The sequence below is a fragment of the Oculina patagonica genome, chromosome 2 (assembly GCF_052425735.1).
Source record: "Oculina patagonica isolate OP01 chromosome 2, crgOcupat, whole genome shotgun sequence".
Classification (NCBI taxonomy): Eukaryota; Metazoa; Cnidaria; class Anthozoa; order Scleractinia; family Oculinidae; genus Oculina; species Oculina patagonica.
In genome coordinates, this window is record NC_135759.1 from 20018096 (window position 1) to 20074565 (window position 56470).

Below are 56470 nucleotides of genomic sequence, written 5' to 3' on the forward strand. Positions count from 1 at the left end.
ACTCTGGGACCCAAAATTAAATCGCCCAAAGTCGCCTAAAGTCACCCTAAGTCGCTCTAAGTTCTTAGATAGATAGTATAGATATTTTCTGTAACAATGCTTTATGGTGTACCATAATGATTCCCATGTACATGTATACCACAACTGTACTGTTAGGTTGGTCACCTAAAATTGCATAAAAGGTCACCTAAAATTGCGTAAAGTCGCTCAAAATCGCCCAAAATCGCCTTAAATCGCCCATAATTTTGGACAAAATAAGCTAAAATCGCCTAAGGTCGCCTTAAGTCGCCCAAAGTTACGGCGACTTTGGGTCCCAGAGTAGGCCTTTGCGTTCACCTCTGAAATACTTGTTTAATCTCCCGTATAGCCTGCAGCATATGCGGTTTTGTGGGATTCTGGTAGAAAGCGTGTTTTATCTACTTCACCGATTTATCACACGTGCTATAAACTGACCGCAGGTGAACCGCCTCGAGTAACAAATAGTGTTTTAGCTTGTTTTCTTGTCCAAGGCCATCCTCAGTTAAGATTCTATAATTTTCTCGTTCATTTGGGCTTCGTCACTGGCTATCTACCAAATTTTCTTTATTGCTTGATCACCTTAATAATCCGTCATATCAGAACAAAACATTGACGTGTCATCAGTTTTACCCCCAAGTACTCAAGGAAGCAAGCATTGTTATGTAGATAATCATACTTGTAACACATGTGGCAGCGGTGGACAGTTTTCGTTTAGGCAGGACAGCAACAGCACGCAAAGGTAAATTTTCGATACTTCATATTTCCCAACCGGGTAATATCTTCACATGTTAATTATCAGTAACGTGGCTTAATGTCCAGTGCGGACCGAGTTGCAGTTGCCTATCACAACGTCTTGTTAAAGAAATTTATGAGAATGAGTTAAAAAATTAAAGTTGAATGAGAATGAGGTCGAGAGTTTATTTTGCCTGTTACCGCGGTTTGCAATCTTGATCTCGAATCAAGTATATGCCCCCCTTCCCGGTCAATTTTTCCTCTTCTCATTTCCCACTCGATAGATCGAGGATGTGTTGCGCGTCATGTACACTCGCACAGTCACGTGGTACAAAAGGGCGCAAACAAACTGTTGCCTACGTACGCGTTCCCGCGTTTTGGGCGGGCGAAAATTTTTCCCCTGGCCCCAATTTTCGCGCGACAAAAAAGAGTAAAACTCTTCATTTGTACGGAAACGCTAGCTTCGCAAGCTAATCAAAATGTAGAAGTGATCACTTGTGGAGTGACAAAATGTGGTTACTGCTCTTGTAACGCAAAATAAGGCCATCTTCAGTGTAAATGTTAGCCTGCGTGGCCGGCGTTTAAAGGGGAAGGAGAGTTACGATTCTGCGCTCTCTCCTCGCGTTCGAACTCCCCTTCTCCTTCCCCTTTGAACGCTGCCACGCAGGCTAGTAAATGTTAATGACTTTTATTTAGTTGCCGTTATCGCAGACAAAGTTAACATACTTTAATTCTTTCTACAATTAGTTTCCAAAGTAACTCTTAAACAAATTTAAACTTCTTCACTGCCGGAGTCAGTTTTAACTCTTGCCGTCTGCGAATGAAACCTATTGTGTGATCATTTTAATAAGTGACAATCAGCAGTTCTTTCAGCGCATTAATATCCAATACTCTGGAACGGACCCGTGAATGCGTGTCTAATGGGGCCTACTAATCGGGGACTTAGCTTCTGCCATCTTAGTCTCATTAAGAGATGTTTGACTATAGTGGTAACTGCGTTATTCTCTCTTTCCAACACTCTGCCAAATTGTACTACGATAAGCACTCAGGTGACTTATAGCATTTGGAATCGGCAATTTCTCACAGGGAGAGAAGACTCCTATATTCCGTGACGGAGTGATTGTTCTACCTTGACGGTGTTAAGCCGGAAAAATATATGACACGTTTTAGAATTGTTACCTCTAAGAATGGGCTGAAAATGAATTCGAACCATACCCACAAAAATTAGATTCCGGCACTTATAAGAGTTACCTTTTTGACTTTCCGACGATCATGTCTGTCACCTTTTTGTAGGAGCCTCACGTGGACAATTTCAACCGATTTTCCTTTCTTTTTATTTTTTTGATAAGTAGGTTTTTTATAAGGACGGCTAAGGATAGGGAACAGTTGACACGGATTGACAACGACAGACCTAAAATATTTACAATTATCAGCTAAATTTTTCAAGACGCGTAATGAAACCGTGACGGTGACAGGCAATGAGAATATGCTTTGCTTATTCCTCTAAATTGAAGAAAATATGTTTATGACACCATCCACTAAAGAAGATGATCTCCAGTTTTGTCAGCTTGGCGTGCATTCCACATCTCCATCACGACTTGACTTGACCTTGACCAGTTCCTGTCGAACTAACTTTTCTTGCTCTAGTATCAATGGCGGCTTGTGGTACTGAGGACAAGAGAAATACCCGTCACATGAATCACGAATCTACTGAATTACCGTATTAATTAAACAGAAAGTATTAGGAATGCAGTCAAAACTAATGTACTCTTACGAACCAATGAACAACACAGAAAAAGTGTTTATCTCTTTTTATCCCCTCCCGCTGCGTCTTGATTGTATAGCCCCCCCCCCCCCATTTACAAGAAGTAAAAACTAAGAAACAAGATTCAAAATTCTCTGTGTTGTTTTTAAAGCAGGGTAAGCTCCAGGCAAACAATGTACTAATGATTCTGGGACCTCAAACTGTAAGACCAGTAAAATCTTGTACCCCCCCCCCCCCCTTTCCCCTCACCCCTTAGCAAGGTAGATCGTACTGAAGACCGCTTCTTCCGACCACTTTCCAGTCTAGTCCAAACCAAGGAACCACTTTCATTTGAGCAACAAGACTTTTTTTAAAACTAACACAATGTATATAGTTCCTACTGTTTGAGCTACTATCCTATATCAACACCATGAAAAAAGTCTACACTGCATATAGTTATTTATTAAGAATCAACTTACTGTTATGATGAGAGTGTTATTTGCATGAGCTACGGAAATTGCACTCTGCTCCAGACTCAACTTTGCTCTTTCCATATCAGTTATCTGAAATCTTTTAAAATATCTGTGAACAAAGAAGGCAAGGACGCTGTTGTTTTTTTTTTATCACAAGCTTAGGCAACAGATGCCATGGTTACTCCGTACACTGACTCAAAAATATCAAACACTGTTGACAGCTGTTGTCAGTAAATTTTGAGAAATACAGTCGAAGCTCTCTTAACGGACACTCTCGTAAGCGGACAGCTCTAATTACGGCCGCCTTGTAAGAAACCCCGTTTTTACTCCAATACAAACTCTGTATTTTTACATTCTCGTAAGCGGACATTCCCTTAAGCGGCTGCGGACACTTTCTGAGATTACGACTTAGACTTTTTCTTTGTTTTTAAGCTCCTGTAAGCGGACACCACAAAGAAAATCATATAAAAAACCTCTGTATCTTGTATTAATCAATCAACTTCACATCGCCGTTCGTCATAATGATTTTACTGTAATTACAGTACCATATTTCAGTGTTTGTTTTGTTGTCATCCACGTCTGGTTACATTTCGAAACACCAGTAACATGCATATTACCATTATGTTAGCTGGGCAAGCTCCCATAAGCGGCCATCTATCCCCTACACCTCTAGTGGCCACTTACAAGAACCATTCTCATAAGCGGCCAGCTCCAGTTGCGGACACTTTTATCCGCGGGGTCCCTTATGAGAGCTTCGACTGTATATAAAATAGACTGAGATAAATTGACTTTGTTAAACTAGGGTTGCCATTCGAGAGGGTTTGTCAGTCTAGTGACTGACAACCCTGTGCCCCTTGGATTTCCCATCAAACTGGAATTCAATAGAAAGCTGGTCGAAGAACTTGAAAAAAAGATATTCCTTCAACCCTCCAAGTTTAGTAGCCATTTGGCCACCAACTGCTTAAGTTTGGTCGCCAGTGAAAAATTTAAGTCTCTAAATTAAGCTCACGCTTCCAGTAATTATTTCTTCTCAATTTTAGTCACCAGGCTGGCGACTTTAGTCCCAAAGAACGAAGTCACCAACTCCAAAATTTAGCTTGGGGGGTTGCGTTTAAAGAAGAAACTAATGACAAACTCAACCCGCATATGATGCCAGGTCCAGAATTCAAACTCAGGCCACAATGGTAGGAGGCGAGTGCTCTCACTACTGCGCCATCCCTAATTCCCAGAGAGTTAATATTATGTTTGGCAACTCAAAGGCAAACTTACTCCACATTTCCAAATACAGTCGAAGCTCTCTTAACGGACACCCGTAGCGGACAGCCACATGGCCACCTTGGTTGAAACCCCGTTTAACTCCCAACAAACTCTGATTTTACATTCCGAGCGGACCCCGAAGCGGCCGCGGACCGAGACGACAGACCACTTGTTTTTAAGCTCCGGTAAGCGGACACCCCAAAGAAATCCTGTTAACAGCCTCTATATCCTGATTTTAACGATCAACTTCACCGCCGGTCGAACAGTAACACAGACAATGTTTCAGTGTTTGTTTTGTCGTCATCTACGTCCGCTGTTAGCTGGGCGCCCCGAGCGGCCATCATACCCTACAAGTAGCCGCTACGAGAACCTTCTTGTAAGCGGCCAGCTCCAGTTACGGACACTTTTGCGCGTCCCGAGGGTGTCCGCTTACGAGAGCTTTGACTGTAGTGCGTTTACTTGTCTTACTTTTTGTTGCTTGTCCTTATTGTAATGGATTGTTTATCCTCGTCGACCGTCACACTGTACACATTTAGTGGATAGGGAAGGTTTCTTATTCTCCACTGAAAGGCTTTATTGTTATCCTTTCTTGTAAAAATTGGCTAAGGATGAAAATAAAACATGACGTAATAGTCAAGTTTGATGCAATACAGTGTATCATATTTGACAACAGAATCTGTAATATCAAATATGTTTTATGCCAATGGAAAAAGTGCAATTAAGAACAAAGGAATCAACTTACATTTCCCCTACTCTCACTGATATTTTCCACATCTAGGTTGACTGGTCTCAAGTCTTCACCTATCTCATATTCCCATTTGCTTTCTCTTCCAACACCAGACTTCGTCTTCCACTTTCTTACTGAAATATGTGTACAGCAATGCAGTTTATATATGAGTTGCACAAATTTTGTAGATGAATGATTGTAGTTGTATTCTAAAGATTAACTAAGGTTTTGTATCAAATCAAACAAAAATTTCATAAAATCATATCAGTGGAAAAATAAGACATAACTCTTTTTTAATAATCAGTGTCAACATATTTTTCACTTACTGTACACTGAATTTTAATAGAAATTAACTTGTCACATACTAATGGCTTGAACCATACAAAAACTAAGCAATTCACTTTGTGCCAGCAAACAAGGGTTGGCAAATGGTAAAAATTGAGTTGATGACAATGTGAAATTTCAATAAAATTATATATGCGAGACAATAATTTTTGAAAGACCATTTGCCACCCCTGTAAATGCTAGAAATTCAATTTTATATTTTAAGCCTGGAGTGAATGACCATAAAAGGGAAAATTATTAGGCAAACTTGTTTTTTGGTTTGGGTAAAAAGGTAAAGTTTGCTTTGAGCCAAGGGGCCCATACTGCTGGAGCTTATTTCCAGTTCTGCAGCATTAAGGGACTAGGAGTATTTCTACCCCCCCTTGGATGGGATGTTAGTCGATCTCAGGGTTACCTTCTGGCAGAATTATTTTGCCGGTACCCATTTATATACACCTGGGTGGAGGGAGGCACTGTGAGAGTTTAAAGTGTCTTGCCCTAGAACTGAACGCAGTGATCCTGGCCAGTGCTCGAACTCGGACCATTCGATCTGGAGTTCAGCCCGCTAAGCATTAAACCATCACAGTGACTGCCTTTAATTATAGCTCAAATTATTAATGATAAAAAAGATGATCAGGAGTATAGAACCTACTACAACTGACCCGAGAGTTCTCCAGATGATACGTCATATTCTTCTACCATCTCTGTTTCATTAGGGAAAGTGTAATGAACTTTTCGACGACCTGGTGACAGCAGGAGCATTACAGAAAATTAACAACCACAGCAATAGAATAAATATGCTTCAATAAGCTTGAAACTATTGGATTGTTTTCTTTCAAGTATATGCATGTTGTATAAACTAAGTCTTAAGGCTAGAACTGAAGACCAGTCATTGTTTGAAAATGAATGTTATAAATTAAAATTGTTTCAGGAACAAAGATTCAGGGACAACCAGGAAAGTCTACTTGATAAATAAAAGCATTTTTTAAAAAGTTCCATGAGACGCGATTTATTTTAAGGTAACTGTTCCCACCTTCGCACCAAGTGAATTTCGCAGTCGAGTGAGAATTGGCGCGTTTGAGCTTGATCCTGTCCTGAGAAAAAATATTTACACATTTCCAATGTGGAATACCAGAGGCAGGCAGCTTATTTCTCCTGTTAAACAAGTGCTGGCATTTCCATGGTCGAAGTGAACATACGCGTTCTATATCGATATAAAGACGCCATAATGGTAAGAAAATTTTCAACGTTTCGTTCCAACCAGAACAAAAAGACTACATCAAAACATAGTCCACAATTCCCGAACGGAATTTCCGGAAAATTACCTTTCCATTTGACTTCAAACCATTTTTTCCGTTTTTTTGGCTAAATGGAAAGCACCCTGGCTACACTGCTCTCACCACACACTGGTCTCCTCCTAGTGTTGTTAGTCAGTTTCCATAGCAACCATTTATGCACCATCTTGGCTTCCGACTTTGTCTATGGGCAGCCCACACTACTGCCTACTGGTGCCTTATTTCCTATAATCCCCCAGCCAAAAATTATATCACTTCTACTGTTACTAACCAAAATAATAACTGATTTGGCCAACCGGTAATATTTTAAAATTTATAATCCATCTATTAATCTTCTCCTCCCTCTCTTAACCATAATTGTCCTGTATATATCCTTTATTATTACCTCAAAAGTTTCTGTCTCTTTTTAATCAATTATACTTTATATTCAGGTTTCCCACGGTTTGAAGAAATACCGGGGAAGAAATACTAACATTTATACTGAACATTACAATTTCCTATTTGAAATGATGCTTATGTCGATCAGACAGCAAGGTCAGTTTTCGTTCCGTACCTATTTTGGCGAGAAAGCTTTTAAAAAACAAAATGTATTAAAGTTTTGCTAGTTCGTATTTCTTACCGTCTTGAACAAGACTCGTCTTTCTTGCGTTACGAAGCGTTTCCAACCAAACAAACTTTCCTTCTGCCGCCGCCATTTTAAATTTTCATTTGAAAGACGCTGACCACAACCATAGAAGGCTCGGGAAATCGACAGAGAAGGGACTAAAAAAGAGATACTTTTTGGAACCTGGGTTGGACCGCAGGAATTGGCTATTCGACTGACAGATTGGCTCATCCTCGGTGTAAAAACCTGTGAAATTAAACTCATGAGTGATGTAAAGCAAAGAACGAACACGGCAACAAAAAATCTCAAAACAATACAGAAATAGGAAAACAATAGTTCTAAAACAAATGGAAATTTCACAGGTTTTTACATCGAGGTAAACCCGAAAGATTATTCTTTAATAAAGGCTCCTTTGAAGTACATGCATGTTACAGTGATGATGGAATACAGAATTGGATGAACTTTATGGAAAAGCCAGTGGACTAATGTTTATAATAAAACAACCTCTGATTGGACAAGGTCTAATTTTTTCTTGGCTTTTTTTTCATAACTTTGGGGCTTGTAGGATGGTGTCGGTTTTGGTGGATGTGTTGTATGGGGGTGTGGGGGTGGGGATTGAGTTGCCAGGGCTGTGGGGACAACCTTGTTATGCCCCTGGGATATTAGGACAGTTGTGGGGCTGGGTTGTTTGTGAGAATGGTAAGGTTTGGCATGGGTACTATTCATGGGTTGCAACAGATTCAATTAAATGTGTAAATTATTTTCTGGGCCCCATATAGGCTCGATTTCTGCCACTCCGTTGAGTCCAGTCTTTGGGTGAGTGGGCTCATTCCCTGAACAGCAGCTGGTAATCGAGCCTAGGCCTCAATGGAGAACCTGGGGCTTTCTATCATATCAAAAAAATAATGTGTTAACAGTTTTAAGCAATCTCGTCTCAGAGTCCCTGCTTTTTTTTAGTCAGCACCAAGCACCAAGAACTCAGAAGTCCTTTAGCAAAGTCTGAATCAAAAGTCTGGAATTGACGGACTTCTAATTGTGTTTAATTATATCTGATTGACTGACAATCACAAATGAATATTCTGCACATACTCAAAAAATCGGGCCTGGTCAGAGTCCACCTTGGTGCCGTCAAAGGAAAAGCTGGTTGCTAGGGCTGAGAATTGACTGGTGCGCTCTGAAGTTATGTGACCCTATACCTCAAAGTCCTTTCTTTAAAGTCCAGGAGCACTGCTGCTATTTATATCCAGAGTCTGTAACCTCGTTAATGAATGTACAATTCTTTATTCAGATAATCTGGATAAATTTACATTTAGAAATACTTCACTTACTGATTCTGTAGGTAGGTTTACTGTTAGAGAAGGAGTTATGATTTTCACCATTAATTTTACCATGCATTCAATAATTTTAAAATTTTAGAATAATATTATGGGTTAAAAAACTTGATCCAATTTCCTGGTATAATCTCATGATGTTTGTTGGAAGAGGGTCTTCTAAATAACATGTGTACCGTATTCGGGCGCCGGTTCGCCCAGTGGGGTGAGGGGACGCACAGGACGCCCGCTCAAGAGAAGAGCGGAGTGGGGAGACAGAGTGGGCCCACAAAGAAAAGGAGGGAGACAGGGAGACGGACGGGCAGATGGCGAGAGTGAGTGCAGGCAGGGCGGGACTGTGGCGGCTGTGGCGCCGAGGCGGGGTCGGGGGGGCGACGAGAAATACAGTGCACTATTTTTTCACAATACTTCACTTCTTAGCTTCTTCTAATATACTTGTTTTTAGAAGGAGTTCATAAAAAAGAAGTTTTTTCATTGGTATTTTTCACTGATTAATCACACCAGAGTTTACTTCTTTGTTCCTCTCCTCCCTCTTTACATGCCATTTATGTGATTTAGATTTTAGATGTTTCTTCCAGTTCTCTTCACCAAGAATGATGCGGTTGTCACAGATCTCACACACATGCCTTGCATGTCGATCATCTTGGATGATCACCCTAGGGAGAGGGTCTATAAGTGGTTTTTCTTCTTTCATCAATTTATCTAAGATTTCTAATGCCCACTTAAGAACATTCGTCTCCCAGGTTTTAAGATCAGTTGCATCCAGACCGTATACATCAGGTGCAGAGCTCCGTGGTCTAGCCAAGAAGCGGTTTCTCACCCATGTCATTTGCTTTTTAGCATATCTACGTGTGACTGTCTTCATGTTTTCAATGCCTGTTGTCAAAAGCGCTTTGTCCTCTACAGATGCACTGCTTTTATCAAACTTCTTTCCTTCCTGTTTGACAAGAAACTCATGAAATTCTTTGAAACCAATGGACTGAAATATACCTTCTGTGTATTTTGAGTCAGCATCCTTTTTCTTTAACACATGGTTGTATTCCTGGTGAAAGTTTAAGAGTTCCTCAATTAATCCTCTGTCCAACATTTCATCAACTCTCTTGTCAAGCCTCTCATTTAGAATCTCTTTCTGACATTGAAGCCAAAATACACACGCATTTTCATATCTCTGGGGTCCACCATAAGCACTGCCTCCCAATCTTTGTTGTTGTTCTTGCAAAATCTCACTGTGTGGCTTTCCATGTTGTTCATATACCTGAAGACTACGTGCAATTTTACGGGAATCGCTTGGATGGAGACGATCTGCCATGGCTGGATCGACCTCTCTGAGCTTTTCATGGAGGGTTGACTTCGAGCTGGACTCCTCACCCTCCTCTCCACAGGCCGCTGTCGGCAAGCTTCGGATTTTCCTGACATTTTTTCAGATTGGTTCGATCTTTTAGCTCCCTCTCCCTGAACCGCTCCTGTTTCACCAGCTGTCTCAGCAGACACCGCAAGCTCTGTACTTTGAATCTTTTTTCGCTTCTCGATAGCTCGTACAGGGCTATCAGCCTCGTCGCCACTGCTAGTCGACGAACTAGAATTTCCATCTTCGCCGATCAGTATATCCCATAAAACTGATTCGATGTAATAGTTTGTACCACCAACGATAATCGGGACTTTTCCTCTCTTCTTGATATCTTCAATCAAAGGCAAGGCCATGTTTCGGAACTCTACCACGGAGAATTCCTTCAGCGGCGACACAAAATCGATCAAGTGATGAGGGCATTGTGAGAGCTCTTCCGCAGTTACTTTGTTGGTTATAATATCCAAACCTTTGTAAACTTGCATAGAGTCGGCGCTGAGGATTTCTCCGCCAATTATTTTACCTATTTCGATAGCTAGCTTGGACTTCCCTGTACCAGTGGAGCCCAGAATTACCACAAGAGGCAAACGACAAATGCCCATGCTGGCCGCCATTTTGGCTGAGAACGAGGAGAGTCTGGAAACGAGGCTAAAAATACAAGACAGGAGACGGGTAGGTAAGTAGTTCTTGGGGACTCCAAGAGGTCTGCGAGAAAACCTTAACCTTAGGATATAAATCAAAGTCAGTTGAACATTAAAACTTTTGTTGTCCCAGGGCGAGGTATCTATTATTTAGGAGGACGTACTATTCACGCAAATGTTCTTGAGTAAATCTGGGCTACAGAACTGCATGTTAAGGGCGCGATGTTGCTAGTTTGCGGACTAGACGTTGAACAAACATTTTTTTGTGGGGCCAGGAAATCTCGCCAAAAAATCAGCCAATTACATTGAATTACATTGCTGCAAAAGAGCTTTATTTGGCCGCGCAGATCAACTGTCTCTAATAAGAAGAATTTTCTTTTTACTTCACCACTTAATAATAATAATAATAATATTTAAATGTAAAGACAGAATGCAAGAGAGACAAAAGTAAAGACAAAAATGCACATCATTTCTTGCAAAGTACTTTTAATTCTAAGTTCTCTAACAATAAAAACTGATAAAAGAGATGTATTAACAAGTTAAAAAGTAAGGAATTTTCAATTTTACCACATTTGATTACTGTAAGTATAAAGTCTCGAATAAAGAAGTCTGTAGTTGAGCGTTGACACAAATTTCCAGTCTGAATGAAAAGTGCGATGGCACAGACCTCTTTGTGACGTCGGTGTAAGAGATGCGACTATTGATTAAGTATTTTTTAAAAACACGATTTGCAAACTCAACCTTTGTTTTCATTTTGTCAAGAAGCTATATTACAAGTGGCGTGTTGGTCCACAATCACACATATATACATTACTTGGGGTAAAAAAATACCATTAGAATATGGGCGTATACACGATGAAGTCACTGGACTATATACTATACACCACAATCTATCTTAACTTGCCTTATTGTTTAGATTTCCCATCCAGGACATAAAAGAAAAATTACATTTGCCCCGGTGAGAAAAACAGATAAACGAAAGGTTATAGTGGTAGTCAAACTGCCCATTGGTAGTTCGCACACAACGCCTGGGTCCTGGAAGTGACCGAGGCCACTCACATTGCATAAACCCCGACACAACCGAGAAAACGCGTCCTGTTTTAGGCGCTCTCGGTAAGTCTATTTTGGAAGAGTTCTTCGGAGCAGTTGGGCAAATCAATGCTGTTTTCAATAAAAACAACTCTGAAAACCTCACAGTACCCGATTCCTGTTATACAGAAAAGCACGCCATGCTGCTTAGCAAACTTGAAGTCAGTAATCCGAGCTCTAAATCCGTGACCGTTTTTACGACCTAAAAATGTACGTATTCCCTTGACTGACACGATTTCCCAAGGATACGTAATGTTGCCTGGCAACTGAACTGACCAGAAAAACCATATTTGCGGGCTCAGCCGAGTCGCTCTAAATCGAGATTTCAATCAAGTATGACCCGTTCCCTAGAAAGCGTTATTTTATCGAACAATACGAACCAGGAACACCTCAATACTATTCCTTCTATCGGAAAACGGAGTCATGAGAACGCTACTGATTTTTTTTCTTAAACACGCGCTCTTTTATCGACTCCAGAAATATCATCTCCTTTTCTTTTCCTCGACTGACAAGAACCTAGTCTGTCCGCTTCAGCTGGCGTAACTAATTCTGCAAGTAAATATTTCTGTGGGGGAGGTGGTGGATCTTGCATAAGGTACTCGGCGATGTAGTCTGGCTTTAAACACCAAACATTATCCCTCTGTAGCGAGTTCAGGTCAGACGCTTCCACTTTCGTTTTGGATAAATCTGAAAAGAAATGAAAAATTAATTATTAAAGAAATGTGTCAGGCTTTCATCTCTTCATAACAGGTCAATCTAAGGTGGAGCATAATTAAAGAACGCATGCGTAATGCTTAATGCGCTGGACTTTGGATCGAGCGATAGCCGGGTCAGTGTGTTGCATTATTGGGCAAGACACTTGACTCACACCGTGTCTCTCCAACCGGGAGTATAATGGGCAACCAGACAGAATGCTGGGGAGTAACCTGTGATGGACTGTTCAGAGGGAATCGCAATACTCCTAGTCGCTTCATGGTACAGAATTCGTAATATGCGCCGGGAGCTATGAACCAGTTGACAAGAGAACCTCAACAAGTGCTTTTAAAGCTTTGGTAAAAGCCGAACGAAATAGCGTAAAAGTTTGCAGGGAAGAAGACCTATCTTTCACTTTGATCACCAGGCCAAAATACGTACCTAGAAATGCGTGCGTAAAGTCGTGAGTGTTTTTGAAAGGCGGTCTGGATCCTGACACCTTAGCTCCTCCGGATTCTAACAAACGTTTGAACCCCGGCTGTCGTGACTTGTCCACGCACAGGAGAACCACCCAACCACTGAATGCACCACAGGAATACGCACTTTGACCAGTTTCTGAAGTAGCCTGCAGTAAAATGTCCACATTAGCGAGAGCACATTTGCATTAAGGGAAAAGAGGGACATCTCGTAGTCTATCACTGGGCATTCTCGTCCCCAGAGCCGTTTGTCGCTCTTAGCCGACGCAGCCTGTGCACGAGAAACAAGTGGCTCTGGGGAACGTGATTTGATTGGCTAAGTTGTAACAAAGGGAGTTTCAAATCTAACCATTCAAACTCTCGTATAACAAAGGGATTTTACAACTTTTCATTTGATGGGCTGTTCCTTCCGGCTAAAAGGGACAAGCGGCTCTAGGGACGAGAATGACCACGGGGCTAGTAACCAGGGCCCGCGTCCACTGTGTCACTTAAGTAGGAATCTGCTATGGGACACTACGGGTGGGGAGCGCGTGGAGAGGACGGACACACTTGAGACTCAGTTGATGTGTTGAGATGGGCTGACTTCACAGAAGGAGAAATGAGTGGATGATACCACGTGATTACTTCGACATCTGTCGGAAATCTATGTTGTTTTTTTAAAACGTAAGCAGTGGATACCAAAGCGCATTTTAGTTATAAGACAAAAACCTCCCTCCGTCTCAGAAAGTCGTCACATTGAAGATACGGGACCATGTAGGTCCCGAACACGTGCCCGAAAAGGAACACCCGCAATGTGAAAAGACAGGTGAACCACGAGTGAGTACACGTGACCAGGAACGACAGTGATGATGCAACACTAAGACGAGACACCACGAACCGAGGTTACGGGCGTTTTATGCAACCGGGCGACCTGGGGAATTTCTTAGCGCACTAGCATTTCCAGTGCACTCAAATAAAACTTAACTAATCTACTCTCATTGCCTTACCGCTCTTTCTTGACGAAGCTTAAGCCTCCATCTGCGAGCTGCAGCAGCGAGTTTATTGTGGGGTTCCCCGGGAACTTCCTGCCCCCATTCATGAGGCGCTTCATCCACAAAGAAGCCTGCCTCCCGACTAGCTTCCAAGTACGACTTGTGAAGCACCCACTTGCCAGCAGCTACTGCGGCCAAGTACTTCTCATTCCTAGCGGATCAAACGAAACAATCATTATCTAACAATACCACACTACAGGACAGCATGGGGAGGTCGTTTTAAGAAGACGTTTAAGCGCACTGCCACTAGTGGCCAAAATATGCAGTCAAGTTCTGGTTAGGAACTGAAATCCAGAAGTCCAGTCCACCCTTGCTCTTATAATTTCAAAGATACTCAGTATGTTACTCTCACAGTGCTTGTCTCAACCATGGGGCCAACTTGACAAAGTGACGACGAGATGCTGCGAGGAAGGGTTAACATAGCATGGAAAAACATCCCGTTCTGGGGGAATAACAGTCTTTCTAGAGGATGAATGCTATAGCTAGCTACAGAATCCTGGTTGAAGAATCGGCTGTGTGAAACAATGACCTTTTAGAGAAAGGATTGACCAAGACTGTAAAAGGATTTGTTTACGTAACCTTTCACACACCAGACTATTCCATTAAGATATTCATCACCGAGAAGAGAACTTCTCTTCTAGGAAAAAAGGAAAAAAGTCGCAAAAATGTAAGCCAATTTAAACCACCGTCATGAATATAATTGTCTTTGCATTAACCTCATCCTTAAATTTCATATGAGTTCGAGAAACAACCCTCCCACTACACAAATTTCAAATGGACGACTTAATCCACTCAAGTTATGACTTGCAGCGTTGTATCAGAATCGAAGCTACGTTATCACTTAAAAGTACACTAGTCAGTTCTGCTTCACGGCTAGACCTTTGAATTTCTACTAAGAATTACCCTTAGTAAGAAGAACCTAAGACCTGTGGAATTGATGTTTCGCCGGTTTCTCTACCGACTAAACTACAAGGCCAGAGTACACAGAGGTTACGACGTGAAAAATCGAAAATGTGGATAAACACGTGAATGATACCAAAACCACGTGATCCAGACCCACCTGTTTGGTTTGCCAACCACCACGTGCGTGCACTCGGGATTGAAATAAACAGTGTCGAACACTTGGCCTCCAAGCTGTTCAATCAGCGCCGAGTAATCTATCTTCTCCTGAGGTGTCATGACCGACAGCTGAAACTTGGGCGTGGTCGAAGCACGTGCTGGCGTTTGATCAAGCTCCGTACCGTCCAGTAGGTTCACGGGCTGTGGTTTTAGTGTGTCTTTGATTTGTAGGCCGAGGGGCGGGGCTGCAGGTGTAGAGCTGGACACGGGCGAAGGAGGATCGGATTTGATTGTCAAGCTCAATGCTTTTACGTGACGTTCAACTGTGCTGTTGTTGTCAATGACCGTGACTCCAGTGACGGGAAAATCGTTCGAGACCGTCGTCTGCCCGTCCTATAAAATGACCAAAGACAGCACAAAGTTAGCTCTGATAAAAGACTGAACGTAGGTGCAACTGGTAGAACGCAATGTAGCAAAATGTATTTTATTACTACACCGTAAAATCCCTGGACTTAACACAACTTCATTAGGGGTTTTAGATGGGTTTTTAAACGGAGGGCTTACATCCGGGGGCAGGGGAGGCTTATAAGCGGAATAAAAAACGTTTCGAAACGAGCCACGGCAGTGTTGATCGAATTATGATTTAAAGTTAAAAAATTAATAAAGCAACATTTAGCCTTATTTAGTGGAGGGGGGAGGGGGGGGAGGGGAAGGGGCTCTATATAACCGGATGTATTTTTTGGGTTCCAGGTAGATGGGCCAATAACCAGGGGGCTTGAACATACACTATTGTTCGCTTCAGTGGGGCCCCTGCAGCTGCTAACAAGTTCCCCTTGGATGATTGTCTACAACTCTGATCTACTACAGATTTAATCACTAGAGTTCAAAGTCTAGCACACCTACCGTGTGTGTATTGTTATGCCGCCTCTCCTCCTCCTCGTCTTCTGTGGGGAAGTCTGGACTGGGACTACACCCTCTCTTGAGCTGTGCCATGATCTTTTCACGCTCCATTCGTCCCGCGGGATCGTCGTAAGTGATAGTATCACTTTGCGAGTGTTCACTGTCATCAGTGATTGGCATACGGGATTTAACCCGTGACGATGAATTGCTATCGTCACCTTCAGTAGCCTTAAAAAAAGTAGAACAAAGATTTAGAGAGCTTTTCATTTGGGACTTGACTGTTTGATTTTAAATTTCATTAACAGAATGTAAAGTGTGTTTGTGTGCTTTGCGTTTTGGTCGGAGTAAAAAACACAACCAAAATGCATTTAATTACTTTTAGGGCTCGATTTCTTTTAATTGGCCAAGGTGAAGCACATTCTGTCAATGACGCACACAATTACATCACTTTTGACCTTAAATTACATCACCTTTTATGTAAAAAGCAAGCACTAAATTCCCTCAATTGTAAGGAAGGGGTTCCTCAAAGAGGAACGAGGAGAACTGGGGCGAGAAAAGTGGGAATAAAGTGCGAGGGGTAGTTATACCCACCTTAGAACCGACACGTGACCGCAGCCTTGATGACGTACGTCTCGTAGCCAATGACATCTCAGCAGCTGTATTCCCTGATGCATTGTGGGAAACGGTGCTTGAATTAGTAGATGACGTATGTCGCCTGCTTCTTCGCCTTCCCTTTGCCTGTTGAAAAAGACATTCAGCTGTCGTCTGCAATTTCGTAACCAATATTTTATTTATATGTGTAATAGATCAGATACTGGGTTATTCACAACAATCAGACTACTCGTTCTCGATTTCTATCTGTTTTGATAGTCTCAACTTTGCAATAGAATCGGTTGTGGCTTTCTTTTCAACCACCAAGAGCACTAAAAGCCGTTTTCTAGCCTGTCATGAAGCAAGCTAAAATTCGCATGGATCTTTTCAATACATTAACCCTCGCGGCTTAATTATTTGTCACAAAACAAAACGCGTTTGGAGTTTTTTTTAACAGTTTTATAACAAAGAGCTACTTGTATTGTCGAGAAAGTCGCTTTTGGAAGAAAATTAGCTGTTTAAACTCTTTTAAACTTTGCACGCGCGGAATGGCGTCGACATTGTACCCGGAAAAACTACGCTCAAATTCAGCGCGCCACTTACGAGAGCTGTATTAAGTCCACGTTAAACGAGAGTAGACGAGAAACAATTACAACAACAATTACTTTGACAGAATTTCGAGTCAAAGGGAGACGAAGTTGAAACGGTTTTGCAAAACACTGGGCCTTCCGGCAACGATGCACGAAAAATCGCGCGCGCGCTTCCAGGGCTGACTATCGATTGAAACATGTACGAAGGTTGTATCTACGTAGCCAATCAGATTGTCAGTTTACCAACAGTAAGCAACAGGTTATGTAAAAAGCAAACATAAAAAAGCTGTTTTCTAAAAAATACATATCGAACATTTTATCCGCGTTCCCAGCGATATAGAAACACTTGCGAAAGTTTCGGCGACCTCGCATTAGTATGAATTTCATTTCATACTCTCTTTAGTTTTCTTTTTAGCATGTTTAACGTAGTTCGAAAAAAAACTTTAGACTGTTAACAATAAATTTTAACAAACGTTTTTCCAGCCGTTGCGTGAACTTCCATTGCAATTATTTGTTCGAATGTTCGTAAACGTTGCGCGCGCTCTTCGTCACAACCGAGAGCTTTATAACGTCATGATAATTGTAACCACGACAACTAAAACAGTTCGTTTGAACAAGCTAAGTGCTACGGACATTTCTCGAGGAAAAAGAAAACAGTTTTTACGTTGTACGATATGTGTGGATCTCTTCTGTCGAAGTTCCACAGATCCGGTAATCGCGTTGCCCCCTTGGGCGAGACAGCTTTCACAGAACCGAAACGGGTTCGGGGCGAAACAAAACTTGCGGAGGAGACTACGTCAATCTGCGAGTCCAGTCCAGTAAATAAGTCGTCAAGTAGCGACCTGGGAAAGAAGGAGAAGTCAGAAGCAGCATCTATGGGGAATTTAAAAGACATACCAGAGACGGGGAGCTTCCCAGACAGAGAAGCTGGCAGACTTAAAGAATTGTCGCCTGGAAATGAAAAAGATGCCGAGGCAAGGGCCATGGACAGCGCGGTTGCCATTCTGTCAGCGCAAGGATCCATAGAATCAAGTGACCGGAAGATGAAGGCGATGCAGAGTGCTAGAGAAATCTTGGAAGCTCAGATGGAAAGCGGGCCTTCAAGTTCCACTACCATCACTTCTCAGCCTGTGAGTTCCACGCGATCAGTGCTCATGGGTGAAACCTCAAACGCCATTGCTTTTGAAGTCCTTGTTGGGCAAAGGCCAACAGTTCGGCCTTCCGCTCGGGTTCCACGGCGCCTTCGCAAGTTGGAGAGCCAGCCAAGGACATCAACAAAGCAAGTGAATGCCAAACTTCTGGCCGCAGAGGAGCGAAAACTCAGAGAGCTGGAAAACATCCGAGCCCGCGCCTCCAGCAGAGCAGCAGGCAGCAGACCACACCCAGCAGAGGCTGCCTCCAAGGCTACTGCCCAGAAAATTGCTTCTAAGCAGGCTGCCGCCGAACAGAACAGAAATGAGGCGATCGCTAAGAAGAAGCAATCTGGGAGCAAATCTTTAAGAAAAAGGAACAAAATTGCTGCAGCTCAGGCCTCCGCTAAAGCAGAACTGCAGTCCGCCATCGGACAGAAAATGGAGAAAGCTGCGCAAAAAAAGGCGGAGAAAAAACAGCAGCGAGATCACCTGAAAAACCTGCGAGAGGAGCGAGCAAGGAAGGTCAGAGAAAACGTAAGTAGCTTATTCCCTCCGGTTAATTTGTCCAGCTACTAAAGTTAATTTTCGGCGCTTTTCTTTTTTTTTTTAATTCACCAGATGGCACATATGCTGAGGGAGGAAGAGAAGGAAGTCCTTGCCGATCTTCGTGAGCTGGAGGCAGATCAAGCTTACTGTGCCTCTGACAGTGACGAATCATGGGGCGGCAAAGACGACACCGTGGCGTACGAGTGGGAAGACTTCTTTACTCAATAACTGCAGCAAATTCTAAAACAATGTCAGCGGAAATCTGCCCAACTGAAAACTACTCTCTTCGCATGCCTGGACCTTTAAGAACAATTACATGTTACAAAAAGACGTTTGGAAATTTTGAAAGGAATCCAAAGCAAACTTGTCTGAAAACGTGGAAAATACTTTGGGAAGGTTTTTCGCTACATGTGAACCGAATAGAGTTCTTAACAGCGGGCAAGGATGACACGAAGGAGTCATGACGCCTCACAGCCGATATTACCTCCTTCTAGTTACTCCTTGTCAACGCTCAAACGAGTTTACTCAGCAGTGAAACTACCTTCCCTTAAAACAATCTGAACCTTAAGTAAAGTAAATTTTACAGGTACTGTATTTCCAGTATTTAGCCCCTCCCTTTATCAAGGCCAGCTTCTAACTCCAGCTTCATACATGCAAGTATACTTGTAAGACATTTTTCTGTTACGTTCCCTCCCTCCCTACGCTTCCCTCCCTCCCATGTGAACTTTCATGTCCCTTCCCTCCCTCCCTTGTAATAACATCCCACCCTTTTCTAAGTCAATACATCCCCTCCCTTGTAATAAAACTCACCCTTTCCGAGTTATAAAGTCCCTTCCCCTATTAAACCCTTACCCCTTATAGCACATCCCTCCCCTGGGGGATAAATGCTGGAAATACAGTAGCTAATTTTTCATAACACAATAAAACAACATGATAATTATCATGGTTTGCACATGTTGAGAGATTATTAAATAAATCATTTGTGAACCTTGACCTGTGTTTGTGCATTTGTGAATGCCCAATTTGGGGCCTGGCTACTGGGAATGAAAGTTGCATCAAAACTCTACCCTTGAGCCGTTTGTACTTTCAGGTGTCAAAAATTGAGTTTTAAGTGTCGAGTTTAAAAGAATTTTTTGAGAAAATCTAACACCGATTTTAAGGAAAGAAGTTTTGTCTCAAATACATAACGATAGGCACTGAATAGCAAAGAACGATATTGCAATTTAAGCACAGCTTTCTTTATTTATGTGAGCGTACCGGTATCTCGTACTCATGTTCAAATTGCTGGTCTGGTTAGTTTTCATCATGTTATAGAATCAAGATCTTAATTCATCAGAAAAGAATCTTCCAGCTAACACTCAAAGAGTATAAAAGTGAAGAGCAAGTATAGGCTGTTCACTCCCTCTATGTTCTCCTATCTTCTTTGACTGTTAAAATGCAGAAAAAAATCACAATCTGAGAACTGAACACCAGCGCAAAACGGGATACCACCGCTTGGAGTAGCAAAACGGAAAAACAAAAAACAAAAAAAGAAGAAAAGAAAAGAAAAGAAAAAAAAATACTTCGGTACCTTGGTAGCATCCATAATTGCCTCCAGTTGTCGTTTGAAATCCTCCCTGGCTTCTAGTGACTCTAACGTCCCTGGTCCCATCTGAGGATCCTGTTGCACTTGTACGTCTTCTGTGATATCATCTGCCACACCCTGTTCAGCTAACTCAACTGACCCATCGCTTGTCTTACTTGGCTTTTCGGAGCTGTTTTGTTCACCAGAGCCACTCATTTTCGCTGTAGGTGACTTTCCTTTCTTTTGAGGCGACATCTCCTGTTCCATTGTTGCCTAAAGATTTCAATAAATGGGACACCATCACTTATGTTTCTAGCAGGATTCAGAGAAGTTCAAAACAAAGCTATAGTTGAATCCAGATTTCTCGAGTCCACAGTTTCCTATTCCTAAATTTCCTATTTCTTGAACCAATTTTTGTTTCCCTTGTAAAGTACTTCAGTCTCTTTTACCTCTGATTTCCTCGAACCACTCTTGTTTTTCGAAGCAATTTTCGTTTTCCCTGGAGGTTCAAAAAATCGTGATTCTACTGTATTGTAGCTAATGATTCTTGCAACAGTTCCACGATACATAGGTCATTAGAAAAAACATATCCCAGTTTCTATACACATCAGGGGGAAAACCCAGGCCTTGAACATAGGTTACTAGATGTGGAGTCCAATATGCTAATCATTAAGCCACAGTGCCTCATGCACATGAACAGGCAAGTATAAGTTAAGCTACACTTTACATGTTGATGCATGGTACTCACTGCTTTGGATGATCTTGTTACTCTTCTACCTGTTGTTACCACTGGGAGACTCAGTTTAGGATTGAAGGTGTGTGGATACATGGTCTCGTCAACTCTTTGGTTTTTCTCTTGACAGATGTACAACCAGTGTGGAGATACAATGTGAATGCCACGATCCTTTGCTTGGATGTATTCCTTAGTTTTGTCATTGGTTGAGCCCTGTTAGCATCACAATAATCATTAGTGTCTCTTTAGTCGACTATAAATAATAATATATTTTTTGTTTGGAAAATTTCAAAAGGATTTAGTACAAATGTTATTGTATTGTCAAAATAATGATTGACATAAAGGGCTCAAAACTAAAGTATTTATGTCGGCAAAACAATGCAAAATGCAAAATAAATAAATAAAATAAAAATAACAAAAGTAAATCCCTTTAGTTCTAGTGTTAATGTATTTAGCACAGTCAGTGCTAATCTTAGATCACTGTAAATAAATCAACAATAATCATGCAACTCGAACATAAACTTGTTAAAAACCCGAACTGGCATGGAGACTGACCAGGTGGCTATTTCAAAGTGTGGAGGAGTTGAATGTGGCCGGTCAAGACAAGTCCAGCTAGGGCAGAGAGGTGGAGTTGAACCTGGTAACTCCCGATTAGAAGTCCAGTCCCGACCACTAGGCCACGCTGACCTGCCATAAAGCTAAAATTAATGATCTAATGAACCAATAATAACACAAAGCAAAGCATATGCACACTCAGGTACTACATTGTGTATGTACTGCTTAATAGCAAGCACAGGAAAATGTGGGTAAGCCAAGATACAAACAACTTCTGTCACTGGCAATAAAAAGTAGTTTTCCCTTAAATCTTTACAACCTTTGCTAGTATGGTTTTAAACTAGCTATTTCAGTTTTTGATGCCTTCAATTCTAAGGTTTTTCTTTCCCTTGATGAGCTGAACATGGATTTGCCGAGATTCAGCTGGCTTACACTTTCTGTGAGCTCCAGCTTATCTCCAACTATTACTAAGGTGCACCAAATACATTGGGAATGAGATGACTGCATTGGGTAGGAAATGCAAACTGGGTGGGGTTAGATTTTTTTGCACATAAAGGGATTTAGCGACTTTAAAGGAAATAACAAATTTACTCTTACATTTCTAACAAAGTCTAGCTAAAATATAAATCAAGAATAGCCTACAGAAAAATGTTACTCTCTCTCTCTCTACCTGGTGAATAAGATGAGTACAGGAATCATCATAAAGCCAGCGATAATCAGCACCAAGAGACGACGCCAAAGTGAACAGTTCTGTTTGCTGTTGAGCCAACTTTTTACTCACAGATAAAATAATACCAGCAAGGATTCCTTTTTGAGGAGACCCTTCCTGTTGCTACAGAAAGATAGCACATCAGTGTGTAAGGCATCAAGGAAAAAAAGAAAAAAGAACAGGCTGTAAGTCATTTCTTGTTTTATGACCTGGTGGGCATTTCACGAAAGTTTCAAAGACACTTTAGGCCCAAAATGAAGTGCCAATGGACTGAAGGTTCATCATATGGGTCCAAATCCTGTTTGCAAGCATTTTACTATTTGTAACTTTCACTGGGCTGAAGAATATAATTTGTATTTTAAAACCTAGCCATGGAATATTGCGATTCCTGAGTTTTGATTGGTTTGCAGGCCATGGTACAATGTTAATTATGAGCTCATATACAATGGACTACAAATATGTACAATGTAGGTGTATGCATCAGCAAGAACAGTGAGGGAGTGGTTAACTTATTCTACTCGCACTTGTTGGATTGAGATAGTTAAAGCCGAATCGGTGCTACGTGCTTTGTTGGCTATCTACCATCTCATATATTCCGATGCCGCTCATGAAAATTAATATGCAAATTATACCAGATCATTTCTTATAAAAAAGGGCAGCCTTGAGCAAGTGCGCATACTGCTGGTAGGAGCATCCCGGTTTCGATAGTATTAAGCAGCTAGGAATATTAATCCCCCTGGATGGGATGCAGGGTAGCCTCCCCAGCTTTATTTCGCCACTACCAATTTATACACCTGGGTGGAGAGAGACACTATGAGAGTAAAGTGTCTTGCCAAGAAATAACACAGTGGCCAGGGCGACCAGGAACGTCTGCTCCGGAGCTGGCACGCTAGCCATTAGGACACGCACCTCCCCCAAAAAGGGGTTTGTTATATTGGGGTTCCTCTGTTGTTATCCTATGACAAAGGACTGTACCTCTCTTACATGTACCTTGTGTTTATCATCAATAGTTACATCATTGTCACCATCTTCATCCCCACCTTCTCCTGTGGGAGGGGCAACAGTCCCAATCTTTTGGAGAGTCTGCTTGATGTTCTCTGCAAAGAAGTCATCTAGAGGAAAGCTGTTTCTACTGGCACGACTCTTTCTCCTTCTAAGACTGTGACACGCAGGTGATGCCAACTCTTCCATCACATCTGTCAAGTCAAACGATGGTCTGAAAGGACGATTGTAAATGGACGGCCTCCTGACTGGTTGCTTCTGTGCACTCCCTTGACTGCCAGTCACCTTGTTAACATTTTCAACTTGCATGGCAGATGTAGCATCGCTTGTTTCCATAGGGATTTCTTCCTGTACAGTTCTCACATTTACTTCCTGAGCATCTTCTTTGGTACTCAACTTGTCTGTTGTTGGGTTCCCTAATGGACCATCCTCAATGTTATCCATTTCAATTATTTTGCTTTTGTCAACTGGATACTTGTCGATAGAAACCAAGGTACCATTTGCCGCACATGCAAACAGCCACTCTCTACTCACCACTGGAATATTCCACTTCACTGCTGCTTTGTATTTGTTTCCATCTGGATCTCGGCACAGGAGATGTGTGCTAGCCTGATAGTTATTGCTTGCCTTGCGAACAAAGTACTCTTGACAATGGGCACCTGGAAAATAACACAACATCAAAATTAGTTCATTTAAATAAGTAGATTGTAATTTGTCACTTTTTTGAAAAAAAAAAAAAAAAACATATTAAAATAGGGTTGTCTTCTTTTTTTATTTGTATTGATTTCAAAGGGAAAGGGAAAGGGAAACCGTGCCACCCATTAATACAGCCACCTTGTTATTACAGTCACTTTATTTTGGCCTCAAGAAAAGCTAGGCCAGTGATTTGACTTTGCATTAAAGAACCTTTTGAAAACTGCCACCCTGTTAATATGGCCAGATTCATGCCGCCTACTGGTGACCAGATTAATGGGGTTCCATCGTATTGCAAAGTGGCCTAATGGTTAGTGCCCTGGACTCCAGAACGAGTAGTCAGGGTTTGTGCACTGGCTTGGGCATGGCATTGTGTTCTAGGGCAAGACACTTTACTCTCATAGTGCCTCCCTCCAACTAGAATTATAAATGAGGCCTTCCAAGGGGTAAAAGCGACAAGCGACATGAGCCTGAAAACTGGCGACATGGAACATTTTAAAAGCGACATCATTACAGCATTGAAATGCGACAGCGACACGAAGCGACAGCAAAACAATGGGGTAAAAAACGACAGCGACATTTGCCGCTGTTAGCTAGGCGACATGGGTTCTCAGAAACATGCGACATTGTGACACGGCTACCCCCCTTGGAAGGCCTCATAAATGGGTGCCAGTGAATTTACTGTTGGGGATAACCTTATGATGGACAAGCATCCCATCCAGGGGGAGTAGCAATACCCCAGTTGCTTCATGCTACAGGAACTGGGATAAGCTCCGGCCTGATGGGCCACTAAGCTAAAACGCAGACTGTTTTGCAATTTATTCATGGAAGAGAGCTCAGCTGGGTGAGAGCTACAAAAAGAACTGAGTAGCATACTCAAATATCGATTTAAAAATTAGCTTGACCCACCTAGAAGCTCAGCCAGCTGATACATGTGATCTCTCTCCACCCCTGTAAACTGGCTGATTGACAATACACATCCCTTGAGAGGTCGACTTGCTGTTGGGATACTGAATGGTTTGAAGAGAAAGCTGTCATCTGGTTCAAGAAGATGGCCACATTCTAAACTCTGTTCCAACCAGCAAAATGTTACCTATAATGAGACAGAAGCAATAAACATGTTACAAGACATAAATGTTGTATCGCTCAAAAAGTTTTTTGATTTATATTATCCAATAAAAAATAGCATGAACATTGGAGAGGACATGCACAGTACCCTGAAAGTTGTAATGGTAGATCATGATGCCATCAATTGCTTACGAAACTTTTGAATAAAAACTGTGGTGTCCATCTGGTCGCAGAGACCAGCATGCACTATGAACTTGCACTTGTTCTTTCAACTAAGTAAAGAGACAATAATTGTAATAATTGTGCACAGCAATGTACTTGTTGCAATTTGCATTAGCTTATAGCTGATGACCATTTGGAGAGCAAGCTACAAGTAAGCATGAGCTTAACTGGATTTCAAGTCCCCTGATAACTCCATTGGTCTTAGACAAGCTGTTTTCCATGCTGATCATCCCATTAGTCTCCATTTTGGTAAGGGGTTTTGCCTGGATGGGCAGACTCACATTTTACTATATATACACAGTGTACAATGCATAACTCCTAACTGATCACATTACAACACATTTGACTCTAGTTTCATTCAAACCTCTTCTTACAAAGGAAGTCGTAAGGGTTTGCAGTGATGTGGTTTTGCAGTAATTTTTATTTTAACCTGCAGTATTGTGGTTTGACAAGACTAAGCTGTGTGTGGTTATTACCAATTTTAAGTGGGGATAGTCAGTGAAAAAATTGTCTGCAGTGATACTACTCTGCTACATTTCCGCTGGAACCTTTCTCTGTAATATGGACACCTTCATAACATGGGCACTCTTCTCTGTCCCTTTGATGTCTGTATGTATGGAGGTTTTGACTGTATTTAATTTGAACAAATAGGCACTTACCATTTGCTTTGCTTGTAACTTCTCTTCCGGAATCGTATTCATTGGCAAAATTGCATAGTCAGCAGTTTGTGCCTTGGCAACAGGCTTTCCTCCATTACTTTCTATTAGTTGCCAAAGGTGCGCCACATGCTCTTTAGCAAAGCCAGCGATTGTAAAACACTTCTGTGATAGTAAGCCATCGTGTTCAGGTTCATCTTCAACTTCTTCATCAAGTGTTGCATCAGGGTCAGCACTGGTGCTAGGATTTTCTAATCAAACAATAACTGTAATTATTTTAAGTTTAAATAATCTATAGTGACTACTTTTTCATTTCTTTTGATATCCACGTGCATTCAAGAGAAGAGCTATTTTTATTTTAACTTTTAATCTCATGGTGCATTAAGGGGGAATAATACCCAAATGTCATTTTTTTATAGCTCAACTTAGGTTTAAAATCAGAAATTTTTAGTAAAAAATTGGTAAATGGATACCAGACAGTTGCCTGACAGCCTAGATTGCTCTTGCGTGGGGGTCAATTCTCTGGTTGTGTTTCAATTTGTTTTTCTTTCTTTAATCCCTTCTTTAAACCTCTTAAAAATTTCATTCAAATTCAGGTATAATGCCCCCTCAATTTTATGTAATGGCCATTAATTCACTAATTACTAATAAAAGTAATATGTCATACAGCTTATGACAAACAGTGTACAGGGCTTGAGACTTACGGTAGCCAACTAGCCAAAGACAACTAAAATTTAGGTTTTGGCAGTGAAAAATGTGAACTAGTCAATAGTTCTGCACAGAAATCAATTTACCTGACTAGTGAAAAATTACTTTTGGCTAGTAAAATCTGACATGTCACTAGCTAATAAACCAGTAAGTTAAAAAGTTACATGTAGTCTTGAACCCTGGTGTATAACAGTACCGGTACTTGCACATTACTGTTACTTGTTACATAGTAACCAAGTAACACTAACTTACCACTGAGGGAGACAACATTTGTTCAGAGGGTTGGGGTAGGGGAGTGGGGGCATTATTATTTCCACAAACCTGGAGTTTGATCATTGGCTTTGGATCAACCTCTGTATTCAAAAATTCTTCAAAATGCATGTGTTATGGTTTTAATTTATTTCTGGTTTAAAATGTTATTTTTTTTGTCTCATGTTCATTATCTTTATTTGAAACAAAGGAAATGAAAATTAAACTGGTCTAAAAATATTTTAACCGAAGATAAGTTTCAACCACAACATCAGGGTTGTCAGTGGGTTTTTGAATAGCAGCTTCCATTCAAAAGTAGGGGGGGGGGGGGGGGGGCTACAAAACACTCCGAACTTGATAACAAACTCAGAACTGTCCACCTTATATTCCAATGGCCGACGTAGTTTTTCCAAATAGCCGGTGAAATGCGCCAGTTGCCAGCTTATTTTGACAACCCTGCAACACATGCATACACGTGTGCCCTGTTAATGGTATCAGTAACTTAATTGAGTGACTTATATGTAAGTACATTGTATATACCTGATTGAAGAAACGTTGACCCATGGAAAGCTCAAACCATGAACGATAAGACCGAATGGGGTTATGGGTAGTCAGCATCGTTAAACTTAGTAATATCCCATTCATTTATAATCAAGGCAATATTTCCTTTGTGATCTTAAGAGCATGATTTATGCAACCTGTCGTTGGATAATGTTCATTCTGTCACAGACGACGATTACTTTTTCTGATTTCCCAGTAAACATTTGGGTCGCATCCTTTATCGTTTAGGCTTTTTACTGGTCAACGTTTCTTCAATCAGGTATATTATACTCTACCTTGTTTCTGTTCACTGGTATTTGTCTTTGGTGGTATGGATGCAGCTGTACTGGCAGTGTCTACATTCTGTGGCATGTACTGCTGGAAAACATCATCATCATCTTCAAAGGCATCATTCTCAGGCTTGGTGTTCTTTGTGTTTTTATTATTATCTGACAGGTTCGGTTGAGGAACAGCCATGTTTTTTGGTGCTTTCAAAACTGTTTCATCGGGATCTTCATTTTCCTTGCATGAAGTAGAAAGCTCCTCCTTGTTAATGAGATCTGAACAGAGATAATCTGCAAAAGAGAGTAACAGTTTACAGTACAATACATGTTCAATGTACAAGTTCATTATTTTGTGTGAAAAAGTTAGATCATTGTCTTTAGAAATGATAGAGATCACAATGTGTGTTTGTTAATATCTTATTAATCAGCCATACGGAACTGTATACTGGGAAATATACGCCCTAGGCATTGTCACCATGGATCAAGGTTTGCGCATGTACATGTACAGGAAAGACTTAAGGGCCATATTACTACTAATATGATCATAAGAAACATATGGTAGTATAGTGCTCAAACCTGCAACCATTTTGGTTGCCATGGTGAGTGAAAAAAAAAATGGGCAACCAAATTTCCTGAGCAGCTTGCCAATTTGATGACTAGTTAATGGAGTGCAAAGAACTGGCTGGGCATTGTCTATGATCATAGAGATATCCACTGGATAACTTGCTGTCCAGTAGATAAGTGTTTACAAAACAAACTTCACTATCTACTAGATAGTGATTGATCTGGCTCAGGTTGATCAATAAATCGCTATCCAGTGGATACGTGTTGACAAAACATACTACACGTATGCTATGCACTGGGATACTGATTTATCCAGTGGATAGCGCTATCCATCCTTTGAACAACCAGGGCCTAGGGGATAGTCTAATTTTATCCATGTTTTGAAATAACTAAGACATGATTCACTGATTTTAGTTACAGGCTCTTTCAGCTGTGTATAAAGTCCTTCGTATAATAAATCCAAGTATGAACTGCATTTTATTATATAAACTGCAGTGGTATAGCGAGTGGTAGCAAATCGAGAAAAATGGTATCACACATATGTGGATAAAAATGATATCCACACGTGTGATATCATTTTTGACCAGTCAGCTCGAAGAGTTTCCATGTTTCAATGCTCGATGAGAAAACATCATCGGATCTTCCTCTGCAAACTTCGGAAATCTTCGGGAATTTTCAGAAAAGTTCGGAAAATGTTTGGAAAAATTCGTACAACTTTCGGACAACATTTTGAAAATTTTGAAAAGTGGACGGAAATCTTTTGAAAATCCTTCAAAAACATCGTAAATAGTAGGTTTATATAATAAACAGAATAATACATGGCTGCTTGGAGATACGAAATTTATCTTCTCATGTTCAAAACCGATATCTCACTCATACTCGAAGATAAATTTCATATCTCCGCACACCCATGTATTATCCTCTATGTGACTTTAATGTAGATAAGATTAAAGCGTACAGTGGTGTACTCACTTTCTTCTGGTAGCTTTTTTCCTTCTCGTGCAGAATCCAAAATCCACTGAACACCCACAACAAACACTTGGAATTCACAATTCCTTAACAGTTCAATGTCTGAATCGACTTTATCTCCAACAATAACATGAGACACAATCTCATTGATCTGGTTAAATCGCGTCCCTCCTCCAGAGTTAATAATCTTTCTTAACTTCTCCAGTTTTGGTCCATTGAATCCACTCAAGTAAATCTTGCAACCATCTAGAAACATATTTCCTGGCTGAATTGTCACATCGAAGTCAGAGCTTTCATGATCACACATCCGAGTTTCTCCCAGTCTGGAAACATATCAAAATTTCTGGATTGATTGGACAAGTTTTTCCTTCCAGAACTAGACATAAGATCTTTGTCACCATGTTTCTGTGCACTTTTATATGCTGCTTGTTCAGCTTTCTTAGAAATTTTCTTATCTGTGCTACTTTTGGAAGAAGCTGCACTAGCGCTGCTGCCTTTCGTCAAGCTGCGTGACAATCTTGTTCCTGCCTGGGAACTGTTGTTATCGTCATCAGGTAATGTGTAATAGTTTGATTCATCCAGACAAAAACCAGACTGGATTGAGTCATACAACCACTGTGTGCAAACACAGTGAAGATTCCACCTCCTTGCAAATTCATATTTTTGTCCTGTGGGAGTATCGACAAGTAGATGAGTACAAGTGTTCATGTTGAGTTCACCCGAGTATGTTCCACCATGTTGCGTGACAAGCTTCTTGATTTCTTTTCTTTTATCAGCCTCAATACCTGTCACACAAAGTGTAATGCCCTTGAATATTGGGCAAGTGTACTCCATGAACTCTTCATCTGTTGCACAGATATGCTTGTCATGACAAAGCTCCCAGCACTTATAAACCCATTCTGGTAATAAAGTCGGTTTATTAAAACTACATGCAACTTTGTATTTCTTGGAGCCGACTTCCCCAGCAACAAGATGAGTCACTGAACTGGTAAAGTCTTTCATTACAATGCCTCCCATGAGCTGTATAAGCTCATAAAGTCTGTCTCTTTCTTGCCTGGGAACACTTGTACAGCTCACTGCAGTGCCTCGCATGGCAACAGAATAAACCGGGTATTGTACATCTGGCAACGAGGTCTTTGTTTGCAAACAGGATAATATACATTGTGGTCCAACAATCCTACATTTGTTTTCCTTCAAATACTCAAAGCTCTCTCCTTCGAAATTTTCCAAAACAAACACGGATCGCCGAGCGTTCAAATCCAGATTACCCAATTCGCTGGCAGAGATCCATTCACTGTCAAATTCGTATTCCTTGCTGGCTTCTGATGCTCGTTGGAGATGTTTCTCCGTCGATTTGTCAACGCTTACAAACCTAAGAATTGGCTCATCGTCGCTTTCCATTTCCAAATCCCGACCCGATGATGAAATTGACAAGATGTCAGCACTTTAATTTTCCATCCGCCATCTTGGATTCCACCGAATTCGAAAAACCCGATATTTTCGGTCCAGGGCGATTAAATCGAGACCATTTTGTTTGCTTTAATCGTGTAATTCACCAAATTACAGTTTACTGACATAGCCTTTTGCCGAAAGAGAACGTTTGAAACCGTAAAATTTCTGAAAACGTTCCGTAAAACAAAACCTGATTTTTTTTGGCGGGAAAAAACTACGCATGCGCAACATGTACGAAGGTGCATATTACCCATAACTCCTTGCAGCACAAATCAAATATTGCGTTCTCTAACTTCCGCCATAACTTGTGGCATATTGAAAGTGAATATAGGTATATTATACCTTTACTGACCTCCCGTTGTTAGTATTCTCCTTGCCATTTTGAGTGCATTGAGTACCTCTACAGAACGGATCCAGTCCTTTGATGGGAATTGTTTCAGAGGAGGAAATGCGCTGAAACAAATCCGGAAATCGTGCAGTGAGTCAGCTGAAAAAAATAGCAACAACAACTTTCCAAATATGCCCAAGGTTATCAAGCAAAACATCGCTTAAGCAGCAGGACTTGGAAGGAAGTGAAATCAAGGTGAGATCATCTTAATAAACCCGTTATAAATCATATACTGCCGTAGATGCGATAGAGCTAAGTCACAAGTCTGAAGATAAATCTAAAAGCTACTAAGTTTATCGATCTGTGAAATTATAAAGAGATAAGATTGAGAGGGAGGGGATTACAGAATATGGAGGTAATAGTTATATTAGGTTATCCGATCTTTTTACCAGGCTTGTCTTAAACATACTCACAGTAATTTGTGAATTTAAAGAACCTTAGTTTACCTGGTGCATAACAGGAAAAACAACTTAAATTTTACTATCTCTTACTGCATTGGAGTATTTGAATATAAGGGATAATAAATTATACATTCAATGTTGTAAAGAATATGAAAAACATTTCCTCCTCACAGACACACAGACAGTCGATAACAAGGATGCATATTTATCTCAAAGATGGACATCAAAGGCGCTGGGTAACTGATGTCCATCTTCAAGAGGGGTTTTCCCCCTGTATTGGTAATGGGTTGACGCGGAAGTCCTGTGCAGATGTATCAAGGCTGGAGCCTGCAATTTGGTTTAAGGTTCTTGTGTTGGAGTCAGTTTCCGTTGACTGTGGAAGACGGATAGTTAGCTGGTCCACAGGAAGTCATTGCGAAGGTCAGTAATTAAAATAATTATCTTAAAAGGTCAAGGCTACTTATGGACCAAGTTGCCCATGTGGCTAAAGGGTATCCCAGTTTCTGTAGTACAAGTATGGAGCAACTCATAGCGTTAGTTTTGTTTGTTAGTTCCCCAGTTAGGATGCTAGTGCATCGCAGGTTTCACAGGGCTTGAAAAAACAACAACAACAACAACAAAACTTCTGGCAAGTGACTTTAATTATAGTATACTGTTTTCTTACCCAGGGCCGTTAAGTGTTTGCCTCACTTTTTGTTACAAATTCATTATTTAGGCAGAAGACAGCTTCCCTGGGTCCTTGCCCATCAGGCAAGCAAGTATGAAAAGTTACAACTTGTCCCAGACGATGGAACAGGACTTTTCTCAAGACCTGTTTCCCTTAGATTGCCAGCATCCATTATATACAAGTGTAGAGAGAGGCACTTTGAAGTTACCCTTGTCCCTGGTGATGATCTTGCACCATCTTGCACAAACACTAGTCCACTTCCAGTGGAAGAAATGTTTGGGTAACTACACAATAAGTTGACAGGTTGTGGAAGTATAACTGGCCAGAAAATTCTGACATTGCAAGGTTTTCATTGCCCTGTTCTGAAGTTTCAATGCTGTCAAGATGCTTGCCTATCTGTACTAGGTTTGCCTTTCAGTGCTTCAGGGACGGCCACCTCTTGGTTTGGTTGGTCAGACTTTGATAGCAGGGCTGTCATTATGGACCAAATAGCCTGTAACACTTGTTACAGCTGAGTTTGCTTGATGTTATGGGTGAAGATGTCGACTGGTGTTTATATGTTACACATGCATACACTGTCAGAGCAAAATGCTATGGGTGATAACTTCAATGTATAAACGGCTGCTTAAAAACTTAATGACAGCCCTGTGGTGTACAACAGACTTTCATTCAGTGATTCTCTTTCCCACATGCTTGTCAATCTATATATATAAGCTGGGCACAAAGACCTTAAAGAATTGATAATTATTCTGCTCAGCCCCCCAGTATCCACACAGATGAACAACAAGGCTGTGGGATTTGTCATAGATTTAAAATGCATGAGCCTGAGTAGAAGTATTGTTGCGGGCCTCTTAAAATGCATGAGCCTGAGTAGAAGTATTGTTGCGGGCCCAAGAGAGGCCCGCAACCCTAATCTTGACAGTGACCAGCGGATTGCGTAACGCGCGTGCACGCCACGTTTATAAAGACTAGCTGCAAAGCGGAAGTTAAAAATTTTGTTCTTCCACCAAGAACGATCAGAATGCGAAAAATGTGTCAATCACAACAGTTTGTCGAAACACCGGAAGTTGAAAATCTGTTCTTCAAAAACGATTAGAATGCGAAAAATGTTTCAGTCTCAACAGTTTGTCACATAAGATCGCGGCTTCTGTATTATGGAAGATTCGAAACATAACATTTTAGACGTTGTTCTAATAGGCGTTGGTTTTGAGACGATTTACTGTGATTGTATTACAGATAAACCACGGCAAAACGAATGATTCCAAAAGCGGTTGATCTCGAAAAATCCCTTACAACACTGACAACATAGCAAGTTTACCGACCGAGGAAAATCACATCTCAATTACACGCGTGTTCGATTAAATCAAGCATTCCTTGCGTGACGCATTACTCGGAATAATTGTCTTTTGTTCAGTGATTTATCGACACCGTCTGAGAAATTTTCGCGCCCTGTTGGATTAATTGCCGTGAAAATGAGGTGACTTAAGTTATTTATTCTTCCACCATGAACGGTTACAATACAAAAGGACCCGAAAATGTGTCATTCCTGAGAGGAAGTTGAGATTTTTTCCTTCCACAATAAACGATTAGAATGCGACGAAAATGTCAATCGCAAAAGTTTTTCAACTGAGATCGAGGCTTCTGTTACATGGAAGGTGAAGGTGACGGTGAAGGCTCTTTAAGTGTATCTAGGTCCGCACTTTCTAACCTGTGGTTACCACTAGTTTTATTTTTTTTATTTGGTTGCTTGTAACCTCCTCTGTTCTTGCAATATCCAGGACAGACTCTTCAGTCCCTTCCCCTTAATCTGCTGTCCATCGTGTCATACACAGAACTGTCATTTAGTTTTCACTTGAGCAGCTGTTACATTGAAGTTATCACCCGTAGCATTTCGCTCTGTTTCCAAGTATAACATAACACTAATTGACATCATTAACAATAACAGTGGGTGAACTCAACTGTAAGCAGGTGTTCTTGGTGAGGCCCTTAATGACAGCCCTGATACATGGCATGTCAAGTGATATATTTCTCTGTTTAATTGTTCCTCAGACTCAGACTTGTCCAATCAGAGAACATTTTATATGGAAGGAGAATGTTATGATTATGATGCAGACATTGATGAACTGTTCCTTTTGGCTGCAAAAATCATATGCCCAGCTGGTCAGGAAGAGGTACTGGTTATTTAATAAGCTTCAAACTTAAACAACTTTGTAAGAGGTTTTTGGTGGGTTTACATGTATAACTGGGCATGGTTCAAAATAGCAGCCGGCTGTCGGCGGTAGCCGGCATTCTGACGACACTTGCCGGCTACTTTTCACCGAAGAAATAGAAAATATCTTGCCTTGATCGGCCAACTGAAATCAAAGTTGCGGTAATGTTGAAGTAAACATTCCATATCAGAAAATAAAGCAGTTACAGGGCTAGAAAGGGCGACTCACTGGTCTCTAATGCGACCAAAATTTCATCTTTGTCGACGAAAACTTCTGGTTTTACAGTTTAGTCGCCAATGTGGCGACTTTATTTCTGTTATTTCTAACGGGCCGCCCCACCTTCTCAGGTATTGTGTCCCTCCAGAAAATTATATTGAAGATCTTATTTGCTTCTCAAATATTCAAAATAAGAAAAGAAGTCACATTGCTCCAATCCATTCTTTAATTTGCTTTGCCGTAAAATACACTGTATTGTATCACTTCGGAAAACTTACAAATGGCTGACTGTGTTTGAAATCGCCCCAGAATGCATCTGGGTACATCATGGATGCAGATGGATTGTGTCCCTTGAAAATGCATAGCTCTCTAACAGCCGGGAAAAAATGAGCCTTGACAAAAAAAGCTGACAAATTCAGGCTAAAAACGAAATTTTATTTTGAACCCTGCTGGAGGAGCTTGTTTCCAAGGGAACATAAAAAACATACAGTCTAAGCTTTTCTTGCAACCACCCTCTTAAGTGACCAGCTCAAGTTACGATCACCATTCTATACCTGCCAACTTTTTCTGGGTCAAAGGCGTGAGATTTTTATCCTGAGAGTGCCAGGATTTCCGAAGACGATACGACAATGTCCGAAGTTTTCTGAAGATGTCCGAGTATTCCGAAGACGTTCCGAACATATCCTGATCCCAGTACGTGGACGTGATTTGCTAAACACGTCGACCTTGTTCCAACGCTTTTTTTTGTCAAAACTGTCATTTCGGGGAAAGTATCGCCATTTACTCATTTTACATGGAGTTTTCTTTTCTCACACTGGTTTGAGATTACATTTTTTGGAAAATGTGTCGTTTGTGGTTGTAATAACTCACATTTTTCGACTAGACGTGAGAAATTGGTTCGTAAGCGTGAGTTGGCGTGAGATTGAAGTTTTCAACTCGCAGGCGTGAGAGTTGGCAGGTATACCATTCTAAAACTCATTTGAATCGCCACATAAACATTTAACTCTAATTGAAAGCTCTTATAAGTGACTGCTCTCATTGGTGGCTGCAACCCCATTTTTCAATTCTCGAGCTTAAGGTGGTCCCTTACAAGAGATTTGTCTGACTGTTTTTTTTTATTATTATGACTAATTGTATTTATTTCTTTAGTTTATAAGTGTTGTTGTTGATGTTTAGTTCATTTGGTCAATCTACTCAAATTTGTTCTTTAAGCTTTTGTCAACATTTTTCATTTTGTGAAAATACAAAATGTGTATGTGGTAAAAATAATACTGCAATGGTTAAACACAACATTATTTTAATAAGTACATGTATCTGTGTTTTGGTCAAACTCAGAATGGATTTTCCCAGCCCTCTGATGAAGATTATGAACAATGCCTTCTACGAATGCTACATTGCTACATCCTGCCCAAGATAACCTTGCATCAAGATGACTTGGACAAAGTGATAAATGCAAGAGAAAAACAGGTTCAAAACATCCAGACATTAGACAGAAAGGTCATTGAGGAGTGCAAGAGCATTGACGCTTGTGAGTTACGTATGGAGGACTTGCGTACTCAGTTCCTGCCTGACTTAGAAAAGTTCATCAACAAGGGATGGTGTTCCAAGGGGTTTCTTGACCTGCTTCTTGAGGATGTCAGCAAGGAAGAACCAAGACTGCGGCAACAGGTATGTGACTGTATGCAAGTACAGTGAATGCCTTTGCCATACCGTGCCATTCAGTGCCGTGCTGTGCCAAGCCAACTTTATTGACATTCTCTGAGAAGGGCAATAATTAATATATTTGTAATACTATGCTGAACTAATTTAATAAATTAAAGCAATATTCAGTGTTTTTTAAAAATAACAATATGAATACATAATGAAGTTAAATATTAAGAATTTATGGTGAAAAGTGACATTAATATAAAACTAACAGGATGAATAACAATGAAGTCAAAAATTGTGATAAGGAATCAACTTGAGAGGAATACGGCAAGTAGCTTTGCTCTAATTTCCTGTTTAAAATTTATGTAGTTCTAAATGGCCTTGCAGATTATGTATATTTTAATAATGTATTGTTTAAGGAAGTTGTCTAGTAAGCTATTCCATAATCTGACTGTAGTCTGCATATGAGCCTAGTAATGGCCCATCAGGCTGGAGCTTATCCTGGTTTCCATAGCATGAAGCGACTAGGAGTATTTCTCTCCCCCTGGATGGGATGCTCCGGGCCCCCCAGCATTAAATTTGCCAGTATCCATTTATACACATGGGTGAAAAGAGGCACTGTGAGAGTAAAATGTCTTGCGGCAGACAGCCCAAGAACAGTGCCCCGGCCAGGGCTTGAACCCATGACACCGCATGGTCCAGAGTCCAGCGCCTTAACCACTGGGCCACCGTGCCTTCCATAACCTGACTATATGGTAAAAAGTATGTGTTACATGTAGTTCTGAGAATTAAAACAAAACTTTTTTGCAGATTGACAAGGCTCAAGATCAAGTGCAACATGCTAAACAAATGTTGGCACAGAAGCGTTGTGACACATTAAATGAACAGTTGAGTGCAGCCAGACAACAGAGAGATGTAGAAATAGGAAAACTTGATGCACTTCTTATGGCTAGAGAGCTCATTATTAGTGCCATTCCTCAGGTATGATATGTTGATGTTTCGTCTGCCCTTGACGTAGGTAAAGTAATGTCTGGGTTCAGCTAAGTGGCCCATCTCGCTGGCCAGTGCTTGGCCCATCTGGCAGTTTAGTGCAATGACCTTAAGTATGGCTGCCCAATCTTGTTAGCCAACTGTGGTTATTCTGGGCAGCCATGCACTTTACTTTATTTTTTTTTTATTATTGTATTGTTAATTTAATTGAATGTATAGGGTGCAAATAAAGTTGTTGTTGTTGTTGTTGTTGACCACCACACTTCCCTCCCCTATTGACGTAACTAATGTCATCTTAAATTACCTTAATAATTACAACTTAATATTTGGCAGAGCAGCACCCAAACTTGAACTGTTTAGCAGTAGAGGAAAACATACCCTGTACTGCATGTATGAACTAAGTAATATTCGTTTCTTATTTTATGGTAAATTTATTATTATAAACAACAACCTTTTAGGCTTCCAGTGTCAGAGGGAGAACTGCTGTTGGGCATTATTTACTGCGCCAGTACCTGGAGGAAAGGGAGAGACTTGCTGGTCTTAAACAAAATCGTAACAGACTTCTGGAACAGAAGGTAATACATGTAGGTGGTACAGAGATCCAGTTTTAACTTTTGTAGTGAACATGCTGTTCCATTCACTTCACTTCCTCCTTACAACTGCACTTTGTACCTCAAACCTTTGAACCTAGGTGTAAGTATGTATGAACCTGCACCATTCCAACTCAAACCTACACATCCTGATCTCAATACTGGACATCAGCATCAATACTACTTTTCTATCTTCAAACTCCACTGCCACCGCAAACTTCACTTCTACCTCAAAACTACACGTCTCTCACTTGAAAACTACACTTCTCCCTCAAAACTACTCTTCCATGACAAAACTTCACCGTCTTACACCTCAAATACACATCCACCTTAGCTCAAAGATGCAATTACACTTCAAAAATAATATTAACATCTATACCCAACTTATTAAACACTTAACATCCACCCGACTCAACTTTCACCTACATGTAATACCCAGGGGGGTACTTGCAGTATACATGACGGGGAGGTAAAAAAAAAGGTAAAGTCTGTGTCTGAGCCTAAGTGGCCCATACAGCCGGAGCTTATCCCGGTTTCTGTAGCATTAAGCAACTAGGAGTATTGCTACTCCCCCCTGGATGGGACGCTAGTCCATCGCAGGGTTACCCCCCAGCAGTAAGTTCGCCGGTACCCATTTATACACCTGGGTGGAGCTAGAGGCACTGTGAGAGTAAAGTGTCTTGCCCAAGAACACAACGCAGCGCCCCGGCCAGGTCTCGAACCCGGGCCGTTTGACTCGGAGCTGAGCGCGCTAACCATTAGGCCACCGCGCCTCCCACGGAGAGGTCCAACGTATTTTTTGGGGGTTGAAAATTTACACCCTCGGTATTTTGGGGGGGTCAAGAGATTTGTCATTTATTTTTTTAGGTCTTAAAGTCTGTTTGATTGAATAAATCAGTATCGAGGTGCTAGGTCTTGTACTTTTTGGGGTAGAAAATTCTGATGCCAGGTATTTTTTTGGGTGTAAAATTTCAGGCTCATGTATTTTTTTGGGTTTGCAATAAGAAGCTCCGTCGGATTCCCCCGTCATGTATACTGCAAGTACCAAGTACCCCCCCCCCCCCCCGGGATGTGATACTGACTTTCCACTCAAGGTGCGACTTCCACTTAAAATGCAAAATGCATTGTTCCACCTCAAAGCTACACTTTCACCTCAAAAGCATTTCCACTTCAAAAGTGCAGTTCCACTTTACAACAGGTCCACCTCAAAACTGCACGAACACTCCACTAACTTATTTTGTTAATGTCCCAAATGTGTCAAAGAACTGTGCTTTGAGTGTGAGAGAAATGTTGGAGTCTGCCACAGAAGAGTTGCTTGAAAAAGGTTACACTGATGCTAATGATGCAAATGCTTTAGGATCACGTGCAACAGATGGTAAGAGTCCAATATAAATAAAAAATATACTTCATATTGTTGTTTCACTACATGCACACATGTTTTTAGTTTTTATTATTTATTTTAAATTACATGTACATGTATAAATATTTTTTATGTATACTGTCACAGTCAATTTATGCACTAAGAATTTAAAAGACTTCTGTTCCAAGAAGTAACAAAATAAAGATTTATGAAGAAAATGTACAGCGTGTAACTAAGAAAATGTTCTCATATAATAGTTAACACATGTGACTGACTTACTGACTTAGACCCTTGAGTTTCCATAGGAAAATAGGTCGTCCACCAGAGATCTCCATTTTCCCCAGTACTTCCAGGCGATCCTTTTCAGTTGGTTCCAGTTTAGTCCAGTTTGATGGGCAAGCCAATACAAAAGCTTTCGCCCTTCCCTAACTATTTTATGTTTCATTTGACAGTCCTCGAGGGAGTTGGAAACCAGAATGGCAGAAATTACAAAAGCGTTCACCCTTGTCTAACTATTTTATTTGTTTCACTTGACAGTTCTTGAAGGAGTTTGGAAACCAGAATGGCAGAAACTGGGCGAAAGAATTGCTACTTTGGTCAACAATGAAGAGCACCCGATTGGAAACCACTTTAAAAAATTTTGCCTTAGAATCCACACTCTCTGTCAAGAGCTTATCGAACTTGGGAGATGTGGAAGTCCTGATGGGTTTACTCCTTCCTGCTCGCCCTTTGGAATATCCGTCTGTCCGCCAAGTCAGTGTGAAGCTTATGGCCTAGAGGACTTTGTGGTAGAGAATCACAGGCACAAACTACAGCTGTTGCAGTCTGAAATTTTTAAGCAGTTAGACACTGCGACAGAGTTCTTATCTGACTTTTTTAACAACAAGGATGTCCAGTTTAAGAACAAGATAAGGCTTTGCTATGAGCAGTGTTTCTATGATAAAGAGCACAGCTTTTTGGCGTGCGTCTACGAGCTTGCTCATCATGAACACGTGGATAGTATAGAACGGGATGTGCAAAGGCTCAGAAGACTTCCAATAAAATTGTTGAATTTGCAGATGAAGGACGAGTGGTGGTTGGAGTTGTTTGAGCAAAATTCTCACCGCACAAGTATCAGCCCAGGACACCTTCGACCTTTCACAGAAGCATACATAAATGGCACCCTACTAGATCAGACAGATAGTGGTCTGAGTGGCTCTTATGACATGATTGATGATTTGGATGACTTTGTTGGAGATGAAGAAGCACAACACGTGGATTCATTCCGAAGCTTGTGCATTAGTGCTATTCGCAATCGCTCAAAAACCGTAACGGCGGAAGAGGTTCAAGTAGCGATTGACCTACCTGATGCAGGCCGGCGCCCAAAGGCCAAGCCTCAGCCTAGAGTGGAGGCTGTTCTCAGTTCCAGTGCTCCAGCCGGAGAGATGGCATTAACCATGGGCGAGATCATTGATCTATGGGAGACAACTAAAGAGACAAATAAGCGTGGCGCGGAAAATGGCCCTCGTAAGGCTCCCTTACAGAGAACGCTTTCAAAAAGCCAAGGCGAGCTTAGCAAACAGGATAGCAAAGTTTCTGGAGAAACCTTTGAAGATCATTTTGGTCCTGCGCTTGAAAACATGAGAGACATTTTCAAGGTCACAAGCCCCCTAAACAAGTTGAAATGTTTGACCTCTTCTCTTCGGAAAATCACCAATGCTGTTCAAGAGCTTCGAATGCGAAGTGGGAAAGACACTTTTGCTGCAGCGGTGAATGCAGAAGATCTCTTGCCACTCTTAGTCCTCATGATGCTCCAAATGGACCCTTGGGAGGTGGCTTCTATGTGGCCCCAGCTGGCATTTACAGAGGACCTGATGGCACCTTTTCTGTCGTCTGGGTGCCATGGCTGGGCCCTTGTCGAGTTTCAAATGGCGCAGAGAATTTTGCATCAACTATGTCAAGAGTTCTAAGTTACGTTACTGTTAAATTATTGTTTTAAATAATCGACACCTTGCGTACCTAGGGTATAAAATAGTTAGGATGCATTCCAAGATGTGCTTGTATTTTACTGACGGCGATGATTTGGAAAGTGATGTTAAAACTAAAAGTAATTTACAAATTTATTGATTATTTAATGCAGTCCAAGTCTGATTATTTCCACAAAAGTGTGGCGGGATTATGTTCTGATGGCACGTAAAATGTTTGAATGCTGAAGTTCCGGTCATGATTAAACCTTTATTCGTGTCTAAGGCATAAGAATGTATGATGCATTACGAGTTGCACTTGTGTTTTACTGTGTTTTTACTTTCACATCACAGTGGAAACTGATATTAAAATAGTAAATCATATTTATTGATTATTTACATAATATGACGTAGATCTAGAAAAGATTTAGATCTAGAAAATATATATATTTTAATATTTTTATAAGTACAATACATACATGTACATTGTATTTTTGTAGGGCTTACGCAACTAAGATTCTTTGTATGTACAAAATAGAACTTTAAGGCACAAAAATGTTAATGCGAATTTGGTGCAGAGCTTCATAGCTCGGTTGATAGTTTAATTAATTCACGTTTCCATTCCTTTTTTACGCCTTGTAAAAATCTCAGATGAAAGAGCGACACAATAGTATTTTTAATGTCATATTGCATTCTTAGACACTTAAAACCGTTTGAAATCAGACAGTACTAGTAGACAGAAATAGTAGTTTTTATTATCAAGCTGGGTGGGAACAAGAGTATCTAATTAAAGATCTTTTTAGCATAGGTTAGTGTGCAAAACACAATAAATCCTGTTAATAACAAGTGTTTGACTCTGTTAATTAAATGGTGCATTTCAGGGCCGTAACCAGACCTTAGGCATAGACGAGGCAAGATCTTCATAGGAAGGTTTGGGGCATGCCGTCCAGAAAATTTGGAAATCTAGAATCTCTAAAACACTTTTTTAAAACATTTTTTTATAACATACTGCTTGAAAAAATCTTGTTCAACTGGGGATTATTTTGTTTACTAAGCATATCTTGTTTTCAATTTTGGTGTAAAATCTAGACGAGGCAAGTGTCTCGTCTTGCATCTTGCTATCTACGGCCCTGCACATCCCATATTTTCGACCCAGTATATCTAAAAGTGTATATGACACAGTTTTTTTTTATTTGTCTGATCGAATGTACGTGGAATGCTGATGGGAACATTGAAAAAAGAAATTCGAAATCTCTTTTTTTCACCGCGTTTTCGCGCTCTAAAATCGTGAAATTTCACTTCCGGTTGGGTCCAAAACCGCGCACATTGGGGAGCTGGGTCTATTCTGCTTTTGACGTCATGGCCGATCTAGATCCAGCTTCCCACTGTGCGCCGTGACGTCAAACAAAAATGCGCTTAGTGATACACTCAATAACCAAACAAACCGAACATGGAATTTTAAAGCTGCGACGGCATAGATTTAAGATCGCTAAAATCACAACAACACATGCGCTACTTCTAAATTCGTTTTGAGCCTAATACGTCAAGATTAAAAACCGCCTTTTCATTTTACTTACCTGTATATTTGCTGATATGATATATGATAGCTTTATTTTCACACGCTGTTTCCATCAGCTTTTCTAAAAAAAACTATTATTATACTAGTACCCCTCTAGACTTCAGATCATTAATAAACTTCCAAGCCTTCAGCTTTTTTTTTCGGTTTTCCGGCAACCGAGCCGCAATCTTCCTTTGAAATTCCCTGTTCAGTTTGTTTGGTTCTTGAGTGTATCACTTGTTTGACGTCACGGCGCCCAGTGGGGAGCTGGGTCTAGACCGGCCATGACGTCAAAAGCAGAATAGACCCAGTTCCCCACTGTGCGCGGTTTTGGACCCAACCGGAAGTGAAAATATTGCGTGTTTTTGGTCGAAAACGCGGTGAAAAAAACGAGATTTCGAATTTCTTTTTTCGATGTTCGCATCAGCATAGCACGTAGATTTGATAAGGCAAATAAAAACTGAAAAAAGTGTCATATACACTTTAAGAAGTATTTTCCATATGCCACGGAGTTAAATTGAGGGATTACAAATTCTTTGGTGCGTAAAGTGTATCTAGCTTCGGACGTCTGAAACAGGTCAGCAATATAATTCGGAGACATGTTATTTTTCACTTTATACAAGAGTAGCTATATATATATATATATATATATATATCTTGAAGCCTTGTATTTTACAAAGTGCGCAAGCTGCCCAAGAGTGCCCTTTATTGTTTTCTTTCCAGTTCTCCCATCCATTGAACGTCAAAAATTTCAGACGAGATTCAACATTACGTGTATTAGGGGTTACTGCGATACGGAATATTAAAGCAAAAGATTAACAGGATACGGGAGTATTTTTTTTTTTTTTTTGGGGGGGGGGGGGGGGGTATTAACGTGATGCGAGATTCCGGTATATCGAACATAAAATTAACAGAATTAACGGGTCACAAGATATTTAGGCCAAAAATTAATACGAATAAGGTGAAAGATAGGAGGCGCAAATGAATGTTGAAAATGGGAACGATCCCTTTCAGGAAACAGGATCCCATTCGGATTCTTCTGCAATTCTCTCGATAGGTGTCTTTGTAGCCCGTTCAAGATGCCCAGTAGTTGGTATACGTCGCCAAATAAGCAAGATTCGTGTGCGGGCCGCAGCTATCTCGAAGCTCCAATTGTAACCACAAATATGCATTGGATTGCAGAACCTAGAAATAATATTACTTCTTGTCTACAAAATTCTTTTCTGCTTCCTCATCTTTTAGTTGTAAGGAACAGACCACTGCAGTCAGGCACTTTTCAATGGACTTCTCAAAGTCGTTTGACAACGTTAAGCACAACCTGCTGGTAGAAAAACTTAAAAAATCCCCCTTGAATCCGTACATAGTTAACTGGTATATTAGCTTCCTAGGAGAAAGAATGCAACGAGTTGTGTGCAACGACGTAGTGTGCGAATGGAAAAATGTCAACAAAGGAACCACACAGGGTAGCGTCAGTGGTCCATATCTCTTCAATCTATTTCCAAACGACCTTGATATTACTGGGGATATGACGGATAACATCGACCTGAATAAGTACGCTGATGATTCCACTCTACAAATTACCATTCGCAAGGACTGTACAGATAATACGCAGAATGCTCTTAGATTATTCATGAACTGGACAACTCTTAATCAGATGAAGTGTAACACCTCTAAATGCAAAGAACTAGTACTTAAAAAGAAAGGACAACAGCATTCTTTCCACGAAATATACAACATCAGTCAGCACGACACTTTAACTATCCTCGGTGTTACTTTCCAGTCGGATTGTAAATTTACTAAGCATGTTAAAACGAAACTCTACGAAGCAAATAGGTGTTTATACGTAATCAAAAGCCTAAGAAAAGAAGGATACAGCCAGAGGGATATTGATCATCTGTTCAAAGCAATTGTCCTGCCAAAAATAACATATGGACTTCCAGTGTATGGTGCAAGTGCGTCGGACCTTAATACAATACAATACAATACAATACAATACAATACAATACAATACAATACAATACAATACAATACAATACAATACAATACAATACAATACAATACAATACAATACAATACAATACAATACAATACAATACAATACAATACAATACAATACAGTACAATACAATACAATACAATACAATACAATACAATACAATACAATACAATACAATACAATACAATCTTTATTTAACGTGGTCAGCAACACTAAGCTAAACAGCTAGTTTCAGGTGCGCCACGAAATAAAAATACAAAATAAAAATAAAAAAACTTCTTGGAAGTGTATAAAAATGAATTAAGCTATAATTAAAAATAACTACGAATTACAATATTGTCTAACTAAGATTAAAAATATAAAAATTTAAAATTTACAAATTAAAAAAAAAGATTAAGATTTTATTAAAAACAGTAAAATAGCAATAATAAAAATTGACAAAATACTCAGTCGATCAAAGTCCCGTAAAATTTAATGTTTTTAGGTTCGTTTTAAAAATCGTGTAAGTTTTTATTTTTCTTGTTTCGTCTGGTATAGAGTTCCATAGTTTCGATGCAGTATATCTCCACGATTTAAGGCCATATTTTGTTGAATTTACTTTCGAAAGGTCCACAATTGTGTTGCCTCTGAGGTTATAAGTGGAGCGTCTTGTTGTTATAAATTCCCGCAAGCTTGCAGGACCGGCATCGCTAGCTAATGGACAATATTTTCGTTAACCGTTGATCGCGGAGACTTGGGAGACCAATACGCTTTAATAGTTCCTCATAAGGCGCGGACTTTTACCTGAAAACAAAACGAAGCGCTTGTTTGTTTACCATTTCCAACTTTTCAGCTGACTTTTTACTGCAAAAGTGCCACGTTTCCGAACAATAATTAAAGTGCGGCAGTATGAAAGCTTTGTAAAGGTCCCTCTTTGTCTCAAAGGGCAACAGTTTCTGCATCCTTTTTAGTACAGCAACTTGTTGACTGACTTTTCTACATATTTTAGCGATGTGGTTTTTTGAAATTCAATTTGTCATCAATTGTTACGCCAAGAAGTTCCATTGTTTTGGATATGGGAACTTGTGACTCGTCACATTTGAACGTCAGCTCGGCTCCTTTGTTTTTTCCCAACCCCATCGCCTGGTATTTTAAACTGTTCCTTTTCATTCCACTTTGCGCGAGCCATTTTTCAGCACTAACAAGGTCAGTGTTAATAGTTTCTTCAACTCTAGGAAGGTCATTCATTGTCAGCGTAAAAGATTTGTGTATCGTCGGCGTAAGTAGACAACGTTCTCTCCTTAATAACATAATGCAGTACAGTGTTTCCTTAAAAGGTGCCACAAGCGACAGTATGGGCGCTTTCCATTCGACCAAAACTTCTGGTTTGAGTTTCCAGAAAATTCCAGTGCAAATGGAACAGCATTTTCTAACTTTTCCGGTTGACTGCACGGAAGGAAAAACAAAATTTGCATATGGTCAGGTTGTGCGTCTAATATGGAAATTTCTACGGCGCATTAAAATAAAGCACTGTGGCCTGTTTCGCAAATAAAAAGCATTCCGAGCACTGAAAATAAACTCCGTGAATGACATCGTGGCCCTTTCAGACGGCACACTACAAGCAACGAAAACGTCGCCAACCCAAAAAGTTTTATGAGCGATAATGAGCGTAGCCTGCACGCGCGTTATAAATATTTGTACATTTCTTTGCTGCCGCCTGCAAAACAACAACGAAAAGCAACCGAGTTCACCTAAATTTTTTATGATTTTAACAAAATTTCCGGAAAAGAAGTCAACCTCGAAAGGTAGACCCAAATTTTTGAAACCATTTTCCGAGAACTTTCAGTTCCATTTGATTTGCTTCTGGAATTTCTGGGGTTTTCGGTAGTACGCCAAATAGTACGCGAAAAAGTACGCCAAATAGTACGCCAAATAGTACGCCAAATAGTACGCCAAAATAGTACGCCAAATAGTACGCCAAAATAGTACGCCAAATAGTACGCCAAAATAGTACGCCAAAATAGTACGCCAAATAGTACGCCAAATAGTACGCCAAAATAGTAAGCGAAATAGTACGCCAAAATAGAACGCCAAATAGTACGCCAAAATAGTACGCCAAATAGTACGCCAAAATAGTACGCCAAATAGTACGCCAAAATAGTACGCCAAAATAGTACGCCAAAATAGTACGCCAAATAGTACGCCAAAATAGTACGCCAAATAGTACGCCAAAATAGTACGCCAAAATAGTACGCCAAATATTCCAATATTTAAGGTTGACTGCACGGAAGGCAAACAAAATTTGCATATGGTCAGGTAGTGCGTAATATGGAAATTTCTACGGTGCATTAAAATAATGCACTTTGGCCTGTTTCGCAAATAAAAAGCATTCCGAGCACTGACAATAAACTCCGTGAATGACATCGTGGCGACAAATACAGGGACCTTTCAAACGGCACACTACAAGCAACGAAACATTGTACATTTCTTTGCTTCCGCCTGCAAAACAACAATAGTCCGGCGGCTTAGCTCGAAATTTTAGTTGAATTGTGTACTTTTTGATACAAGCATGAAACTTGGCGCAATGAAAGTGGTCACCAACAGAAGTTTTTTCAGATATAGTGCCAAGCCCGAAAAACACCGGTTTCCATGGAAACCGTAATTTATTAAAATCAATGAAATGTCGTGAAATATTTGTTTGTCCTGGTTTATAGACAAATACTATTATGTCAGGTAGTGATACCAAGTCGCACGTACAAAATTTAGAATGAAATGCTGTTATTTAGACTGTTCACAGCCCTACATTTTCATATTTTTCTTCTGTTAGCTAACGGTTCACCGAACGCGAGAGACCTGGACGCTAGCGCAAAACGAAAGACGCGAGGGAGCAGAGGGCGGGGAACGAAAAATCTTTTCCCATGCAATAATTTCCTAGTAAATTATTGGTATCAAACAGATGGTAAAAAATAACAATTGTAAGCCTAATTTAAAGCATTCATGTCTGTATTTATGAATAAAAATCTACAATAAAAGGTTTATAAAAGTACAAGAAGAAGTACTCTGTGGTAGGGCTTTCCACAAGTTGCTCGGCAACTTTTTGGCAACTTCTCATATTTCGAGCAACCTTTTCCCCTTCGAGCAACTTTTTTCCTCTCGAACTCGTTTCCTTTTTGAGCAATTTCTTGACCGGAGATCTCCGAAGATTATCCGAGTGTTGTTCAAAGGCCATACGAACGTTTCCGAAGATTTACGAAGTTTGCCGAGGATTTGAGGAACATCTGAAGACGCTTCAACTTTTGGCTCATTATTCTACATTAAAACTGTTACAAAACTCGTCGGCAAACATGACTTCGTAGATATCTTCACGATTTTTCTTACTTAAATTAACAAATGTTCCCCTCAATATGTTATTTAGATACTTTTTTTGCTTAGAAATGTTACCCTCGAAGGGAAATTAGCATATAATTTGAGAAATTCTCTTGATTAGAAGCAGCGTTTTGAATTTTTTGGAGCAACTTTTATTATCAGAAGCAACTTTTTAGATTTTTGGAGCAACTTTTGAGCAACTTTTTGAGAAATCTTGAGCAACTTTTTGAGAAATCTTGAGCAACTTTTTGGGAAATCTCGAGCAACTTGTGGAAAGCCCTACTCTAATAATAATAATAATAATAATAATAATAATAATAATAATAATAATAATAATAATAATAATAATAATAATAATAATAAGACTTTATTTAATGAGGGTAACATAGTTTACTGGTGGCCCAGTAGTTTACAATATGGCCCTCCCTAATTAATTACATATTACATACTTAACTACAAATTATATAAACCTAACTACATATTATATACCAAAGACAGTGATAAAAATTTAAACTTAGTTTAATACAATAAGAGCTAAAAAGTGCTGCTGATTTTAAAATGTTCTAGTCCAGCATTTTGTTTTAGTAGCGTTTGGTGTAGTTTTTCTGTAAACTGTTTGCGCGATGCAGCATTACGAATAGAAGCGTCAACATTGTTCCAGAGGCGGGTTGCCCTGGCGTGAAAGGTCCTGCCACCTGAAATTCTTTTATATTTAGGAAGAACTACGTTGTTCTTTGTTGTAGCTTTAGTGTTGTAGCTATGAGTGTCCTTTAGATAATGTATATATGGAATGAAATAATCCGGACAGTGTCCAAAACTAATCTTATGTAATAGATAAAGCTTTCTGCTACGTATAATATCGTCTATGGGGAGCCATCCTAATTTAGTAAATAACTTCACAGAGTTATCAGAGAACTTAGCATCAAGTATTAATCGTGCACACCGTTTTTGGATTTTTAGTAGTCTAATTAAATTCTCATTGCAGCAATTACCCCAGACAGTGCAACAGTACTCAAGGATAGGCTTGATTAGAGAATTATATAGCAGCTTCCTACAATGAGTTGTTAAATAACATCTTGCACGCTTTAAGAGACAAATTCTGGAATTTAGTTTACTAATTAGATAGTCAATGTGTTTGTCCCATTTTAAATGTTTATCAATCTTTACTCCAAGAATCGTTTAATCAGTGGCTTCGTCTAGCCTGGTGTTGTTCAGGAACAGATCCAAAGAGTCTTTGTCTGCATGACAGACCTTCTGGGCTGTACCAATTAGTAGCTGTTTGGTCTTTGTTGTGTTTGGCATCATACCATTAGCTTTGAATCACTTTCCTGCACTGTCTAATGTATCCTGTAATTTCTGTTGGATCTCCTCACAAGTATTACCACTTGACCAGATTGTTGTGTCGTCTGCGTAGATATCTACTTCGGCTTTCTTAAGTGATAGTGGTAGGTCGTTGATGTAGATGGAGAAGAGAGTAGGCCCTAATATGGACCCCTGTGGGACCCCTAGTTTGAGTTCTAGAGGGCTGGATAATGAACCTGACATGGAGCATTGCTGTGAGCGGTTACAGAGGTATGAAGTGAACCATTCTTATCTAGGGCTTTCTGTGGGGGAGGGGCCTCTAGGCTGAAATTTCATTGCTGTTTACTAGCTGAAAATAGGAAATTGGCGTTGGCACTATATCAAGAAGTGATTAGTATGCGAATGCTTGTAATCCCGCAAAGTTTGGTGCTTGTAGCAAAAATCGCACAATTCAGGAGCTAAGCCGCCGGACTACAACGAAAAGCAACCGAGTTCACCTAAATTTTTTTATGCTTTTTACAAAATTTCCGGAAAAGAGGTCAACCTCGAAAGGTAGACCCAAATTATTCGAAAAACAATTTCCGAGAACGTTCAGTTCCATTTGATTTTGCTTCTGGAATTTCTGGGGTTCTCGGTTGAATGGTTCGCATTTCGGAAATTCAACACTTTTCGGATTTTCCGGAAACTTTCCCAGGAAATTTCTGTACCATTCGTCCTTGTTTCGAAATTACCGGAATTTTTGGTCGAATGGAAAGCGCCCTATATCTCTGAATTATTCAATATTAATGACCTACTTGAGAAAGCCGACCGCACACTTTATAAAAAAAATCAGTACAAACAAAAAAGACCCACTGTACAATTTACTACCAAAGCGGCACTGTTCTACTCATCAGTTACGGTCAGCAAATATTGTGTTACCTTGACTAAATACTGAGCGTTTTAAGAATAGTTTTAGTAATAGGTTAGCTTTTAGATAGAATCGCATAGTTAGGAGAATTTTCGCCATCTGATTGGTTATCGTGGCGATCGAGGTATTCAGAGTGGAATTGCGACTTAAAAGCGAGGTTGACCGATATTGCACCGTAGCAACGCGTAGCCTCGCATAGCAACGTACGCAAAATTAGAATCAATTTATGTTTTCAAAACGATTTTCTCCGTTTACAAAGCAAAAACCTGACCGAAGTGAAGCAGAAGATTTTCCTCGTTTAAATTTCAATTACGGCTTTCCTACGAGCAGCGGTTAAACATTTTCTTTCACCGCATGAGAGAAACGGAAAATAATCAAAGTCTCTTCGAGATACCTACTTTTTTGCATGAAGTATGAGTCGAAGGTTTATCCTGCGCATTGTTCTTCGAACTTATCATTACAGTTGCTTTGTAGTTTAGTTTAACAATTTCCTATCTTCGCGGAGAAAATGCAGCCATATAATTTTTCAAAAATGGCTCGTCCGCGCCGGGTATTTATTACATTACACAAATAAAGAGTGCAAATTTCATTGAGATCTGACAATTCTATACTTTAAAATTGCAAGAAACTTTCGAGGCAGTCGATAACGGAAGCGGAATTAGCAAATGAAACAGCAAAATATGCGTTCGACGCTTTGTTTTTGCGACGCCATATTTGAATTGTTATAGGTAGATCGCTGTTCAATGTGTTCAAGGCCGTATCGTTACGATTGCTCCACGAAAAAGCACGAAAAAATACGGATATTTCCGACTACTGTCGGAGAAAACATTGCGCATATAATCGGCGTAAACAAATCGATACACTAAGCACAGGCGGCCCAGGCTCTCTCGTTAATTATTTGCAACGGTCGTTGTCGGTTCGACTCAAGCGATCGAAAAATATGCTTCATAAATTGACGAATTTCAGATCTTTCGTTCCTAAATTACAATAAACTGTAAGTCATATAAATAAAGATCACTTACCTATTGACGCCCCCTACTATTAGTAGGGGGCGTAAGCGGCAAGTGAGGAATAAACGTCCCAAAACCCCTCAAAATCACACAATAACAGACAATCAGCAATAGGTAAGTGATCTTTATTTATATGGCTTACAGTTTATTGTAATTTAGGAACGACAGATCTCAAATTCGTCAATTTATAAGCATATTTTTTGATCGCTTAAGTCGAGCGTCAACCGACAACGACCGTTGCAAATAATTGACGAGAGAGCCTGGGCCGCCTGTGACTCAAGCTGCGTTTTGTCTAGGCTCTGCGAGGGTCGGAAATCAAAAATGCTTCTTCGTGGGCTAAAGAAGGATTAAACAAAAGCCATAGATACAGTGAATGCTTTCGAATTATATTTGAAGATGAAATACGAAAGAATTTTGCTGGCTTTGACTGAAACAGCTGAAATTCCACTCGAACTGCGTAGATACGATCGCATGTTGTAAAGCCGATTCATGCAACATTGCTGTCAACGCGAGGTCACGTCCCTAACGACCTAGGCTGATGACGAAATAGAATGGCACTTGTAGCGACCAAATTTGGCCTAACTTTTAACCGCTCCTAAGCAAAAAGAAGCCCCCATCTCTTGCATTTGTTTTAACTTCAATAATATCTTTAAAAAGAGCGAGTTTTTTTGGTATGGTTTAGTTTTGACGTTTGTAATTTTTAAACGATGTAAGTGCTAGTGATTATTTATTCGTGTTTTAGCGTTAGTCACGCAATCCATTGTTTGTGCGACGCTTTTTATAGATCGCCTTTCAGATACACGTGCGTTGAGATAAGAAAGCTGACATGTCACTTTTAAAATTGTTATATAACGTTTGTAAATGTGACAAGTCACGTTTTTTCCACGAGATCGCAAGTGATCACCCACAGCGGAAAGTAATCCCTTGAGAAATTAAAACAGTCCCTTGAGAAATTAAAAAAGTCCCTTGAGAGTTAACAAGAATGTCCAAATTTTGCCCACATAACTGCTATTCTCCTACTTACGCTTGTAAACAGGCAAAAAAGTCGAAAAAATGTCCGTAGCGTACAAACTATGGACAAACTCGCGAGTAAATAGCAGCTACGCTTACACAACCACTGTAAAAACGTTCGCTAAAAGAAAGAAATACAACAAATTTCTCGTGTAAAAGATTAACTGTTTATTTTGTTGAAGTAATACTGTTGATAGTTTGACAGTAATGCCGTTTTCGTACAATAAAATCCACACGAAACGAAAGAAAACAATGACAATAAGCTTAAGTCTACTGCGTGCTATAAAAAACAAGACAGTTTTATAGAAATTGTTTTACAGTGAAAAGCTCCAAACTTTCGATAAAGAAAAACTTCTTACATTCTTTAACTGATACTCACGATGCAAAAAGCGGCTTCTGGAAAATATCAACAAAACATACACACAGCGAATCAATGTGCTTGTTAAGCGACCCGGGTTTTTTAAAAGCAGCCTTGCTCTTCCTACGAAATTGTCTGCGATGGATTAGACATTTAACTTATAAATGTCGAATTTAATTGTTGAGTTATTCCAAGGTACTTACTTCATCGGTCCACGCCTCCTTCAAACCTTTACTTGACGTTGCTGAGTGTTCAGTGCTTTTCACTATATATGGATGCGTGTTGTCTACTTCTTACAGGCCGAAGAGATAAAAGATTTCATAAGTTTGCCTTGTGCTGATGAGACGAAAACTTGAAATGGATGTTCGATAAACAAGAATGTTCTGTAAAATACTACCATTCCGTCGTTACAGACCCGTAGGGTGGATTCTGTTGAGGGGGGTTCTTTATTTTTTTGTGAGGCATTTTTTATCGCCGGAACCGCTAATACGAGCGCCGAAGGCGTGAGCCTCTAGGGGGGTCTGGGGAGCTCCCACCAGGAAATTTTGCAAATTCAGGTTGTCTCAAGTGCCATTTCCTGTATTTTGACATCATTTCTGAGGTGGGATGCATTTTTTCCTTCAATATTAGCTCTTCGGAAAGTAATTTTCATTCTAAAAAATTGTGAAATGTTCAGAAATGAGTGTGTGCATTTTGACAGTTTTTAAAACACAAATATTAAAATTACATGCAAGGTGGATGAGTGGGCAAGAAATTGAAAGAACGATGAATTATCTGACATGTTATACAAATATGTATTTTAGAAACAACTGCTGAGCATGTTCCATATCTTAGCAAGTACAGAATATCTGTTTGTTCCCGGGGTAATTCTATAACTTTCAGAATTTTTGTTAGGATTATTTGCAATGCTTACACACTGTCTTAAACTAAGTTAGAGCTTTGTCCAGAATTCCACAAAACAACAAATGTGCACCACGACAAGGATGCAACGACAAGGATGGAAAGCAAGGCGAATATCAGTTAACCAACCCAAAAGATTAGAACTTCTCATTATAGTGCCAAAATGTTGCAGCTTCCTCCGATAATCCTGCAAGGATTAAGGAAGGTAGTCGTCCGCGTAAACGGCCGGCCCCAGTCTTTTGACTGTTTTGTGTGAAATTTTTTATCTTTTCAACTCCCTATTAAAAAATGCCGACTTCAAAAATTTTAGGCGTTCGAACCCCCGAACCCCCCCCCCCCCCACTCTACGGGCCTGCGTTAAAAGGATTAAAGGCTTGGGTGAACCGTTGACGATGGTCAGTGTCAACCGCGAAGTTCAAATGAAGTTTTGTGATCGATTTTAGATTGATTCCGATTCGCTGGCTCATGACAGTTGATTTGGAATGGCTTCCTGAGCGCGCGTTACAAATTGCAACATTCAGCCAAAACAAAGAAGACATTCGGTTTCCTTTTTTATTCTAAAAAGGCTATGCGATTCAAGGAAAATCTATTACCTGACTCGTGAATTCCACGTTAAATTTCACTTGAAAAACCCATATCGCACTCATCGCTGGTTTTTCGCGTAAAATTTAACGTGGAATTCCCTCGTCAGTTAATGGATTTTCCTATGAGCTGTTAATTCTTAGTTTTTACATAGTTTTTGATATAATTGTCATAAATAGATTACTTCATAGAAAGTGCGACGTACGGATTTTTATTCACGAGTTGCAAAACTTTGGAAAAACGAATGAGTGAGCGAAGCGAACGAGTGAGTTTTCCAAAGTTTTGCAACGAGTGAATTAAAATTAGTACAAAGCACTTTCTATGTTGTAATTTGCACATCGCCTTCCAAACGAAATCACTTTTAACCAACTTCAAATTATTACTGCCAACAAAATCTCCTGAAAAAGCTTAATTTAATTAAACACAGTGCGTTACTTTTTGAAAGCAAAACTTTTGGTATCGCGTCGATACAAGCGTCATACAAGCGAATCAACTAAACACGCAGGGGAATTTTGAACAAAATTGTGATAACACAAGGAGTCGGTTAATTAAACAATAATAGCGACGTAAATCCACATTCAGAAATACAATCTACTTTACCATGGTGTTCCCAAAAGTGCTTGAATATTCTTAGAAAGTCTGCAGATGCGTTGCAAGTTTGAAAGAAATTCTTGTCCGCCGGCTTCACTTTCATTTATCGACACTTCGCTTGTCTTCGCTCCGCCTTTGAAAAATGATTTTTATCGTTATCATCTCATTACTGTATCCTTTCGATTTTGCTTAACGAATTCCTGTTTCCTTGCTTTTAAAAAAGTTCTCCATTGCACGCGTGTCATTGCACGCGTGTCATCGCACGCGTGTCATTGCACGCGTGTCATGGCGCGCGTGTCATGGCACGCGTGTCATCGCACGCGTGTCATGTCATTGCACGTGTGTCATGGAACGCGTGTCATCGCACGCGTGTCATTGCACGCGTGTAATCGCACGCGTGTCATTGCACGCGTGTCATCGCACGCGCGTCATGGCACGCGTGTCATGGCACGCGTATCATCGCACGCGTGTCATCGCACGCGTGTCATCGCACGCGTGTCATCGCACGCGTGTCATAGCACGCGTGTCATGGCACGCGTGTCATCGCACGCGTGTCATCGCACGCGTGTCATTGCACGCGTGCCATAGCACGCGTGTCATTGCACGCGTGTCATCGCACGCGTGTCATGGCACGTGTCCTCGGACGCGTGTCATGGCACGCGTGTCCTCGCACGCGTGTCATGGCATGCGTGTCCTCGCACGCATGTCATGGCACGCGTGTCATTGCACGCGTGTCATCGCACGCGTGTCATGGCACGCGTGTCATGGCACGCGTGTCATCGCACGCGTGTCATGACACGCGTGTCATCGCACGCGTGTCATTGCACGCGTGTCATGGCACGCGTGTCATCGCACGCGTGTCATTGCACGCGTGTCATCGCACGCGTGTCATGGCACGCGTGTCATGGCACGCGTGTCATTGCACGCGTGTCATGGCACGCGTGTCATTGCACGCGTGTCATGGCACGCGTGTCATCGCACGCGTGTCATTGCACGCGTGTCATCGCACGCGTGTCATCGCACGCGTGTCATGGCACGCGTGTCCTCGCACGTGTGTCCTCGCACGCGTGTCATGGCATGCGTGTCCTCGCACGCGTGTCATGGCACGCGTGTCATTGCACGCGTGTCATGGCACGCGTGTCATGGCACGCGTGTCATGGCACGCATGTCATTGCACGCGTGTCATCGCACGCGTGTCATGGCACGCGTGTCATCGCACGCGTGTCATCGCACGCGTGTCATAGCACGCGTGTCATCGCACGCGTGTCATTGCACGCGTGTCATTGTACGGGTGTCATCGCACGTGTGTCATTGCACGCGTGTCATCGCACGCGTGTCATGGCACGCGTGTCATCGCACGCGTGTCATTGCACGCGTGTCATGACACGCGTGTCATCGCACGCGTGTCATTGCACGCGTGTCATGGCACGCGTGTCATCGCACGCGTGTCATTGCACGCGTGTCATCGCACGCGTGTCATCGCACGCGTGTCATGGCACGCGTGTCATCGCACGCGTGTCATTGCACACGAGTCATCGCACGCGTGTCATGGCACGCGTGTCATCGCACGCGTGTCATTGCACGCGTGTCATGACACGCGTGTCATCGCACGCGTGTCATTGCACGCGTGTCATGGCACGCGTGTCATCGCACGCGTGTCATTGCACGCGTGTCATCGCACGCGTGTCATCGCACGCGTGTCATGGCACGCGTGTCATGGCACGCGTGTCATGGCACGCGTGTCATGGCACGCGTATCATCGCACGCGTGTCATCGCATGCGTGGCATCGCACGCGTGTCATAGCACGCGTGTCATGGCACGCGTGTCCTCGTACGCGTGTCATGGCACGCGTGTCATCGCACGCGTGTCATGGCACGCGTGTCATCGCACGCGTGTCATCGCACGCGTGTCATCGCACGCGTGTCATTGC

At 40.8% G+C, this 56470-nt stretch overlaps 5 protein-coding genes across 5 annotated transcripts; 2 read left to right on the plus strand and 3 right to left on the minus strand.

The window, feature by feature from the left end:
- Window positions 1-1436: 1436 nt before the first annotated feature.
- Window positions 1437-7274, minus strand: LOC144643418 (protein DPCD-like). Its single transcript, XM_078502672.1, has 6 exons — window positions 7190-7274; window positions 5938-6018; window positions 4967-5085; window positions 4693-4826; window positions 2974-3076; window positions 1437-2418 (listed from the first exon to the last, which is right to left on the minus strand). The coding sequence occupies exons 1-6, from the start codon at window positions 7263-7265 to the stop codon at window positions 2314-2316; spliced, it is 618 nt and encodes a 205-aa protein (XP_078358798.1). The 5' UTR covers window positions 7266-7274; the 3' UTR covers window positions 1437-2313.
- A 1616-nt stretch (window positions 7275-8890) lies between these two features.
- On the minus strand, window positions 8891-10464 carry LOC144641831 (tRNA dimethylallyltransferase-like). Its single transcript, XM_078500853.1, is given in 2 exon segments — window positions 8891-9886; window positions 9889-10464. Coding segments are annotated over 2 exon segments (1473 nt in total). The 3' UTR covers window positions 8891-8989.
- A 453-nt stretch (window positions 10465-10917) lies between these two features.
- LOC144643436 (DNA topoisomerase 2-binding protein 1-like) lies at window positions 10918-30773 on the minus strand. Its single transcript, XM_078502689.1, is given in 15 exon segments — window positions 10918-12267; window positions 12715-12898; window positions 13736-13931; window positions 14841-15232; window positions 15743-15967; window positions 16331-16477; window positions 20170-20436; window positions 20912-21109; window positions 22122-22283; window positions 23151-23821; window positions 24765-24948; window positions 25805-26052; window positions 27595-27873; window positions 29119-29448; window positions 29451-30773. Coding segments are annotated over 15 exon segments (4788 nt in total). The 5' UTR covers window positions 30517-30773; the 3' UTR covers window positions 10918-12028.
- Window positions 17397-19380, plus strand: LOC144643439 (uncharacterized). The gene is made up of 2 exons (XM_078502694.1): window positions 17397-18587; window positions 18672-19380. Exons 1-2 carry the CDS (start codon window positions 17595-17597, stop codon window positions 18825-18827), a joined length of 1149 nt encoding a protein of 382 aa, XP_078358820.1. The 5' UTR covers window positions 17397-17594; the 3' UTR covers window positions 18828-19380.
- Window positions 30774-30862: 89 nt separating the features above from the next.
- On the plus strand, window positions 30863-41826 carry LOC144643419 (uncharacterized). Its single transcript, XM_078502673.1, has 8 exons — window positions 30863-31150; window positions 31530-31776; window positions 34073-34194; window positions 35785-36117; window positions 36907-37077; window positions 37545-37661; window positions 38940-39051; window positions 39574-41826. The coding sequence occupies exons 2-8, from the start codon at window positions 31554-31556 to the stop codon at window positions 40983-40985; spliced, it is 2490 nt and encodes an 829-aa protein (XP_078358799.1). The 5' UTR covers window positions 30863-31150; window positions 31530-31553; the 3' UTR covers window positions 40986-41826.
- The last annotated feature ends 14644 nt before the right edge of the window (window positions 41827-56470 follow it).

Excerpts from the sequence above, each read along its gene's own strand:
- LOC144643418 (XM_078502672.1), bottom strand. The coding sequence starts at position 7,265 with ATGGCGGCGGCAGAAGGAAAGTTTGTTTGGTTGGAAACGCTTCGTAAC. Across the intron at positions 6,019-7,189 it reads GACGAGTCTTGTTCAAGACG|GTCGTCGAAAAGTTCATTAC; the intron begins GTAAGAAATACG and ends TGCTGTCACCAG. Across the intron at positions 3,077-4,692 it reads ATAAGGACAAGCAACAAAAA|ATATTTTAAAAGATTTCAGA; the intron begins GTAAGACAAGTA and ends CTTTGTTCACAG.
- LOC144643439 (XM_078502694.1), top strand. The coding sequence starts at position 17,595 with ATGTGTGGATCTCTTCTGTCGAAGTTCCACAGATCCGGTAATCGCGTT. Across the intron at positions 18,588-18,671 it reads CAAGGAAGGTCAGAGAAAAC|ATGGCACATATGCTGAGGGA; the intron begins GTAAGTAGCTTA and ends TTAATTCACCAG.
- LOC144643419 (XM_078502673.1), top strand. The coding sequence starts at position 31,554 with ATGCATATTTATCTCAAAGATGGACATCAAAGGCGCTGGGTAACTGAT. Across the intron at positions 34,195-35,784 it reads GCCCAGCTGGTCAGGAAGAG|AATGGATTTTCCCAGCCCTC; the intron begins GTACTGGTTATT and ends GGTCAAACTCAG. Across the intron at positions 37,662-38,939 it reads ACAGACTTCTGGAACAGAAG|AACTGTGCTTTGAGTGTGAG; the intron begins GTAATACATGTA and ends AATGTGTCAAAG.